This window comes from Sitophilus oryzae, unplaced genomic scaffold, assembly GCF_002938485.1.
Source record: "Sitophilus oryzae breed Bouriz unplaced genomic scaffold, Soryzae_2.0 scaffold_1218_pilon_pilon, whole genome shotgun sequence".
Classification (NCBI taxonomy): Eukaryota; Metazoa; Arthropoda; class Insecta; order Coleoptera; family Curculionidae; genus Sitophilus; species Sitophilus oryzae.
In genome coordinates, this window is record NW_022145858.1 from 1077897 (window position 1) to 1149985 (window position 72089).

Sequence of the window (72089 nt, forward strand, 5' to 3'; positions counted from 1 at the left end):
TTTGTAACTATATATAAACAAGTATAAATATCCCACAAATTTAGAAAGCTGCCCAGACTGAAACCAAGTTAGTGAACCAGTCAACATCACCTATCAAACCAGATTGCTGTTCACTCTTTACCTCTACATCTCCATTAGCAATTATAAATTGTGGTACTGTCAAACCAGAGATATCAAACCTATTGAATGTTTCAAGAAGAATATTTACAATAGAAGATTGATCTGACAGTGATATTTCATACACACCATCAAAAACTCTACGAGATTCATCATCATCAACATAATATGTTCTGCAAATGACATATAACTTCAAACTGCAGTGAATTAATAGAAGAATCGAAGAAAGAAGAAAGTTCTAAAAAATGTCGAAGTACATGCGAGTATGAAATATCCTATTGAGGTGAGTCAAAATATGCATAAATAAGAATTCAAAACGTTTAACTTTTGTTTAACATATTAATAGGTAGATCTTGGTGAAGATAGCTCAATTCAAAAACCTGAACGAGCTTGTTCTAAAGGCCAATAATTATACCATCACGTAGCTGCCTTATGTATTTATGCGCATTATAACATATCCGTTACCTATATTGAATTTCAATGGATTGCTAGGAAATTAAAAGAACAAGGCTATGGAATCAGAGTAGATTTTATTTGGTAACTACGGCCTGAACCAGAAGTACAACGTTTGTAAAAGATATCGTTTTTTCGAATTTTTATTTTTTGCGGAATATTGTAATTCGGAAAATAAAACTGATTTTTTCAACAAGGAAATACAAGTATCACAGGGCCAGATTCGGGAATTATGCCAGATGACGACCAATCGCTAAATGAGCAGTGGCTCACATCAAATATCCGGCTCAGTAATTTTGGGGCAGTGTTAACAGCAATAGAAAGAAATAAATACCCACCTTCTCCGTACAAAAGATTAACAGGTATGTGTAGAGTATATATAATACGTTCAACTAAAAAATATGATTAGCAGATATCCGTCATTTTAATTAAAAATCTAAATTGTTATTTTCCGTGAATTCTTGGATGTTATGTGATCCTTTCTATCAATGGACAGTGCTTTGATAAATAAGTTACGGTTAATAAATTTGATCCTAGAATCATTAAAGAAATATAGCAAAACATATCTTTTGTTAAATATCTTTGGATTGACTACTAATATTTTTGAAAATGAAGCCACCAGATTATTTCAAGAGACCACTTGGAGGAAGTCAAAAAGAGTGGTCTTTAGTTAGATACGCGTGGCTACATTAGTCCAGATGGCCTTGGTGTGGAAGATGCCATAATAGAGGTAAAATACCTATTATCCAATAAAATTGTCATTTGAAAAAAAATTACGGGCAAGCTGATTATTTCAGAGTTTGTCAGCGACTGTTTTCTGAGTGTAAAATAAACAAAATCGGAAATTTTCCCCTTGCGGTTTTTGAGCAATAGGGGTGCTTTTTTTAAAACTGTACTACAACAAAATAATTAGACGCAAATTGTACATAAGAACATTCTCAATAAGTTCGCCTAATGATTTTTTTATATGTTTATTATTTCCGGATTTAGCGGCCGTTTCATGAGCCCTTTGGGGTGGTTTTCAAAAAGTTTGTTTTACAGCAAATTGACCCGTATGAAAGTTGTTCATAATAAATGGACAAGCAACTTTTTCTCATGATTTTTTTGGTAACTTCATTATTTTTGGAGATAGCGTCCAGTTCATGAACAAATTGGGGTAGTTTCATAATTTTTCTTTAGTTCTACAAATTTACCAACTTAAAGGTGTTCATATTAAAATTACATGCAAACTTCCCAATGATATGTATTTATTTCCCCAAAACGAAACATGGAATTCATCAAGTGAATGAATATTATGATTTTTTTATTTGTATGGTCTTTTATATGATGGACCCGGCGCCGGCGCACAGAGTGACAGAATTTATAAAAGGTGGTCATAACTGGTTTCCGAATTTTATCAGTAAATACATTATTTTTAATCTAAATCGGGTCACAAGGCATTATTTCGTACAAATCAGAGACCTGCTACCAGGAGTACATAAGTGCGAGGAGGTATAGATGCTCCTCCTAAATTCATAAAGGAAAAATACCTGCTCGCTCTTATGTGATCCTGATACAAATCCAAGATTTCTTCGACTTTTGGCGAAACTGGCAGAAATATATTTTATTTCGTAGAAATCAGAGACCTGCTACCAGGAGTACATAAGTGCGAGGAGGTATAGATGCTCCTCCTAAATTCATAAAGGAAAAATACCTGCTCGCTCTTATGTGATCCTGATACAAATCCAAGATTTCTTCTACTTCTGGCGAAACTGGCAGAAAAATATTTTATTTCGTACAAATCAGAAACCTGCTACTAGGAGTACATAAGTGCGAGGAGGTATAGATGCTCCTTCTAAATTCATAAACGAAAAATACCTCCTCGCTCTTATGTGAATCTGATACAAATCCAAGATTTCTTCGACTTTTGGCGAAACTGGCAAAAAAATATTTTATTTCGTACAAATCTACCTTTGAATTGGTACAAAATATTTCTCAGTTTTATCAGTTTAGTATGTCCAGTATTTTATCAAGCGCGTTTGGTAGTGAACATCGATAGGTTTTGAATTTTAATACGCTTGATTTCAAATAATTAAAAAGTGGTAGCCGTTTATTGTTGAGAAATGGATATTACAGCGCCAAGTAAATTATAGTTTAGTTTCTAAGTAGTTGCTACATTGACCGGCAAAACCTTTTATTTTTACCTATATAATTTAATTTCAAAAGTAGATGTAAAAAGTTATGGAAAAATAATAAAACGTATCTAAAAAGTATAGTGCCCTCTCAGTCCCGATAACAATTTTCACACCGTTAGGGATTGTATATATTCAGCTAAAAGAAGCCTCAAACAAAGTTTCCTCCTCTTGACTACTGACCGAACAAAATCGTTTTGTTCAATTTGCTGTAAAACAAACTTTTTGATAACCACCCCAAAGGGCTCATGAAATGGCCGCTACATCTGGAAATAATAAACTTATAAAAAAAGTTCATTAGCGAACTTATAGAGAATGTTCTTATGTACAATTTGCGTCTAATTATTTTGTTGTAGTACAGTTTAAAAAAAAACCATCCCTATTGCTCAAAAACCGCAAGGGAAAAATTTCCGATATTGTTAATTTTACACTCAGAAGACAGTCGCTGATAAACTCTAAAAGATCAGCTTGCCCGTAATTTTTTTTCGCTCTCTATACGGCGATACAATTTTACTGGATAACTATACAAGTGTCGCTTTCCGACCTTATAAAGATATAAACGTCGTCCAAAACTCTCTCATCTCGACACCGTCTTTACATAAAGATAACTCCAGAAATTTATCAAAGCAGTTCTTCAATAAAATATTGGATATTCTGAACTAGATGGATTTAATTAAATTCTGACGTAATGTGAGGGGCAATTGTGACCTAAAAAAAGACTTACATCCAGGCCATTTATATTTTCAAATGTAAATGTTGTCAATATCTTTCTGTGATCTTTTTGATGTAAAAAGCTTGATTCTTCTTCCAATATTTTACTTATAGTGAGGTAAGTGTAAGCAGTAGCCATAACTACATCCTCACTAGGGTAACAGAGGCTTTGGGGCCTTTGGCCTTTTTGAGGCATATTTAATGCACTTCTTATCCGAGAACTACTAGTAGGAGTGAAATTATCTCTTTTAATAGCTGTCAACCATTTTTTTTACGAAGCTCGTCATTTTTGGGGAATATAAAAGCAGAAACCTTGAGACCCCCTCTATAATTCCCGTGACAATTTGGAACAGAACATGTAAAAGGCATGCTACAATAAAATGTTAACCCTATCTTTTGATTATTGTAAGTAACCATTATAAAGTACTATGTAGACTGGCGGTGAAGGCTTCATTAAGTAAGCTTCCTGGATGTTCCAAATATTTATCTGGTTCTGACAGACCTAATCGGGAAAGTCCAGAAAGCAAGAAAAAAAGACTTGAGAACAGCGCTTTGCAGCAAGCTATTTCTGAGAGCACTGCAAGCTATAGTTCTTATTTGGATGTTCAGTCGCTTAAGTTTTCAAGTAAAATCCTTTTACCTTGAACTCTCACTTGTACATCGAAAAATGTGTGTTTTATCCACATTAAAGAAAGTTCCCACCCAGCTGTTAATTTTATTGTTTCTATCGATGAAAATCTGCTTTTATCTTTGTACTATCATGACGTTGAAATTAAATCAGTTCCACTATCGACAGGATTAATTAAATTGCCAATAAATGTGTCGACTTTAAACTTTTTGGAAGAGGTACTGTGTCAAATACTTGCTTTCCTTGAAAAAAGCTAGAGACTAGTGTTAAAGAAAAATGTAATATGGCTAGTGATATTCTAGGTTATGTTGCCGAACAAATGCCTGAAAAAAATGGTAATATTCGATTCCTTCAAGAGCAAATTAAATTGCTTAATTTCACAAAGCAAGCATTAAGGTATTCTTGGGAAACCATTTTATTTTGTAGTCTCCTACAAGCAATATCTCATGCTTATAAATTTCTGAGAAATGCAAATTTTCTAATTTTGCCAATTTCCAACACAGTGATAAAAATGTGTAACAATCCTATGACTGACCCTAGGTTGGAACAGAATATTTTTTTACAGTATATATCTAAAAAACAGAACTGTTGGATGACAAGGATAGGATAATTACACTCATGATAGATGAAATTCATTTGAAGCCGTACATTGATTACAAAGGAGGCAATTTGGTACGTGCATCTTACAACTCTACTCTGGCTGCCACAAACGCATATGTGTTTATTTTATATTATAAATAGCCTTCTTTCATCATACACAGACGTTGTTCATATCTTGCCAGTGAAGACTTTCCAAGCTGAAGAATTGTCACGTTTTACAAGGCAAATTATTTTGCGTTTGGAGGAATTAAGGTTTGAAGTTATAGTCGTAGTGACGGATAATAATTCCATTAACCGAAAGGCTATTTCATTGTTTGAAGATCCACCAAATTTTAAAAATCAGTATATTCACCCAGCTGATCCTTCAAGACCATTGTTTTTTGGGATTGACTCTGTCCATATTTTCAAAAATCTACAGAATAACTGGTTAATTAAACAAAATCAAGAAATGATATATCCTTGTTTTGAACAGTCAGCTTCGGAATCAAATTTCCAGTTGATACCTAAAATAGCAAGTTTTCAAGCATTAAAAAATATGCATTTAAAGGAGTCCAATCAGTTGCTGAAATATGGATGTATGTACATTATCTTTAAAAGCATTATATCCCAATTCGATAGAGAGACAAAATGTGACATTAGTGCAGCAGGTATTTAATTCAAACATTATAACAGCACTTCGTCAACTAGGTCCCAAAATAGATCTAAAAAATGTTGAGGATACGGCTAATTATATAGAAATTTTATAGTGGTGGTGGGATGTAGCTAATGTAAAAACACCTTTTAAAGGAATTAGATATCGTAATTAATTTTAAGAACCAATAAGGAGTCGGATCTAATAACCTAAGGAGTCGGATCATATACTGCAGTTTCCAAATAATATAGTTAGGTGGTTAGATAACTGGGAATTCTGTAGTGGTGGTAGTTGGAGTAGTGGTAGATTAACAAAAGAAACTCACTACGCTCTAAGAAGCACAACAGAAATGTACATTAAATTGCTACACTATTGTCTCTATGAAAAGAATTTTAATTATATTTTATTGGGTAAAATACAAACAGACAAACTGGAGGAGATGTTTGGAAAGTACAGCTAATTTTTTATCTAAAATTATTGTACTTCGATTTCTTCTTCAATAGTAGCTGCTTTTGACTTGTTCATATTGAAAAACAGTATTACATAGTCACGTAGGTATATAATATCAAGTTTTTTGTAGATACCAGTCTGGCTCCCAATATCACATTTCATTGAGGCAAATATTTGAAACAGAAAATAAAGAGTATTGTTCCTATTATTTTAAGTCGAAAAATATGGTAATATAAAAATAAGTAAAGAAGACATGTCTGTCCTAATTTGCGAGGACCAACATTTTAGTGAAGTGCAATTTCCTCCTGATTTACAAAATATTGCTAGCATAGGGGAATAAGAAATTGAAGATATTGGTGATAATATTTGGCCTGCCCTTGCCTATATAGGGGGATATTCATCATATGATTTAATCAAAAATTTAAAATGTGATTACTGCAAGGTGTTTCTGTTACAGCAGCAAGGTGATATAGCCAATGATAGAGGGGGCCTCTGTTATCCTAGTGAGGATGTAGTTATGGCTACTGCTTACACTTACCTCACTATAAGTAAAATATTGGAAGAAGAATCAAGCTTTTACATCAAAAATATCACAGAAAAATATTCACAACATTCATTGATATTTGAAAATATAAATGGCCTGGATGAAAGTTTTTTTTATGTCACTTTTTTATGTCACATACGTCAGAATTTATTGTTAAATCGATCTTGTTCAGAATATCCAATATTTTATTGAAGAGCTATGCAAAAAAGAGGAATGACCTCTTTACCACAAAGACAATGCCCTATGTAAAGAGAAAGAGTAAAGAAAACTAAGCCAAGGCGTAAATTTTACTTATAAACCCCCAAAAAGGTATTTAGTTTTTTTCCTATATAAAATCTTGAAACACATATTATATATTTTAGTAATCCTCACCTATTATACTTTAAATTTATTCCCATTTGTGTAATGCTGCAAAACAGAAAAAATATTCCATATTTTTTGATCCAAGCCAGTGTAGTTTATAATTCCAAGAGCATTTACCAAGGCTTTTACTAAGACAAGTAACTTCCTATACTGTCCATGATAGTATATATTTATCAAACGTTCAGTAAATTCTAAACTACGGTAGGTAAGTGTTTGCAATTGAATATTTAGTTTATATTGCTATTTTCTGTCATATATTTCTGATTATTTCTTTTTGGATGGTTTTGAACACCCTATATATGCTACCTCAAGTTTGAATATTTTAACACTACCTATTTTCTGAGAAAGCAGACCTTTTTATAAAAAGTAACTAACTGATGTTTTCATAAAAGTAATAATACAAAAAATTCCAATACTTATATGGAGAACTTTAGAGTCCCTGATTAAAAAATTAGTGAAATATTACGTAATCTAACCCGACATTTGTGTGAAAAATGTCTATTTGGAAATAAAATAAAACAGGGTTTAAAATACGCGCCAAATAAAGCACTTCTATCTCCGCCATATTGGAAAAGGTTGAAAGGCCTTATGTGGAGGTGGTGATGACATGGGCCACTGCCGGCTGAGATCATACCTACAGAGGATGGGACTGGTGGAAGACGCCGAATGCCGACTCTGAACGGAAGATGACGAAACAATGAAGCACGTTATATGTACCTGCCCCGCAGGGGACAGGACCAGGTTTGAGATGTTTCGCAAACCCATGCTAGACCTATCAGACCAAGGATACATATCACCCTCGGACATAACGGCATATGCCTATCTATATACTATACCCTCCACTGCGCCCGACCCTCAAGACCCAGCCTTTTAACATATGTTAAAAGGCTGGGTCTTGAGGGTCGGGCGCAGTGGAGGGTCCCATAGGACCCACTCTTGGTCAATACAATACAAGATGTTGACTGGCTCTAAACTATATCAAGGCCACTAATTCTTCGTTATTTTTTGCATCGATCACAAAGAGTAGTAAAATCTAAGCGTAATTAGTGGCGCCCACGCCATGGGCGCCTCTACCAAATTCCAGGCTCGACGATCAACGAAGGAAGCAGGGGATCCATCCACGCCAAGTTTTCCCCTGTCAACTGTAAAAGCCAAACGTAAGGAAAACGAAGAAGAATCAGACCCCGACTATTTGGTATCCACAAGTCCGCCACGTCCAGTGTCGGCGCCATTTTTCTTCTCAACCCTGTTCACGTATTTTGCTAATATAATGTTAGTAATCGCTGTAAATTATGTTGAATAAAAGCCAGTAATGTTTGTGCCCAGCGTCTTTCAATTCGACGCCGTGACGTAACTAAAATACCCCAAACCAACAGAAACCCAAGACAACATTGTCCTGCAAAAGTGAACATCATATTACCATAGGTTAGACCAATAAAATATCAAAATATGTTTTTCTCAAAACTACTTTTTTGTGTTACGTCAGTTTTTCAGATAATGTGCGATATAGTGATACCGTCAGTCTTAAATTGTATCACGGTAAACAAATGACACATTGATTTTGAAATTAAGTTTATAATATTGATTGGATGAAAACTTCCAGGTGTTTTCATTTACTCCACGTATATACCGCATAGTGCAATAACATATTTTCTTTGTTTGATTCAACGGAAGGCTTACAAAGGTAGCTGATGTTTCGACCAATAATTTACCTTTTTACATATTAGAACATATCCTTCAGGTCATCTGCTCCAGAAGCTAGGTCTTCTGAGCGAATAAAATCATCCACTAACTTTTCCTTACCAACTGTAGCAAACAACTGTTATCGATCCTTCTACTCAATGTACTTACTCTACGGTTGTTTAGATCTGCAACGCGTTATAGCTGTCAGATTTAGAGAAGCTGAGAATAGGGGAAATACGGTCTAACAGTTCAAAAATCGAGAACTAGCAAAGGTAACACTGCAGAAAAAAAGTTAAAGAAAAAATTCAAAAATTCTTCCGGCTGCGGCGATGTGACAAAAATTCTTTCCACGATGGTTCCGACGACAATAAGTTTGTCAGTTCAGATGAGGATTCAACATTTATGTGTGTTATATAAGAGAAGTTGAACATTTCACAAGACAATAAGAAAGCCGGAATCGAAAACTTTCAGAGTTCGGACGAATCAGAAATGAACATGCCACTTGCAGAACTGCGTGAAAAAATTAAACTCACAGTGGGAACTTCATAACAGCACTTTCAGATGCAGCGGACCGTCCGCGTGTTTTTATATTAATGTGTTTATGTACATGGCCGTCATCCGGACGGAGCATACGCGACCCATGTGAAATTGTTCATATAAACTCATGGTACTTGCTCCAAGTCGAGGACGCTCCACTCCATATGAAAGCGCTAAGTTTATTTACAATCTCAGTACTAAAAAAACCATAAAAAAAGATGTTGCAGAAGTAGTTGACATGGATATTGATATACCGGGTGCGTCTCAAAAGTGGCTCACCCCTATAACTTTTTTATTTGTTCAGATAAAAAAATCGAGATTTGGTATATTAGTATATTACATAAATTAGGATTGATTGACGTATTCAATTGTTTCCAGTCACTTCCTGTATTTTGTTACTTTATTCGATAGAAAATGACACTCTGAATAGAATGACATATCGTATGTCAACTTTTGACATTTTCGAATATGGTTTATTTGAAATTGCAGCATGCGTTTCATAACGATAATTTAACTCGAAATACCAAGTGTGTGGTACCAAATTATTCGTAAAAATGCTTTTCCAAATATGCTAATGAGCCACCCTCGTTCCATTTAAAAAAATTGAGATATGATTAAAAATAGGATTTGGGCAACTTTTAACTGGCCAGGACAAATCACGAAAAACTTTAGACGATCAAATTTATTTTTCCAAGGCTCTTTGATTAAAAATTTTTGTTTTTAACACAGCCATGGCACTCTAGATTGAAATTTAAAATTCAATTTCGTCTTAAGCGAAAATATCAAAAGTTGACGTATGATATGTCATTCTATTCAGAATGTCATTTTCTATAGAATAAATTAAACAAATATCGAGGGTGCCATTTAAAAACCAAAAGTTGTAGTCATTTCCGGTGAAACAGGAAGTGCCCGAAAACAATTGAACACGACAATCAATCCTAATTTATGCCATATACTATCATACCAAATCTCGTTTTTTTTATCTGAAAAAATAAAAAAGTTATAGGGGGTAACTTTACATTTTTTGTTGGCCGACAAACCCATTTTATTCGATATTTCCCCAGTATTTATATATTTATATTGAAGGTCTTAAAGCCAAAACACACGAGGCAGTTTATGGGCGTCTGTACAGCTGGCGTCGCCGTCGGCTCCTTAATGGGACTTCAATGTTACAAAACACACGGTATCTCGTTGCCGTCAGCCGTCGAGCGTACCCTCACTTGCACAAGCGGTTAAGATCAAAGTCGCGATGCTTATAAACAGCCTATAAACCACCTCGTGTGTCTGGCTCTTAAAATGTACCAAAACTACCTACTTACGTTTTACTGATATGTATTCATTAAGTAAACGCATTATTTTTTGTGTTAATTTTTACGATGTACTTAAACAGCCGTTAAACGGTAGCCTACTAAAATGCCGTTAATAGATATTGTGACGTCGTTCATGTCGGCGGAAAGTAATGCCTAACCTTAAGCTTTTTGCAAGAGCACATGTGGGTCAGTGGCTGAGGCTATCGCTTCGTAAGCCAATGGTCCGTGGTTCAAATCTCACGCCGACCAAGACTTTTTTATATTTTTTTTTGCTTATAGCGTGATCTTATTGCATTGGTTTCACTCTTTTTGGTTGGATTGGTTTAGTTATTTAGCGGGTTGGTTAGCGTGGTTATTTGGAGAGTGTTAATTCATTGGTTAGTTGGTTATTTGGTGGAGTTGGTTGATTTTTACTAATTTATATTTGTTTTTTATATTTTTTATCAGTGTCGAGGTTAGTTGCGTTGGTTAAGTTGGTTATTTGGAGGGGTGGATAGCGTTGGTTAGTCCTTATAAAATTCCTATATTTCATAAAGCCGTCAAGTGCGTCACATCAACGACGTCATACCTATTAACGGCATTTTAGTAAGCTACCGTTTAACGGCAGTTTAAGTACAGCCTAATTTTTATTTTCCATGAATACACTGCTTTTATTTCAAAAATTTCAAAAACGTTCATTTTTCTAATATTACCCAAAACAGTAATAAAACACACAATTATGCCCCTTCCGAATGAAATCTGAAACGCGTATAAAATTTACATCTAAAAGAATATATTTCATGTAATGAACAAATATCTTTCAAAAAGGTGGAATGTAGCAGTAGCGAATTCCTGGATATTAGAGAAAAAACAGATTGGTTTTATGAATTACTATGACATGCTGTCTGATTAAGTGCGGTGTGTGAAAATTTGGTGTTATAACAGAAAATTAAAGCACTAATTCATCAAAATACACCAAAACACTTTACTTGTGTTGTCTGAGATAAATTGGAATTTCATAGGTAACAATATATTATAGTAAAATTTCTGACAGTTTTGGTTGAGTATTGAGTATTACAAGCAGTAATTCCCTGAAAAAAAATCAGTCAGATCTGACCAAAGCTTAAATATTATCTGGCTCAATGATGAGCTCAGAGCAATGCGCAGTGGTCTGCAGTTGAAGAATGAAATTAGTATTATGAGACAATACAGATGCCCAGAAGTATTGCAGGATACATACGATTCAAAAATTAATACAAATCTGTCACTTAGTTGTGTGAGTAACTTCGAGGCGTGCGAATATACAGGGTGTGCCAGCACCATTATTTTCTAACAAGACAGTGAAAATTGCACTGAACATACTCAAAGCAATACATTGTATGCAGTCGTTTATTAGTGATGAATACTTCCTTGAATTTGACAACAGCGAAACAAAGCATAATCCCTGGCAAGTAATAAAGGGAAACATACTAATTCAACTTGTGGGACCGCTCAACATTACAACCCGCATATTTCTCATAGTTACGGAACAATTTGAAGTTAGAATCCGCTGTTGTTGTGTTTTGGAAGTCGCAGAATTTCTCGGTGTTTTGATTTTGAACTCAAAGGCGGGCGCCGGAGGAACGGCTCCTACCCATAGCTGCATACATACATGGTGTGCCAGCACCATTATTATTATATACACTGTCGTTTACTAGTGATGAATACTTCCTTGCATTTGACAACAATGAAACAAATAAAAATTCCTGGAAATAATAAAGGGAAACACACAAAGAGGAGAAAAATCAATAGAAAATACAGCGCAATCCTAAGTAATATATCTAGCACATTAGCAGCACATATTTTCTGTACCAACAGAATCAACCATAATTAAAATTCTGAATTAATATCATTATTCAACAAATATTTTTCGCACAAAGTAGTATAGAGAGAAGTAAAATATTTTCAATAATCAGCTGTGCTTAGTTTCTTAATGTTTGGAATTATTTCTTCAAAAACTACCCTGCGTATTCTTAAGCAATCAAGTATCTGTGCCTAGTTATAAAAAAATCACATAAGATCTGATATACTAATAATTATGTGATCATTACTTATAAAATATTTACTTCCAAAAATTTATATGAAACTGTCAAGGAAGACAATATTGACTATCTTAAATAATTTTTCTTTATTGTTATGCATTCCGCATTTTTGACGAATCTTTTCCCATTTGTGTCCAACTATATGGAACAAACTGTAGGTAGCTCTGTATGCCGCACTCAAAAAGAAAATGTAACAACCTCATAACCTTTGATATTACCATGGAAAACTAAATTAATCAATCCCAAAACAGAAAAATATTTACACCTCCATATACTTGCAGAATTCCATATAGAACCAAACAAAATTCCATATATAGTCTAAGAGCTGGCTAGATGAAAAACCTTATCATCGTTATATGGCTAATTTTTTGTGTGAAGTATCCTTTTATGTAGCCATTATGAAATAGTCATATCTGCCAGCGCGATCCCGGGGCTTAAAGCGGGGGCGGCCAATCGAAAGGATGAAATTTTGACACTAAAAATATTATAAGGTACTCCGAGTTATAATTGCAAAAATAGCTTTTATTTATTATTAAGAAACGTGGAAAATTGTGGGCAGACATTTTTCTAGTCGCTAAAATGCCGACAGACAACGCGAAAGAGGCATGAAATTTTAAAAATTATTAAAAAATTAAATTTGAAGAATGAAAAAAATTATGGCATACATGCATGCCGATTGGTGGAATGTAATATTTATTTATTTTAAAAGCCGTATGAAAAAGGGCAGACAAAAAGATCGTGGCTAAATCAGCTGCAGACAGTTATCCAAAGCGCGATATTGCTCTAGCGCTTTCAGGGAACGCTCGCTGCCTCGTCAATTTAAGTATAGATAAATCATGTATACGATAATATTATAAATATATTTTTTTATTATTTCAAAACAGATATCATATATTTACTTTTCTGTCTCACTATTTGTATCTGACTCATTGTACTGCAGATTCTCGCTCTCACGAACGAGTCTTCCTCTGAATCGATATCTGCACCTTAAATTTTTGTAGACTTACATGTATTATGTTTCAATTGATAACGCGGCAAGCGTTTCCTTAGGCTTAAATAAGTGAAAATGCTTTTAAGGATAATATATTTTTCAACCCCTGGAACACGCCTATGAGTTATTTTTTCGCAAAAAAAGATGTAGAAAATCGTGACTTTTTTTAATTTTCCTGTATATTTTAGAAAGCTTTTTAGAACTGCCTGTTCACCGCAAATTTACCCACGGTATAATTATTTCTTAACCTACCATGCTTACGGCTTTACTCTATGGCTACAACACTAAAAGAATGAATGCAAATACAGACAAAAACAGGTGGCTTACAAAATTATTTAAAAATAAATCATTTCTTTTTAAATTTTCGAACTTGAATCACTTGGTTATTTTGGACTTATTTGGAAAACAGTAAAAAGTAAATGCATATGTTTCTTTTATCGAGATCTACCAGCTCTGCAAATATTTGCACTTATTCAAGATTTATCCTGTAGAGTAATATCGCGCTTTTTATAACTGTCTACCGCTGATTTGGCCACGATTTTTTTGTCTGCCCTTTTGCATACGGCTTTTTAAATAAATAAACATGACATATTCCACCAATCGACATGCATGTATGCGATGATTTTTTTGTCAAAATTCCATGCTGTTTCGCGTTGTCTGCCGGCATTTTAACTACGAGAAAAATGTCTATCAACAATTTTACATGTTTTTTAATAATAATTAAAATCTACTTGACAATTATAACAAGTGTACCTTATAATATTTTTAGTGTCAAAATTTCACCCTTAATATTGGCCGCCCCTGCTTTAAGCCCCGGGATTGCGCTGACACACATGACTATTTCGTAATGGCTACACAAAAGGATACTTCGCACAAAAAATTAGCCATGTAACGATGATAAGGTTTTTTATGTAGCCAGCTCTCCGTCTAATAGGAAAATAATACATGTGTGTGATCAGTTCTGACTTTGCATATATTTATTGCTTTCAGAAATCTCTTCAGAAAAACTATCTGGATACACATTTTTTGCCCTATGCCAACATCTGATTGATACCTACAAAATATCAAATACCTACAATGTAGAATGAGTAGAAGTAGTCTACAATGTAGGGATAATATTAAAACCTAAAATAACCTAAAAATGTCATAATACCTGTATTTATAAACAGTATCATGTGCGTTGGTAATATCCATTTTAAAAACTTCTAAACACATATTTCTTACAACAATATTATATACATATTATGTATTTTGGTCTCATTATCTACTTATAGGGACCAACATTTTCTTCAACACTCCTAGAATATGAAAGAGCAACCCATCAGATATGTCTTATCTTGTATATGTTATGGCTTTGTAACTGAAGAGTTATCTTCGCAGTCATTGGCATGGGCAGTAGAAAGATCTTTTGGCAGCACATTTTTTACCCAAGTGAGACATCCCCTCAGACTTAGCTATAAAAATAAATTATTTTGTTAGGTAAATACTATCACCAGAAAAAAAAAACAGGGGTTTAAGTTGATAGAAAAATATAACACAAAACACCACTCTGAATTCATGTTTGATTCAAAGCATTAATTACCATAAATGAAGGGTAAGGGGAAAAACCGACGCACAGTGCTTCGAACATATGGCTCTAGAGGACAAAAATGCAAAACTTCTATTTTATTGTAGGCAATTTATTCCAAACTAGGTTTATTTGACACAAATGATGAGTACTCTCATTGTACTAAATGATGATGTTCTTAGTCCCACGTTTATGAAAAAAAATCTTATAAATAATAAAAATGTTGGAGCTCTGTTCCATCTAAGGAAATAATAATTTATAGTATGAAAACGGTGTAAGTATTAAATAAATTCCTGTGATAAAAAAGAATTGGAATAACATTAGAACATGATCCTACAATATAAACCTAATATAAGATAAAAATATTTTTCTTTAATGAAAAAGAAACATTAATGTTATATTTAATTTAAAAAAAAACTTAAGATACTATAAATTTACTTTAGGACAACAAAATGCATAGATCGTAACTACTCTGATTCAGAAGAATCATTGCTGACAGAATCTTCCAAATTTATACTATCCAAATCACAGGTAGATGAAATATCCTCACATATAAGATATTACTATACATCATTTTCTAATATGTTACTTTTTCGCGTTGTTACTGTTCTTTTTGTTGGTATGAGGGGTTTGGATGTTAATAGTTACCTCTTTAATAGACCATATCCATATATTATTTTTTCGTTTTCTTGGGTATGAGGTTTTATAATAAATTGAAAGATGGGAACATTTTTTATGCCACGTTTCGCTCCAACATAGTGGGCTCAGGCACAAGTGGTTATCTCATTGGACTGGAAGGTTCATCAATATCTAATAAAGAACACATTTTTTGAAATATAAATAATTTTGAGTTCTTGTCCCTATGATCCAGCCAATTATTAACCAGATCGGTATTGCTTATCAATTTTACTCCATCTGAAAAGTATTATAAAATAAAGTTCGTCGCAAGCAGACGCAGGTGAACTATGCAAAAATTAAAAGTGTATGAATATGGCAACAAAAATATTCAATAAATACGATACGTTTTGATATGTTTTTTTAATGCCTTTTTGAAGTTTGAAAACGTAAAATGTTTATGCCCATTTAAGAATCATCTTAAAAAATAAATAAAAACTAAACAATAACGAACTTGTTTAGAAATAAATTTAGAGTACATACCTTGTTTAACAATATCCATAGTGACTTTCAATTAAGTACGTAACGTTTAACTCCATATACAGAACTACTATGAATGTTATTCTTTTCACTGATATAAGATAATGATTTATAAATAAATTTATTTTTAGTGAAAATATTTGCTAACAAAAAACGCTGTTTATGAAAAATAATATATAGGATGGTTGAACATTGCTATAAATATAAAATTACATATTCAGATATTAGTAAATTTTAACTTTTTTTCGATTTTTGTCCATGAGACGAAGCACTGTGCAACGTCACAACACCGACTTACGGAGAAAATGATAATTTAATATTGCCAAATACCATATTCAATTAAAACTGACATGTATTTAGGGCTTGATATTCTCAAACAAATTAGATTGATTACTTAAAAATTCCATAAAATGGGTATTGTTGTTTTTTTACCCTTACTGTTCAAATAACAAAACAAAAATGTAGGTAAAACAGGTTTTGTATGATGGTATTAAATCATAATTTATTGATTTGGTAATAATTTACTGTTCAATGTCGCCATATATGGCATTTAACGGAAACACTTTAAAATCAGCTTAAACTTAATTAACTACTCAGGTTAAATTTAAACGTTTTTTACACAATACAATATAGGTATTTGAATGTACTGTCTGGACTCATAATAGGATTTCAAAAACCGGTGGCGGCGGCAGTAATACAAAATAATTTCATAATCGAACTGGCTATTTTTTGTTAAATCTTCCCGTTGTTTCAGGTCCCAAAATAGAAATTATGGATATTGTAGTTCGATATTCAGGTTAAAGTCACAATAGTGTTATATTTTATTAAGCACCGTTCTCAGAACTTCGTACTGTCGCCAGCAAAGATATTTAAACTCGGGAGATATAATGATCCATTCATAAAACGCTCTAACACTTCATCACACATTGGTTTGCGAAAATCAACGAGTGCGAGAGAGAATGGATAGAGAAGGAAATAGGGTACCTGCGCGATGGCAACAATGTAGGTGTGTACAAAGATTAGACGTATATTAAGACAGACAGCATGGTACAAAGAAAACAAGGTATGATATTGCGCAGGTTGGTCGCTAGGTTACAGGTGATAACAGGCGCTATTGGTCAGCACGCTCCGCGCGCCAGTTCAAATCGTCAAGATACTGTAATGAACCTGTTTTTTTTTGTTTATATACCGTCATTGAACTATCGCTAAGCAAGTTACTGTGGATCGCATCGTTACTGTGGTCAGGCTAGGAAGCGAGAGACCGGAGTTCGAATCTCGGCCGGAGCATAACTTTTTTATTTAATTTTTTAAATACTGTTGTATTCTATAGTTTATTTTTATAGTATACAAAAACGAACTCTTTATTCTGTTATTTTTTAATCTCCGGTATTAATACAAATTGATTGTACTGTATGGGACCCTAATTGTACCTAAAAGTAATATATTTTTACAGTGATATACCATATTGTAAACTATTTAATATTTCAGTCACTTAAAAAGTTAATTTGTATTGAATACTGCTGTCCTGGGCAAAACAGAAACCGGACGATTCTAGCTATGATACATGCGACCCTACAAAATTGCAAATGTATTGAAATTATCCAAATAAACTTCTTACTTACCGGACATACATATATGCCCGTCGATTCAGTTCAAGACATTTTCCAAGCGTGAAAAGTTTTTTTTCGTTTACCCATTGTTGGTTTGTTACAGTAACGTTTTGTTTTTCAATGACGTTTTTTTGGTATTTTTGCTGTACATTTTTAGCCTTAAATGCCTTTACCAAAGATTAAAAGTTTATTTTGTTTATTATTAGTTTGTTTCTACAGTTTTAAGGCTTGAAACTGAGAAAGTAATTGTCGTGTATTCTGTATCTTTTGCCATGTTAAGCTAAGATTCAAAATATTTTTGTAATACCTTTGAAATAAATACAGCAAAACTTATTTAGCCCCTTTTTAAATCCCTGATTTGTTTATAGACTAAAAGTAATATATTTTTACAGTGATATACCATATTGTAAACTATTTAATATTTCAGTCACTTAAAAAGTTAATTTGTATTGAATAATTGCCTACCATTAAAGGAAATTTGAGCTATAATCCTAGATGGGCATATTCTGGGTATGCAAGTACTTCCTCTAAATTTTGGGTTTCGTACAACCGATTTATACTCAAAACCTGAAACATCTACATATAAAAAGAAGCACAGGTCACTGATTATAATAAACTTCACCCTTGGAATTACTTCCACTAATTATAATAAATTTCACCCTTGGAATTACTTCTATTACAATTACAATACATTCATCTGCATTGGCATTTTCTACTTTTCGATGGGAAACAATCAACTTCCCAACATTTTTTAAATGATGTGTAACAATTTCTCTGTCCATATAAACATCGCAAACTAAAAACCTAATAAACAATTTTATACCGAATATAGAAATAAATTTAGTATTCTTACCTATTATGGTCCAAATCCATGTTAATAGATAATTAATATTTTGGATTTTTGTCTTTTATTTTTAAATATATATTTTGGAACTGCTGGTTGTAGTAATTATTAAATTAAACGAACTAAAAAGTCAGAAAAAATAAACAATTCTTAACCAGAACCCTAAAAAATATAAAAATGCAGATCTCTCTGTCAACTTTCTTTATTTTTTATTTATTAATTATTTTCCTAGTGACGTCACAGGTGGTATGCGCGAACTGAACGAAATTGGAGCCTCTATCGATCATACCTTGTATTCTTTGTACCATGGACAGACAGTATATTTTCAGGAAATTAAAATAATAGTTTAATAAATTAAGAAAAAATAATAAAATTTACATATTTGTCGCATTGTGAAAAAAATCAGTTGAGGGGGGATAGTGATACAAATAAAAACCGGCATAGTTTTTTATTACAAGATGGCTTTTCACATAAGAATAACGATTAAAAAAATCAACAAGGGTTTTTTTACTTTATTTTATTAAATAAAATATCAAATTTTAGGTGTATTAGTAAATGCAGTTTCAATATCTTGTTCCAAACGTTGTTCGTCTCCGGCGAATGAGACTCCCTCTATTAGCCATAACAAAATAAAATAATTATTTAACCTAGTAACACAATATTTTACCAAAAACTAATGTTTGTAGAGTTTACATATTTTTGAAAAAACTTTATTATTATATGTATATGTATTATAATAGGGCTGGCATTTCTGGTCTTGGGAGCCAATTTTCGTGTGTACGAAGAGTACGGTCAACACGCTTAGAAAAATAAGATGTACTGAATAAAGACAGAAGGCAAGTATTTTCCCAAGCGCATGGAATCTAGCGTCAGTTTAAGTGGTTAAGTCACTCTATACATGTAAACGCCGACCCAAGGTTTCGTTTGCCAGCAGGGTATATATGAATTTTACAACTACAATAAAAAAACAGAGAATAAAATTTAAAATGTGCCCTATAATTTTTATTAGTTCACAATTGTTCAGTAATGAGGGGTTAAGAAATAAGAAAACTCAACATTTATTTACCTTAACATTCATTTTAGGGATGTTCCAATTGTAATATGGTGCCTATATGTATGTTAAGGACCTGCCTATTAAAATTAGCTCATGTGGATGATTGCCCATATGAATTTTAAGCAAATTTATTTCATCTGTATGCATATGGTTAATTTAGTTTGAGTAGATGTTTGCCTACTGGATTAAAATGCCAATGGATATTGATGGACTTATAGAGATTATGTAATAAATATTCTTACAGGATGAAACGCAATTGGTTGAGGCCAACCAGCCTCATCAGAATGGCCGAATGTAGGCGAAATTTGAAAAGAGCTACCATTTTAACGGCAAGGCGCGGGGTGGCGGCGAGCTATCGTCTGAAATAAAACCGTTTAGTCTGGCGATAAGATTTTTGTGGACTCGGCAGAATGATGAGGCTGTATCGAATGTAGTTTTAGGATTCGTCCAGATTTTGATATTTTGTCGAGAGACATTATTTAAGTTACGATTTTGATTATTCCTTAAATCTTTGTTAAATCCGTATTTTTTACAAAGATCATAAATAATTTTATTTTGAATTTACAAAAGTGAATTCTTTAAAAATCTTCAAGACAACATATAATCGCATCGTTTGCCATGACTTACCATTACTAATACGAGTAGTCGATGTTTCGGCGGGACTGTTCGGTAATCTCTTTCTTTATCGTTATCGAGAAACTAATAGAGACTGAGAGAGAGACAAATAACCCAATTTGCTTATTAATAGCAAAATTTGAATGTTTGTTTAACCTGTTTTAATTTAATTTAACTACAGAAGTTAAGACGACAGAAGCTTCTACGTCCCACTAGTCAACTCGCATACCCAACAATGTTGCCGTTTGCTGTGGCCTTATTTTATGAACGGTTTAAAGAACGGCGGAAAGTAACGCCCTTAGGTAACGCCTAGCTACAGCCAATTTTGCAAGAACACGTAAGTTTTTTTACAGCTGTTTTTATTTTCGTTTATGCGCGTGCAGAACTGCGAAATTAAGGGACAACAAACAGCAACGTTGAGTATGCGAGTTGACTAGTGGGACTTAGAAACTAGTCGAATTTCAAATAATGAAAACTGAGTGATGAATTATGGGTGACGACCTTGCGACGTTGCAAGTGTATTCTTTAGAATTGATTATAATATTAGTGGTTTATAATTGGAATTACAATCCAGTTATTAAAATCACTCATAACCTGATAATTAGATTATTGAAATATGTAATACGATTTTTCCCATCACTAGTTATTTCTTTTTCTGTGGTCATGTCATGTGAAAGTCATACTCGAAATTCTATTTGCTATGGTATTAGAACGATGTCTAAATATATGAATACTGCATCACTAAGTATCTTGTAATCTTTAAGTATACAACTTAAAAGTATACCTATACTCTGTTTTTTTTCTCAGGTAAGATTTCGACAGACGATGACAGAAGAAAAGCAGATGACGTCCCATACCAATCTATTTATTTTACTAAAAAAAGTTTCTAATAATTTTTAAGTTAACTATGGATGGGTTTAAATATAAATTGGTCATGCGTCGTCACTTGTTGTTTTTAACCAGTTTTATTGGTTTATTTCAAAAATGACAGATCGTATTTCAATTTTATTGCTTTGACGGAACGATGAACGACAAACGGACGCCGATGCGTATGAGGGTGCAGCCACACTATCCTAAAAACGGCGTATCGGCGTAACGGCGTAATGACCTTGAATAGATTTCCAGTAATTCTATTGGCTGAAACATTCATCTGTCAGAAATTTTATCTGTCAAATTCATCTGTCAAAAATTTCAGCCAATAGAATTACTGGAAATCGATTCAAGGTCGTTACGCCGTTACGCCGATACGCCGTTTTTAGGATTGTGTGGCTGCACCCTGAACTCGCCTTGAGATTTTTGACGTTTGTCAAAGTCTTGCCAAATTATCGGTTATAATTTTGTGACAACTTTTGTCAAATACCCTGCGTTTTGGAAGATGATGCATTTTGATTCGTGTTATTAGGTGTGTTTTGTGTCTGTTGAAGTCAAGTGGAGGAAAAATCGAGTGAAAATTAACTGTAGAACCCAGAGCACAGTTTATGGTTAATACTCGCTGCCCAGGCAGAAAGTCTTATACAGACACACCAATAAAGTTACTATCAATAAAGTTCGTATACCATCTCGTCGTAGATAAGTGCATCTCGAATATGGTAGAAGGACCATACTAAACACATACTAAAAACTGGAGTAGCTGTAAACTATCGACATCACACGATAGGTAAATAATGGATTTTAGTACTGCAGAAAAATAACGTCAAAAGGTACTGGTTTAAAAAAATTAAGATTAAAGTTAATTAATCAACCTGTGAGGTATAAAATTTGGTAAGTGTTATTATTAATAAAATAGTTTGTTTTATTTGTGTTGTTTTATTCATTCCTGCGGAATATTACAAATTTGTATTTGTACATAAGTTATATTGATAAATATAATCATAAATGCGGGAAGTTTCATAAAGCTTGAAAGTAAGAAATAGTTCTTTTTTATATTTTTTGGTATGTGGTGTTATGTTTTTGTTTGTTTTGTATTAACACATACCGTTTTTTATTAAATAAAATAACTCGATTACATTTTTTCAGTTTTATACAGTTTTTTTCACAATATTTTGAAGTTACTTGTCAGTCAAATTTTAAATACATATATTAATTTCCTGCTATGCGTTCCAGTTGTACCAACTTATTCCTTTGTAAAATAAAATAAACTACTTTGAAATTAAAAATGATAGACACATCTATCACTGTCAAGGATCTTCTCGTTGGACAGACTATAGATAGAAATTAATGAATAAAAATAGATACTATAACTAATATATTATAGAGTAATGATAGAATGATGATATCTTTCTAGTACAAAATAGAGTGCATAGAGTAATAAAATACTTATATTATCTTTTGTATTATGACTGTATATATGCTCTCTATACAGGGTGGTCCGAACTGTATTCCGGAAACTTGATTAAAATAACTAAAAAAGTTCTTATAAATGTATGTTTAAAATGCTTAGTTTCGGAGATACAGGGTGTAGAAGTTTCGTTTTTATTTCGAGATTTTTTCCAAATAATTTATGAAGTAACGTCAATATTTGGATGAAAATTGGCGTCTTTTTGGAGTTTTTTGACATGAGAAATTTGATTTTCATGTTAATATGACTCCTACCTGTAGAGGGCGCCACCTACATATTTTATAACTGGTTTGAAGAGTAATAACTTTTTGTCCATACCTGTATAAAACTACTGAGTAAAAGATATACATTTACGACTTTTTTAGTCTCTTGATAAAAATCGTTACGAATAATGGTTCTCGAGATATTTGGAATCCAAATTATCAATACCTGTCATCATTGACATAAATTAAATAGGTTGACTAAATAGTTATATGACTGAAATCTATAATTTTGTACTAAAAGTTCAACAGAAACTGTTTAATTATCATTTTTTCGCAAAAAAAAATTATGATTAATTTAAAAAAATAAAAATTTATTATTTCAGTCAAATAACTATACTTAACACGTGTGTTTATTTTTTGTCAATAATGACATCTATTGACTTTCCATTTTAAATATCTTGAGAACGGTTGCTCGTAGCGATTTTCACCAAGAGATATTTTTTACGTAGAAAGTCATGGAAATGTATTATTTTTTCAGTCAGTAGTTTTATACAGGTACAGACGAAAAGTTATTACTCTTTAAAACAGTTACAACACATGTAGGTGGCGACCTCTACAAATAGGAGCCATTTTGACATCAAAATCAAATTTCTCGTGTTACAAAACCCCCAGACACCAATTTTCATCCAAATATTGACGTTACTTCATAAATAATTTGAAAAAAATCGAAATAAAACGAAAGCTTCTACACCCTGTATCTCCGAAACTAAGCATTTTAGGACATACATTTATACGAACTTATTTACTTATTTTTATCTGCAGAATATGATTCCAAAGTTTCCGGAATACAGTTCGGACCACCCTGTATACAGGTTTGTTCACTACATACGACACGGAGCATTGTATAGCTAAACGATTAGATTTTTACAAATTGTAAGTTTTGGGTTAGTTGGACTATTAGGGCTATACAATTTAAAAATATTTTTACAAGATACAGAGTGTCCCTAATAAACAAAAAAATATCAAAGTTGTATTTTTTAAACGGAACACCCTGTATATTATTACATTTTTAGTTTCTTAATTAAAGGTAAAAATTTGATTAAGGTTTATCACACTTAAACCTTACCGTTTTATATACATTTTTGATCTTGTGAAATTGCAGTAAAAATTTTAAGGCTTTATTTCTCCAAGGGTATCACAGTTTTTAACACTAAACAATTACTGAAGTTTATTTATTAATCAGTTATTGTGTTGTTATACTAAAAATAATACTACCTCATACAGAGTGTCTAAAAATTTATTTTAAATAATTTCTAGCTTTAAACGACAATAACTTGTTTAATTTAAATGGAACACCCTGTATATTTTAGTATCATCAGATGCAAAATTTAATCAAATTGATCAAATTGTATTATACCATCAGTATAATCAAATTGTATTATACCATTTTTTACCTATCCCTTCAAGTTTTCCTAGAAAATACATTTTCTTATCATTTAGACCTCATTTATCAATATACCCATGGAATATCGACATTTTAGATTATTTTTAAAGCAACAAATGTACAAAATATACAGCTACTAAAAAGGATAATATTACTAGCCCATTTGTATTCAAAAGAAAACTATTTAAATCGTTATAAAAGAGTATACCATTAATTAAATATAGCACCATTATTTCCGCCCAAATATTAATTATTTACATACTTAATTGTGTTAGTTAATAAATTATTCTAAGTAAATCTGGATTTGAAGATTTTTCATTTTCATTTTTTGTGAATCAATATAATAATAGGTTATGTAAATGAAAGTCTCTGTTGTTATAAATAAGCATTCGTCAAAAAAATAAAATAAAATTTTGAAGGTGATTTATTTTCCACATTGTCTAATACACATACAAAATTCAGTTTTTTACTATTTGGAGCAATTATTATTAATCAACGCAAACAGTAAATTAATGTAATTTGAATACTGAATACTAGAATCATTAATTGGTCCTCTTTAACAAATATCTAAACAGTTTTTTTTTATTTTTAATGAAATAAACGAACTATATCAACAATATTAGTATCTGTACTCTTTAAAAATTTGTTGCATCATTAAAAATAATCTAAAATTTCAATATTCCATGGGTATATTGATAAATGAGGACTAAATTATAAGAAAATGCATTTTTTACGAAAACTTGAAGGGATAGGTAAAAAATGGTATAATACAATTTGATAGACAATAATTAAATTGTGCATCTGATTATCCTAAAATATACAGGGTGTTCCATTTAAATTATACAAGTGATTACCCTAAAGATAGTAATTATCTACATATATAAAATGCTAATGTTTATCTGTGTCGTCTCTACTGAAGTAACGACTTGCCCTAGAAAGTTGCTTTTTTTACTAAAAGATAGCTACTTGGCTCTTCTAAAAACTGTCGTCGCTGGATTTTTTGTTTTTCATTTAATTCAAAAAATAAAAAGAATTTTTTTTCTTGATGTCGTGGCGGATGCGCCAGGCTTCAACTAGTTTAAAATAAATTTGTAGACACTCTGTATAAGGTAGTATAACTTTTATTATTGCAACACAAAATTTAGTAAATACTTCAGTACAATAGTTGGTTTTAAAAACTTAAATACGCCTAGAATGAAGCATTAAAATATTACTGTATTTTGACAAAAACCTAAATATTTCAAAAACGGTAAGATTAAAATGTGGCAAACCTTAATCAAATTTACCTTTATGTTAATCCTAGAAACTAAAAATGTAATAATATACAGGGTGTTCCATTCAAAAAATACAACTTTGATATTTTTTATTTATTTGGGACACTCTGTATATGTGTAAAAATGTTTTAAAATTGGAGCTCTAATAGTCCTTCAACGAACCCAAAATTTACAATTTGCAAAAATTTAATAGTTTAGCTACAATACTCCGTGTCATATGTGGTGAACAACCCTGTAAAAGGATCTCAAAGGGTACCTACATAGTAGGGATGGGAAGACCCGGTTCATTCCCGTGACCCGTGTCTCACCAGGTCATTCATTGAAATGATCCGTTCATCATGATTCGTTCATATGAATGATCGCTTTACTGTGTTTCAGTGTAACTTATTCAGAACATTCGAAACTCGGAACGCTGAATGATGCATGAATGATTTTATCTTAATCATTATGAAGAAATATTATCGCGATCGCGATGCCTAGCTTGATTAACTAATAATGTGAAAACAATAGTGAGGCATCTCGATGCGATACTCGCCGCGATGCATCCTACGCGCACTTACTAGCCGTTTTAAAACAGTGCTTAAAACGTGCGCGTAGGATGCATCGCATCGAGATGCCCTAGTATGTTTATACCCTAAGAGACTTTTGTCCTAATATCAAAATTAGATTTTTCATTATGCTTCTATTTACAGATTCAAAGGGTACAAAAGAGGTTTATTAAAAAAGAATATTATTAAGTACCTGTGTTTCAAATTTATCCACAACCTACGTAACTGTTGGGATGCTTTTTATTCGCTTTTTATCCGCTATCATCGCAGCGTCCGCTCTTTTATCCTCTACAAGCCGATTTTCTCTTACCAACGTAGTCAATAGCATCTTCTCCCGATCAGAGTACACCATATTTGTTGAATTGCTCATCTATTTTAGAGACGTCACGAATTAATAATACTGCATACAGATGACGAGATGATGTGCTTAATTTGTTACTTACCTCGATATATTCATATAAAATTATAATTACTCGTATTATTTATACAAATCACAAAATCACACAACGAAAACTAAGAACTAAGGTTAATGAAATGAGTGTCATGAGTGTCACATCACTTGTCATTTGTCATTTGCATTTGCTTAGACAAGAAAAGGGAGGGGACAGCTAACACGCATATTCTCCCGTGATTGGTTAGTGAGGCCAAAATTCGATCGGCGGCCATACTTAGGTGACAAGATTTCGAGGTGACACCGAGAGATTTTTTATGTTTTTTGTGACAACTGTTTTGTTTTAAATTTATAAACTGTATTGTTTAGTATGGTGAGATGTTCAGCGTATGGCTGCAAAGGCCGAAGCGAGAGAAAAGTGGCTGGAATTACATTTCACAGATAAAAATCGATACACAACTTTTGTTATGTGGTCATAAAATGTACATTTTTTCATTATAGCAGTAAAAATATGTAAAATGCTTTTAATATGTTTTGTACCACATCCAAACCAAACTATTTTGAATAATTCCAAGTAGTATTTTCAATATCCTTTATTATAATTAATGTTTGAAACTATAAATAATGCTATTCAGCATGGATTTCTCCAGTGGCGTAGGGAATTATAATCAGAGAAATACAATTTCTGCAATAAACATTTTTTGATATATTTTACATGTAAAAAAATGTATAAAGTATTGTTATCAAATATGTAAAATAATTGTAAACTATAAAAAAAATAAAAAATTCTAGTGATAAAAAATCTATATGTATAGTTGTTATATAAAACTTAAATTTACCTGCTAAGATTTGCTGGGGGTGGACAAACTTGTGGTGGGCTACTTGTTACTACATATATTTTTTTAAATATTCTTTCAAGAAATTTGCTAATTTAGGTGTATAATAATAGTCTCGGTGAGTAATTAATAAAAATTCAAAAATAAATAAAATAACACAAAGCTTCTAGAATTGTTTATTTTTTTTTGGAAAATTAGGATATTCTTATGAGTGAAGGTAACAAATATTAAAAATTACATTATTCATTGAATCCGTACGCAAGTGTGAAGGGGAATGGCTAGATTTATTATTATACCGTATGGTCGAAAAAAAAACGACGTCCAGTTGGCTTGTAAATGACGATCGACGACATTCCCCATATAATTTTACATATAAAATGACAGCGATCTTCATTTCATAGCCATCGCTGACACCGTCTTTTTTCGATGTCGTTTTGTATAGTTTTTATGTAATTTTATATGTAGAATTATATGGGGAGTATCATCGATCGTAATTTACAAGCCAACTGGACGTCGTTTTTTTCGATTATACTCTATAATAATCAATCTAGTCAATTCCCTTCACACTTGCTTTTGGATTCAATGAATAATGTAATTTTTAATATGCATTTGTGAAATTGTCATTTCCAAACAAACAAGACGCCGTTTTTTCGTCCATACAGTATATAAACATATAGTATATAGTTATACACGTTTAAAACATATGTTATTACATTATTTTTTATTTAATTATACATTATACACACGTTAATAAATAAATAATTGTCTGGATAATCAGTCCACTGTTGACTGTTAAATAAATTTTGCATTATCGACTTAGATATTCTAATATTATAAAGGTGAGACTATAAAATACAAAATTGTATATGCATTACTCAAAAATGAACGATATATTAGTTTACGTACTCTTCATATAAAAGTAAAATTGTTCATAATATCAATAGGTAGTTTATTAACGTAGTTTTCATGTAGTTAACGAACGGGAAAAGACGTAGTTTTTGAAGAAAAACTACACGTAGTTAATCAGGTAAATTACGTCTTAATTAACTACTTCCGAACCCTGCTTTCAGCTGCCGTGTTACCTGTCCCCTCTCTTTCCTTGTCTAAGGAAATTTCTGTCCCCACTTTTAGGGTGCAGCCACACTATCCTAAAAGCGGCGTATCGGCGTAACGGGCGTAATGACCTTGAATGGATTTCCAGTAATTCTATTGGCTGAAAAATTCATCTGTCAGAAATTTTATCTGTCAAATTCATCCGTCAAAAATTTCAGCCAATAGAATTACTGGAAATCGATTCATGGTCGTTACGCCGTTACGCCGATACGCCGTTTTTAGGATAGTGTGGCTGCACCCTTAAGGTTCCTCGGTTTGACAGTAGAGGCACTGCGGTAATTTGGCGGTAATGGTGTGGATAAAGTCCCTAGATAATAATATATATCTAGGGACTTTCGGTGTGGATTAGTAGTGGGAACTATCGAATGAATACTATCGAAACATTCGATAGTTGCAATTCATTCGAATAATTCGATAGCTAGTAAGAAAACATTCGTTGAAAACTATTCGAATAAAAATTATCGAATAGATGCGTCATCTGCCTTGAAATATTTTATTCTAGTAATTTGGCAGCAAAAACCATTCATTTATAAAATTCATTCATTTATAAAATTCATTCGTTTATGAAATTCATTTATTGGTCAGGATCGATTATAATAAAATATTAACTGGATTTTAGTTGTCGCCCGGCGACGTAGGTTTCTTTCCGAGAAACCCGACAGCGGTCGGTGGCAATGCTATAAAAGAAGGCGGCATCTTTGATTTTTTGTGGAGTCAGATAAAGATAAGGACACATTATTTTTTTTATTGAGGTGCTAGTATTTACACAGAAAATATATTATAAAAGGCGCTGTTGCCATATATTGGTATTAGTTGATATTAGCAAAAATATTATTGTTTGGCTTAGTTAGTTAGGGATAGTATGTCTATATATTTTATATTTTTTTATTAATATTCTGTTGTTACACTGCAATAATACTTGTTATTTTGGATGTAGGAAAATTATTTTTAATGTGTTTAAGCAAAGACTGGTTTAATAAATAATAATAACAGTAATAATTTGTTATACCTATTAACAACAAAATTTGAAATCATTTAATATAAACATTTTTTTTAAGTAGTAGCAAAATATAAACAACAAATTTGATGTCAAAATTATTTATATTAGATCCTATTTAAAAATAATATAGTCTCTCAATTTTTTGTGGCAACGTTGGTTTATTAAATAATAATAATTACAGAACTAATTTGTTATATTAACAACAAATTTTAAAATCATGAAATATAAACATTTATTAATTTTCTAAGCGTGCAGTGTAATGCAAGGAAAATATAAATAAAAATTAGAAATCAAAATTATTTATATTCGGTACTTTATATTACTATTTAATAATAATAATATTTACTTTTACTGGTATTTACTTACTAAAAAATAAATGAAATATTTCTTCGCAAAAAACTACATGTAAGAGAATTAGCATAAACAAAATACAAACATCGTTAACTTTTTTTTAAATTGGCACGTGTAAAACTTTTAATTTAATTTTCTCACCCCATAGTCTGAGTTCGATAACCATTTACTTAACCACATTAATTAATATAATTATTAAGTTCAACTAATTCATATTATTAAAACATCTAAAATACAAATATGTATTTTTAAAATTAATTGTAAGTTCATCTCATCTCTCTTAAAAATTGCTACTTCTCAAAATTTCCCATTAAAAAATAGACCATATACCATATAAAATTAAATAATTGAAAGATCGGGCTACGGAAAATCACACAAACTTTCGGAAAAATTTTGACCACCTGCACACGCACACAATCGTCAATTAAAAAAACTACTATTTTAGTATTTTAAATATTTTAATAAACGCAAAAATAGCACAGTATTTATAAGGCGAAGTTATAAAAATTTGGAAGAACTAATAATGCACTGACGCACACAAAAATCAAACGAATACTAAATTTCATTTATCAAAAGCATTCGATAGTCGTGGCTCAACGATAACCATTAGTCGCACGGCGAGGTTGTCACATATGCTTTAGTATACAAATGAATGAATGATTTTATTCGAATAAAACCATTCGATAGTTGAAATCATTCATTCAGTAACCATTCGATAGTGTAATTCATTCGATAGTTCCCATCGCTAGTGTGGATCCGGTGGCTTCAAGGTCAGCCACCGGATCGATTTCCAGTAATTCTATTGGCTGAAATATTTGACAGATGAATTTGACAGATAAAATTTCTGACAGATGAATGTTTCAGCCAATAGAATTACTGGAAATCTATTCAAGGTCATTACGCCGTTACGCCGATACGCCGTTTTTAGGATAGTGTGGCTGCACCCTGAAACGAGTTTTTGCTGCATATAGTCACAGACACTACGCATGCGCACATCTTCGATGTTGCCAGATTGCAAGTTATTTTGGATTTATTTTCAGTAGAAAACAAATATGTGCTTTTCAGTGTTTTATTGTCAATATATACCGTATGATCGAAATAACGGCGTCCAGTTTGCTGGGAAATTACGATTGAGGACATTTCCCATATAAAATGACAGCTACCTTCATTTCATAGCAGGGTTCGGAAAACTACATGTTACTTTTAAAAACTACATAAACTACATTACATATAGTTAATGTAATTTATATAGAGGGTGTAGTTTATGTAACCTATGTATGTAACTTCCAAATGTCAAAGGTTTGAGGTGAGGTTATAATAAGTTGAAGCTTTAAAAACCCATAATGTATTTAAGAAAACAGGAGAAATATGGCTTTAAATATAATATTTACATCATATTATCTCTATTACACCTCATACAAAGGAAAATTATTCATAATATCAATACATAGTTTAACGTAGTTTTCATGTAGTTAAATGAAAGGGAAAATACGTAGTTTTTTAAGAAAAACTACACGTAGTTAATCAGGTAAATTACGTCTTAATTAACTACTTCCGAACCCTGTTTCATAGTCATCGCTGACGCTATTTTTTTCAATCATAGAGTACGTTCCACTAAGCACTCATAACGTTCACGCTCAAGATCGCAATTTTTCCCGTTCCACTTGCTTGCGAGCGTTACAATCATAAACTCAAGTGGAATGGGTTATGGGCAGGGTTCGGAAGTAGTTAACTAAGACGTAATTTACCTGATTAACTACGTGTAGTTTTTCTTCAAAAACTACGTCTTTTCCCGGTCATTAACTACATGAAAACTACGTTAATAAGCTATGTATTGATATTATGAATAATTTTCATTTGTATGAGGTATAATAGAGATACTATGATGTAAATATTATATTTAAAGCCATATTTCTTTTGTTTTCTTAAATACATTATGTGTTTTTAAAGCTTCAACTTATTATAACCTCCCCTCAAACCTTTGACATTTGAAAGTTACATACATAGGTTACATAAACTACACCCTCTACATAAACTACATTAACTACATGTAATGTAGTTTATGTAGTTTTTAAAAGTAACATGTAGTTTTCCGAACCCCGCTCATGGCTTGATTGGTTATCTTTCTCCATTTGTTTCTGTCTTTCGCCTTTTTTCTCCACCCATCCAGTCTTATCCTTCTCAAGTCCTCTTCTACGTCCTTTTTCCATCTGATTCTCGGTCTACCCCTCCTTCTCTTACCACCTATTTCACGTTTCATTATCATACTAGGAATTCTTGCTTCAATAACCTCTTGTCTATCTTCAAATAAAACTTCAGTCCTCGGAATGTGTCCATATAATAAATCAGGTGTTTTTCGCCAGTGAATTTATTCACAGATGTATTTATAGCTCTTTCTTTATTCTTAATATATGTATCCTTAATATTTGTTGTCATCATCTGCACAAGCCGAAGCCAGTATCATTGGAATAATAATGCTGTTCAACCATTTATGGTTGTATCACACAAATTCACTCATTTTTTCCATTGTTCTGCTATTAAAATGGACACCCTCTTGATAATCTGGCTTATTGTAGGTTGGCTAACACCATGCAAGTCCCCACTTACTATCTGAAAATTAGAAGTCGCATAAAACCGTAAACAAATTAATAATTGAATAAAGGGGGGGAATATTTGCCCAGGTAAACCACGATTGGTAGGTTTTTGCAAGTCTTCAATTACAAGAGGTAAAATAGTTTCTGTAATTGTAGCCTTGCTAAACCTATATCGGTATTTAAATTCCCCCCCGCTAAACATTTCTATTGGATTTCCTGCATCCCTTATATATCGTTTTGGAACTCGAAGACGATTTTTTTCTTCCACATGGTCCAAAAGTCCAAAATATCCTCAAACTCATCTAACATATTCAAAACTGTTTAATCAGACAAAACGGATTTACAAGGCATTTATTTTGTTTACTAAAAAAGTTAGGTTAAGAAACTATCCACAGATCACATAAACCATAAACATAAACTATCCAAAATGAAAATCGCAATCTCCAAAATGACGTTTGCTCGTGTATTCTGTGGATTCCGCTCTCGAGAGCCCAAGACCGTCTTGGCGTCTCGAGATGCAACTATAAATACGGGCCTTTTACCTACACGTTAGTCCAAGGAGTTTTATCAAAAACCTATATTTGCCTAAATAATTTAAGTATTCAATTTACAAAGCAAACTGCAACGTGTAAACCATAGAGAAATATAAAATAAAAGAGTTGTCATTTCCATAGTCAAAAGTAGGCAACACGTTTAACGAGGATCGATTGTAGCGCACCCTTGAGCCCTAACTGAACTAATCGAAATATGACAGACCTTATCGGTAAAATAGGTATCTGCATTGCCTACCACAAAAAAGGCGGGCTGTTTAAATGTGAATATAAAATTTTATGTATTTTTTAAAATATTACGAAATTAAAACTGCAAAAATATAACGAAAGTTTATTTTTAAAAACGGAATATTTGAAAAGTATAAACTATTGTAGACTTTTCAAATGCTTACAGTTAAATGCTAAATTAAATTTGATAATATAAAACATATATGCTGAATTAACTTCGAGGGGTAAACTCCTGATGAATTTCTGTACACTAATGCCAAGGTAATGCCAAATAATTTAGTACTAATACCAATAATGCCACGAAAATGCCAACATCTTGTACACCACCAAAATACACCAGCGATTTACCCTTCGATTTACCTATAGTATTATAAAACGTATTTAACAACGCCACTAACAAAGCATATAAGATCGCAGGGTTTGCAATCTATGCTATTATAACAGATAAAGATTTAAATAAGATATCATCAAAAATTAATTCACCTTTAAGTTGGATTTATAAACTCAGCAGTCAGCAGTTGAAGTTCAGTTGATGTAGCAAATGTTCAACACTATTAAATGAAGGCGCAAATTTATAGTCAGTTCGTTTTACGTTCACAGAGTTCAGAGATGGGCAATGTCTTTACATATTGAACTTGCTTTGCATGATACCCTTTCCTGGATGATGTTCAAATCACAAATCACATCATCGGCTGAACAAAATACTACATGATGACGGCAAAACACATAGCACAAAACATAAAGTTCCAATCATAAAGAAATATAAGGTCTCTGGTTCCTCGGGAAATAAAACTTCCTCCATAATTTCTGCATGCAGAAACACAAAACAAACAAACAAAGTATATGCTACACAAAATAATAACAAAATTCCAAAATTCAAAACAAAATTGTAAACAATTGTAAAATCCCAAAATACAAATAATTTGCTGTCATGTCACTCTTGTCAATCTTGCCATGACACGTGGCAGGTAGCAGATGGCGACGCTTTGGAGCCCTAACTGAACTATGCAACATTATGGCCAAGTTGATAGCAACTTTCAAACCTCTTTTATTTTAGTTGCTTTATGGTATAAACTATGGAGTCTAAAAAGGGGAGGAGGCAAAGATCAGTGCAAAATTATGGGCCCAGTTTTGAGATCTAAATGAAGTTCGAAAATCGCCGTTAGGGGCGCTTGTGATGATTGGGATACTAGAAATACACAGCTTCTTATGGCAAGAATAACTATTTTGTTATAAATTATAGAGCCAAGTTAATATTTGGGCATATTTTTACCAGAGTTAGCTTTTAGAAACGTGGTTTTTCTAATTGAGCAATGTGCGTGGCTAAAATTGTGAATACAAAACCTTAAATTTGAGTTTGAAAAGTTAGTTAGGTTATATTAGATGCCGGTTTAATATATCCTTTTCCTAAGTTGATATTATAAAAATGTTTTATTATGTGGTTCTTTTTAGTGCATACACGACCGAAGAAACATATAAGCTGCTAAAATAAATCTTCCCTAGAACTGTTGTACAAAAAAGATAGAAGTTCCAGCAACAAATTTATCACCAGTTCAACCTTTGATTTGATGTAAACAGTAATTGTTTCTTGATGAGAAATGCGAATGAAATAGTTTATGGTGTGATTGTGTTAGTGTTTTATTAATAGTTTTGTTGATGCAGTTTAAAGGTTCATAGTTTTTCATTAAAACATTTGAAATTGACATGTTTACATGCAGTTTAGTGTGATACCATTTTAATAAACATTAAAATCTTTCGAACTAGTAGTGGTTTTATGGCGATTGACAGATTGAATAACGAAAATTAAGAGTATTTTATCAGGAATAACTTAATCATAAATGGAAACTGAAGACGAACGTTACCATTGCACCCTTTGATCGGTGTTATCTATTCCATAACTTTTTATAGCTGAAACTAGAGAGTAGGTATATTGAGCTGAAACGTTTCCTGTGTTCAATAGCGTTTTTTCTAGCGTTGAATTGTAAGTTTTAATGTCATTAGCAAAGTTTTGCAAATTGTCACTGTTTCGTAGACAATTAAATTCAAGATATATTATATTCAATGTCACCTAATAATTGTAAAGGTTTTTCTATTGATATTCACTTTATTAATATAAGGTAGGTTTGTAAATAAAATATTAATGAATAAATAATGTACTCAGTTTATTTCAAAAGCACAAAAATACAGAGTTGTGAATATGTATATACGCTGACTTATTTCATCATATAAATATTTATTTAGCAATATTAATACATTACAACTTTTGTTTCTATTAACTAATATAGTTCACAAACAGCATCTTTGCTGCTAAGTGTCTTGTCTGATCTGGGTATCGCCTTTTGCCACTGCTGTAGCAAGCTAGGATCCTAATAAAAGATATATAATTGTTAAATAAAATAAAAAAAAAACATTTTTCACTATTAAAGCTGTTATTTTGAGAATACGATCTTGAAGTATAAATATTTAATATTCACTTTCAATAGCACTGTTCAAACTGTGGTTAATATAGGTACATGTCAACAGGTAATTTTAGCACCTAGTAAGTATTAAATTATTTTAATTTTATAACAAGGCCTCCTAGGTTATGTTATACACATGTTGATTTTAGGCTATATTTCCTATTAATTTGGTTTATAATTTAATCTGTACACTGACAGTATATAATTTTAATGTTTTTCTTAACATCTATCCATAATTTTTATAAATAAATAGTCATACTACTTACATTAGGAGCTTTGAAAAGGCTTGGGTTTCTTTCACCCCGTTCTTTATTTGCCTTGTTTTTATTGGGATTCCCACTTGTACAGCCAGGTACAAAGCAATTTCTACCACGACTCATTGTTGTACTGCTAAAAATTCAGTAAATTAACTATAAATTTTATTAAAAACACAATTAAATCGTATACTAACAATGAAAATGTAGTATCCCAGTCGATCGCAGTGCCTCTGCTGTCAAACCGAGGAAGCTGCTTAAAAGTGGGGACAGAAATTTCAAATTTGCCCATTGCCGATAAATCTCCTTTTTTAAGCCCTCCATAGTGTAAACAAAAGAAATAAAATGGCGACAAGTCAACGTCAACGACCCGACAAGGAGAAAAGTGGTGTTCGAATAACAATTTATGGGTTGCAAAAAATTGTTTTTGTCTCCTTTCAACGCACACTTTAGAAAGAAAAAGAGCTGAACAGTTATACTGAAAGAATGTCAAGGTTTTATCTGTCACTCTTGTCAATAATTTATCGGTAAAGAAGATTCCTAGAAAATCGCTTGTAGTCAAGTTTTCAACCATTTCCAGTTCTCCCATAAGAAGTGTCATCCACCTGGTACTAGGTATATTTTATTTAGGTAATGGTATGGATCCGGTGGCTGACCTTGAAACGAGTTTTTACTGCATATATAGTACAATTCTTTTAAAAGTTCCTCAATATGGCCGACCTAGTTAGGAAAATTGGTAATTTTTTTTTAATGAAAAATAAGTTGGCGTTAGCGAATTAAGAAATTGATTTAGTCTTTGGTTAACAATAACATTTTTCAGGATTGTCAAGTTGACGTTAAAGTTAGGTTATTAGGTGGTTGTCATAAATAAAAACATAGATTATTGAAATTATTTAATAAGAATAAAGGTATTTTACCGCAGATCCGAAGAGATTTAACTTAAAGGTATTTTATAAACTTTCTCAGTGAGAATATTAACTCCCCTATTTCTTATATTTCAGTTAAGGGGACGTAAGAACTATAGGAAGTAAATTTTTGTTTTCATGTTTTGACGATATCTGAGAGTTCCTAGAACTATCAAGATTATTGAATAATTATAGTTGTTTAATAAGTGAAATTAATAGAAGACTTGGAAATAGGATGATGCTTTTCATGTTGTAGTTGATAAATCACCCCATTTCTCTTAATTTTTTTTTTCAGTACAGTTAATCACAAATTAAATTGATGTGTGCAAAAACAGCTATATATTTTCAAACATCTTATTTAAATAGTTCTTTTATATACTATTAAACTGTATCAACTACAAAGTATTTAGCAAAAAATTATAAGGTAATAAATTTTGTATATATAATTTATGAAAATTTATAATATATAAAGATTAGAACACAATCCTCTGAAGGAAAAAGAAATACTCAAAAACTCATTAAATATACTTTATTAAAAATAACAACATACCAAAACATCCATGCAAACTGTAATAATCAGAACATTATCCACATTATACCTTTATTAAATTTGTGTCCACACTCCTGCCAGGAAATCCAGAAATGTTTGTTTAAATATTAACTTATTTTAAATTGCCAGAAACACATCAGAATATATCACAACCACAACTATAGGTTAATCTGTACTAAATTTTATACCGAGTAAGTGATGCGTTAACTAACAAGTATAGGATAAAAAACAATTATTAATATAGAGTGTACTATACAATGTCCTGCTTATTTATGAAATGACTTTCCCTTCAAATGTGAGGAATACCAGTAAAATAAAACATAATTTTTGGTTTAGTTTGGTGTTTGATATTCTAACTACATCTATTACAAACCTTAAGTGCTTTTAGTGAGTAATTGTATTTTTTATTATTCCTTGTGTATCCTGTAAAGTAAAAAAATATTTCAAGAAATATAAAAACAATGCAATAGATATCAAACAGATTCATAAAAACTACTTACAATTATTGTACATAATTATATATTTCAAGTGTTATTTGATGTTTGGTCCCATTACCAACATTACCTTATTTAGGTCTTCTCTACCAACTCAACTTTTAAACCTGTTTTAAACCTTCTTTATATTTTAAAACTGATTTACAACAATCTGTAATGCCCGCGCTGTTTCCTGAAATATAAGTTTTAATCTATTTATTATCATATAGTAGATATTACAAACCTGAAAATTACTGATACGAGGAAACTTCTCAAAATAATTATAATAATACCTTTTACAAACATCTGGACTAATTTATTTTCACGAATTTATGAACGAGCCAATGTTTTCTAATACGTTTTTAAGCGATTTACACATTTTGAATATCTTCCAGCCTATTCGTCAACTCTTGATCGGTGAAAAGATTATTTATAACTATATAATTAGTACTGCAGGTTGCAGGTTAAATAAAAGAACAAAATCAAGTAGAATTTGTGAATAAAAACTAAAAAAATAATGAAAATATTTAGAAAAAGGAACCGTAAACGTCAATGTCAGCCAAGTGTCAGAGTTCAATTGGATTTACCACAGATTATCAATTTGAACGATTTGAACTACAGTCGATTCCAGTCTAGAGATTTTCGTTTTTTAAGCCTCCCATACTGAAGTCCGCCATATTGGGAAGTTTTAAATGAATACAAGTATAGTCACAGACACTACGCATGCGCACATCTTCTATGTTGCCAGATTGTAAATTATTTTGGAATTATTTTCAGTAGAAAACAAATATGTGCTTTTCAGTGTTTTTTGTCAATATATACGGCATGATCGAAAAAACGGTGTCCAGTTGGCTGGGAAATGACGATTGAGGACATTTCCCATATAAAATGACAGCAATCTTCATTTCATAGTCATCGGTGACGCTATTTTTTTCAATCATAGTCCGCGGTATATTATTTTTTATATCAAGGATTTATATTATTATTTTAATATTTCGCACAACACGTGAACGCTTATTATGTATTTTCATAGTCAATAAAATTAAATAGAAATAAAACTCTAGATTTCTATAATTAATCTAATTGCTCTAGATTATTATGCTACGTTTAAAAACGGCTTTATTGAAAATTCGGGCAAAAAATATGTCCAAGTTTTTTCTTTTTTTTAATTTTTAAATGCTGTAGCTCCATGTCATGTTCATACATAATAGGTTTTTTTTAACATTCCATCAAAACTACGGAGCCCCCGTAATTAAAATTGTAGAATCAGCTTCAGCAACATTAACCAGTTACCTTGTTTAATTCTGCTTATACATATATTGCATTAATTTTTCTGCTACCTTAAGATTTCTCTATTCTTACACCTAATTTATGTGATTTTCTTAGCATAATGTGATTTATAAACCATATTTTTCCTAATGGAAGGATGGAATAGGATATGCAAAATTAAGATATTTTAACATTTATTTTCCAGACAAAGCATAATATAGTATTAAAATTAAGACATAACAAATATTATAAGAAACATCTTAATATAAATCACAAACTAAGTCTTAATTTGCTCTTGTATAAACACAGGTATAAAACTAATAAGATCAAAACATGGATCAAAACTTCACCATATTGTCAAAATTTGGCATTATAGGAAACGAAATTACAGTAAATTAAGAAAATAATATCAAAGTACACGATATTAAATACTGTAATGTATTCTACGACACAAACCATCTCCCTTCTAAAGAGAAAAAGATAAAACATAAAGCTTATTTTAGTCTTATCAACACACTCTTCGATAAAATATATATCTAAAATTGCTATTAATCCACTAACTTGATATTTTTAAGAAATAATGATACAAACATTACAATCAAAGTATATTATATTAGTAACATTATAGGTAAAATATGTTACCTCTATCTCCCATTGACGTGTATTGTTCTATAAGATTCGTCATGGTAGTATTTCAAACTAGAAATTAAATAACTTGAAAGAAATAAAACAATTCTAAAAAGTTTAAACCCATTAAGAAAAAAATCGTAAATGATAATTTTTAATTTTAATGTAAAAAATTATAAAATTAATTATAGAATTTGTATTATTATTGATTAACACTCAAAAAAAAAATTTCAACTGCAAATAATTAGAAAATAAACTGCAATTTGGCAACGTCGACGATGTGCGCTTGCGTAGTATCGATGATCAAATGCAGCAAATATGGGCTTTAAGGTCAGCCACCGGATCCACACTTTTACCTTTATTTATATTATTATTTTAATATTTCGCACAACACGTGAACACTTATTATGTATTTTCATTGTCAATAAAATTAAAGGTAAAGGTGTGGATCCCGTGGCTGACCTTGAAGCCCATATTTGCTGCATTTGATCATCGATACTACGCAAGCGCACATCGTTGATGTTGCCAAGTTGCAGTTTATTTTCGAATTATTTTTAGTTAAAAACAAATGTTTACAAAATCTATAATTAATTTTGTAATTTCAGATTTATCTTGATATCAAAAATTAAGGTAAGAAGGATAATGAAGATTGTGAAATGAAAGTATTATGAATATATAAAATTGTAATAATAATAACATTTATTTATATATTTACATTAGAATTAAAAATTATCATTTACGGATTTTTTCTTAATGGTTTTAAACTTATTAGAATTATTTTATTTCTTTCAAGTTATTTAATTTCTGGTTATTTACAGGCAACAATAGTTTTGATTAAATGTATTGATGTATTGAAGTACCTACTACCAAAGGGTAGATAAGACAAGAGACAACAGTGAACAAAGAAGTCGAATTTCGCGAGAGAGACGCAGATATATTAAAATTTAAAGGTCCCATCAAGTCCCATTTTGTCTCTGTTGCCAAGTGTATTTCTTTGAAAAATAAAAAAGATTTTCTGAAAATAAATTAATAATATAAGAAGGGTATAAGTAACGTATGTTAATACGGAAATGTAAATTTTTAGTTTAGGTTGATTTAGGTTCTTTTTTCGCGTATGATAAATGTACTGATAATATCAAAGAAACAGAATGACTTATAAGTTGATCGATTTCAAAGATAAACAGATAAAATCTCAAAAAGATGAGGTCATCCTGATGGGAAGATGCGGTCCTTGCAGTTTCCACGAAGCCTTCACCAAGCCGAGGAGACTCTTTTCTCATTGTTAAAAATCATTCCATTGTCTTTGCTCTTACAGTAAACATCTTGTACTTTATTAAATAAAATTGAAACTTTATTTTTTAAAAAGACTCTCCTGTTTTCTTAAAACGTAATTGGCGCAGTCGGTAGGATGTGCGGTGGAGATCCTAGAAAATCGAGTGAATATCGGGACTAGTTTTCCACTTGTGGTATCTACCCTTAAGCACGGATCGAGGGAGAACAACCCCAGAAAACGGCAGCAGAGTCCACAACAACAACGACAGGGAATCAGGAAAGGAAAAATGACGACGTACTTCGGCATCAAACTGTAAGTGCATTTTTCCTTTTCGCCCCATTCCGCCCTCTGGTTAAGGTGTTCGGTTGGGATAATTTAAGCTTTGCATTGCGCAACCCCTTTCGCTACTCATTGTGAGAATTTATTTTAAGAATAGTTTTTAGGAAAAATCAATCAATAATCAATATTAAATAAATCTAAAATAAAAATATTTTTTATCATATAATAATACTAAAAGAACGTAATTTTCTTTTAATAAAAAACGTAATATTTGATTTTAGTTATAACAATTTAACTGCTATATAAAATTAAATATATTTTATTTTCTTAGATCATAAGTTAATGACCGATTTAGACGATATTATAGGTAAATTTGACAATTTATCTTTTTTCCAAAAAATCCAGTGAAAAGTAGTACTATTTCTACCAAAATGACCGAATTAAAAAATAAATTGGGAATTGTTTAAATCTAAATTGGACAATATAAGAAATGTTGACGGAGATAGTAACACTTTAAACAAATTTATAAAGAGATGTGAAAGTTTTATTGATAGTTATTCTTCTATGAATAGTTCAGATTTGGAAAAACATATTTTCGAATGTATACAAGAAAAATTAATAGGTAGAGCTGAGGTGATGGTCGGTAATCGCGCCGAACTCAATGATTGGGTTAGTTTAAAAAATGCTTTAATACAATGTTTTTCTGATCGTCGCGATATCGATTGTTTGGCATGTAAGAACTGACCAGAACTAGGCCTTTTAAAACGAACACTTGTTAAATTTCGGGAGTAGATTACAATTGTTAAGAAGCAATGTCATACAAAGGGTTAGTAATGACACAAATTTAAATAGGGAACAAAAATTATGTCACATTAGTTACTTTGATAAAACAGCCTTAAACACTTTCATAGCTGGTTGTACAGGGACGCTTAAAAATAACATGCATATGAAAACACCAAAAAGTCTCGAAGACGCAATTGCGTACGTAACCGAATTTGAGAATTTTGAGCGACTTTATGACCAGTGTAATAACGTTTTTGATAAACCAAAAAATAATTTTCAAAATCCAAAACATAATACACCTTTCCCGTTATTCGAAAACAGCGGTCATAATGCGCGCGCATGAAGTTAAGTTTGCTAGACTGAAAGATCGTAGGTGATAGCTTGTTGCATGTGGCTTATACCATATTATTTATACCATATTACTTATACCATTGTTGCATGTGTGCTTTGACCTTAACTTCACAATCTCCATTATCCTTCTTACCTTAATTTTTGATATCAAGATAAATCTGAAATTATAAAATTAATTATAGAATTTGTATTATTATTATACTGATTAATACTCAAAAGACATTTGTTTTTAATTAAAATAATTCGAAAATAAATTGCAATTTGGCAATATTGACCATGTGCGCTTGTGTAGTATCGATGATCAAATGCAGCAAATATTGGCTTCAAGGTCAGCCACCCGATCCACACCTTTACCTAAAATTATATGGAAAATGTCATCGATCGTCACTTCCTAGCCAACTGGACGCTGTTTTTTTTTCGATCATACGGTAGTTTCAAACAGTTTCAAACCTGTTTCAAACATTACGAATTACGACCCTATACGACCACAGATACTGACAAGCTCATGTCTGCACTCTGCAGTTACTTTTATTCAAGGGATATTGCATTCGTTAGGGATATTGTAATGTTGTTTTCTATTCTATGGGTAGTTTTCCGAGTTTCTTTGACGTTTATTTTGTCTTCAAATTTTGAAAGATGTGTTAATGTTTTGATGTGGGGGTTTATTATTTTTGCAAACTATTATAAAAGCCATTCTGTGAAAAAATTAAGTTTCTGAGCTTAGTCGTTAAACATTTATTTTTATTTTATACGTCTTAAAGTGAAAAAATACGAACGCGTCGTAATTATTTAAAGGTTTAACAAAGCTTGTGCGTGGTGAAGGTGAATGGGTGACTGATTTCTGGCCTGGAGAAGAAGGGCTATTGATTTTAAGTATGGTGCTTTTTGCTTTCAACAGAAGAATCTCATTTTCCTTTTAGTGCCCATGTTTAAGATGTAGAAATTTGTGTTGAAAGAATGTTTGAAGATATTAGATATAGGTACCTAAATAAGTTACAATAAATTGTAACCATCCATAGGCATTGTATTCTACATCCACAACTTAAGCAAGATTTATGTTCCACATCTTTGTATCGGTAATTACAAGTAACATAGTAATAATGTAAATAATCTTAAAAGCAATACATAAAAAAGCATAGGTTAATTCATTAATCATTTTTTAAAAAGATATTCTAACCTAACTTTACTTTGAAAACCTCATAAGTTCATTTTTTTTTCAAAAATATTTATAGCCTATTTCGATAAGGACCTTAGCCTATTGTATACTATTGTATTTTATCTCAGGACTCAGGCCAATTTTTTTTTTCATAATTAATAGAAATAGAGCTCACTTGAAGATTTTTTTCCAACGTTTTCAACTCATACTTAATTAGGGTTGCCAACTTTCAAAATAAAAAATAGAGGACGAGAAGGTAAAAAAGAGGCACAGGCGAAATATTTTTTGAAACCTCGCCCAATGTCTAGTATTTATCAAAAACTTATGTCAAGAACGGTATGCGATTGATGGTCTTTCTTATTTTCTTAAAAATTTTATATTCAAAACTTTGTTAAACTAAAACAAACCATTTTCAAACAAAACTTTTTTTTCAAAACCTAATAGGGTTCCCAACTTGAGCATCGGCGATTCTGGGACTATTTTTAAGCTTTTAAATAATTGAAACAAAACATTAAATATTAGAAATTAAAATATATTATGTGTTTAGCACACACTTTTTTAGTTTCCAGGTCCTGGCCACGGTAAAACTTTCGCCGGGACAAACTTTCTGATTGGTTTTAGCTTAGGTTTTAGGGTTCCCAACCATCCCGGTTTGGCCGGTATCAACCAGGATGGTTGGGAACCTTAAAACCTAAGCTAACAGTAAATAAACAAACATAAAATAGTGAAACATGTTTATTGCTTCTACAAATATTTCTTATATATAAATATTTCTTTATTTTCTTTTCTGTACAAACGAGTGGGAGTAGTGAAAGCACAGATTTTTTAAAGACTTGTGGCGATAGACAAATATTTTTTTGATTTTGAGTTTGGTATGTAAAAAAGAGGACTTTTTCAACACGTGAGAGAAAAGAGGACAATAAGATCAAATAGAGGACTATCCTCTGGAATAGAGGATGGTTGGCAACCCTATATGTACTTAATATGTTGAAAAGGTGTTATTTAACCCTTAAGTACTAACATATTGAAATAGTCGCGCCTATACTAACAGACCGTCTGAGAGACGCATTAAAAAAATACATATTTTGTTTGTGTTTAACAGATTTTTTGTAAGTGGAGTGAATCATTAGCATTAAAACTACAGGAAAAAAATATCTAATGCTTATATTATGCGAACATATTTTATATTTTTGAAATAAATGTATTAGTTTTGGATTTTTGACATATCTTTGTTTCTCATCGAGATAGAAAAAAAAACGAAAGGAAAATGAAAAAATATATTTATTCTTATATTTAGCATATGAAAACCTATCTATTAAGCACAAAAAAGCAAAAGAAAATATAAAGAATAAAAAAATGACAATGCCTAAAGATGGGCTCGTTCCCTAAACACTTTTTTGCGCATTCCAAACAAATTGTTCTCTTCACTTTCTTCGATATTAGTCTACTGATCGTTCACATCCATATTTTCATCATCTCTCGTCTCGTTTGATATATTTTAAAGTTAAACATAATTCAAGTCCGACGGCAACCGGGCGCCAAAGCCAAAGCCAACCGTGTTTATAAATGCTCTTATGGTAATATACAGTTTTAAGACATGGTACAAAGAATACAAGGTATGATCGATAACGGCTCCAATTTCGTTCAGTTCGCGCATACCACCTGTGACGTCACTAGGAAAATAATGAGTAAAAAAAATAAAGAAAGTTGACAGGAGATCTGCATTTTTTGGGGTTATGGTTAAGAATTGTTTATTTTTAAGACTTTTTAGTTCGTTTAATTTAATAATTACTAAAACCAGCAGTTCTAAAAATATATTTAAAAATAATAATTATCTATTAACACGGATTTGGACGATACGTAAGAATACTAAATTTATTTCTATATTCGGTATAAAATTGTTTATTAGGTTTTTAGTTTGTGATGTTCATGGTAAATAATTTTCATTTTCATTGCCTCTGAATTCACATGAGGACAGAGTTGAGGATATCTATGGAAAAGTAACCACAAGAGGAATTGTTACATCATTTAAAAAATGTTGGGAAGTTTATTGTTTCCCATCGAGAAGTAGAAAATGCCAATGCAGATGAACGTATTGTAATTGTGATAGAAGTAATTCTAAGGGTGAAGTTTATTATAATTAGTGGAAGTAATACCAAGGGTGAAGTTTATTATAATTAGTGACTTGTGCTTCTTTTTATATGTAGATGTCCCGGCCGAGATTCGAACTCCGGTCTCTCGCTTCCTAGCCCGACTCCTTACGCACTGCTCCACAGTAGCTTGCTTAGCGATAATTCAATGACGGTATGTAAACAAAAAAACAGGTTTATAACAATATATTGACGATTTGAACTGGCGCGCGGAGCGTGCTGACCAATAGCGCCTGTTATCACCTGTGACGTAGCGACCAACCTGCGCAATATCATACCTTGTATTCTTTGTACCATGGTTTTAAGAATTGGGCGGCGACGCCAAAGCCAAATCCAACTGTGAGTTTATAAATCCTACTTTATTCTTGTCTTATTACTATTTTTGTCATTTTTGTTATTGTTATTTTATTGGGCTGTTTAGCCCGTTGATAAATAAATAAATCTCTAACCAAACATACACAGCTACATACCATTAGATATTGGTTAAAAAATATTTTTTTACCTTCTAATTCGAATTCAGAATTATGATCGCTCTCTATGGCAAAATTTTCGCCACATTCGGATTCTGTGTCACTATTTTGCTATTATCGTTTCCAGTCTCTTCAAACCACTTTAGAAGAGTATCCTTGTAATTTTGTTCGCCATACTTCACATGTTTTGAGCTACTAGGGCTTGATTCATTCCACAAATTAAAAAAAAAACTTACGTTAACGCTAACACTCCGTCTGTCAGACGGCATCGACAGTTTGATCTAAAATATTTCGAAAACTACACACTTTCGCAAATTGCCCTGTCGTCCTTTAACTTGTTTTGATGCGTATTGAAATTACATAGTTGGATGATAATTAGAAGCGGAGAGGAGGGGAGATGTTATATGTCCAGCTAGTCCGTTGCGTCTGTGAGACGGGGTGTTAGTACTTAAGGGTTAACTGCTATAAAAAATTTTTTCTCTACAATATTTTTCTAAAATTTGGTGAAATGTTTCAAGTTAAATAATACAGTATTTTGAAAGTGAAAGAACATGAATATTTAATAAATCTACTTTGTGGACTAGACTATTGTAGGTATCTCTATTTCTAGCGAGATTTCTAGTTTCTCCAGTTATGGATACAGATTAGATGATTAGATTACACCTGAGTTGAAAATCAGAGGATTTTAGATCTACAAAGATGTAGGTTAAAGTTCCCTGTATCTATTCTCAAAAAAATTGTTTTAGCAAAATTAAGTGTTGTCAGATAATATTAAATTTGATTATTTATTTTTTGTCCTACTCTTAACAAGTAATAATTTTTTTATTTTTTAAAAAATTTGAATAGAAGGTTTATTATAAAAATCAGGGTTTTTAGTCAAAAGTCTATTAATGTCTTTGTATATCAGAATTAGGTACTCTTTGTATATCAGAAATTAAAAATCTATATGTCTTTATAGGTCTGTTGAAAATTATGAATTTGGTCCACTTATTTTTTTTTCTGTGTACAGGGTGTCCCACTAAGAATAGCTCTCGGCTGTATCTCGGAAAGTATTAGTCGTAGAGTTTGCGGAAAAAAATATTTATTACTAATGAGACCATGAGAAATTGCTGGAAATTATTTTCAAGTTTGTAGGACGGCCGCTAGAGGGCGTAACTGCTATGGAAAATAACAAAATGGAATTTTTAAGAAATTTTGTCTATGTACGATGTACTATAAATAATAGCTTCATAATCTTCACTAAATTTTGGCTCGTTTTTGTTAGAACCATTTTCCCTATCTGCTAAAATAAAGTGGTGGGGGAGGTTACGTCTATTTTTATTTAAATATTAATAACACCGGACTGGATGATCCGAATTCAACAAACGAGGGCTCGTTTAAAAGAGCGTTTCTTTCTCTATATTGTACCATATAAACAATAATAATAAGCTTTTGAACGTAGACGCCAGGGGGCGTTGTCTTACAATTTAACAAACATTGCGCGTTTTTTGAAAAAAATTAAATGCGATAGTATATGTAATTTTAGCTGATAGTAAAGAGTAGTAAAAGCTTAACAAGTCAGCGAAAACCGCATCTTGATATCTTTTTTCAAACCAAAGTTATTAGCAAAATTATAATAAATACGAAAATATAAGCCCTTACTTACCTTATTTTTCTAACACGATATCACTAGTCGTCTTGATTATGACCATTCTAATAAAAAATAATATAAAAAAGATTATTTTATTCAAAATATCGACAGTGAACCAAAAAACCATAATACTAGGTGTATTAATATCTAATAATTAAGATACTAATGATGACGGACAAGAGACGACACCTCAGTGAATTCAATGGTAGGCTTTGGAAAAAAGTTGCTTTTAAACGGATAGTTTAAACATCAAAATCTTATTATATCAACATTTTGATAGTCTCAGCAGCCTTTTTTATCTTTTGATTGCTTTTCTAAAAATGCCTTTCTTTAACAGAGAAAAAACGCTGCTAAGACTATCAAAATGTTGATCTAATAACACTTTGACGTTTATACTATTACGTCAAAAGCAATTTTTTTCCAAAGCCTACCATGACTTCACTGAGGCGTCGTTTCATATTAACTGTCATTGATATCTTAATTATTAGATATTAATAGATCTGGTATTATGGTCTTCTGGTATATTGTCGATTTTAGAATAATCTAATCATTTCTATCTTATTTTTTGTCAGAATGTTTATAATCAAGAGGGCTACTAATACCGTGTTAGAAAAATAAGGTAATTAAGGCTTATAGTTTCGTATTTATTATAATTTTGCTAATAACTTTGAGTTGAAAAAAGATATCAAGATGCGGCTTTCGCTGACTTGTTAAGCTTTTATTACTCGTATCAGCTGAAATTACATATACTATCGCATTTATTTTTTTTTTGAAAAAACGCGCAATATTTGTTAAATTGTAAGACAACGCCCCCTAGCGCCTGCGTTTAAAAGCTTATTATTATTGTTTATATGGGACAATATAGAGTAAGAATCGCTCTTTTAAACGAGCCCTCGCTTGTTGGATTCCGATCATCCAGTCCGGAGTTATTAAAATTTAAATAAAAACAGATCTAACATCCCCCCACCACTTTATTTTGGTAGATAGGGGAAAATGGTTCTAACAAAAAATATTCAAAATTTACTGAAGATTATGAAGCTATTACTTATAATACACCTTATCTAGGCAAAATTGTGTAAAAACTACATTTTCTTATTTTTTGTTGCAGTTGCGCCCCCTAGCGGCTGTTCTACATACTTGTAAATAATTTCCAGCAATTTCTCATAGCCTCTCTAGTTATAAATATTTTTTTTCCGCAGGTCCTACGGCTGATACTTTCCGAGATACAGCCGAGAGCTATTCTTAGTGGGACACCCTGTACATGTTTGGGAAGAGCATTTTTCAGAGATAAGGATATACACCAGTTTGAAAACTTAATGTATGTGAGAGGCGGCAATAAGAGATCAGCAATTTACTTAAGTATTTGAATCGGAATGTTACTGTCTCTAGCTGATTTTTTATTCTTTAATTAATTTATAATTTCATTGGTTTTAGATGGAATCATTCTTGAACCTGGAAATGTATACCTTAGGGAGTGTATCTACAAAAGGACAAGAATTTACAAAATAACTGTTAAAGGAATTTACAATTTGCAATGGACATAAGTATGTATTTACAAAATTACTAAACCAAACCAAATACAGACAATATTTTTATTCTTGTTATTTATGTCCTTAAATACTGTATAGTAGGTATGGCGACACTTGTGTCAGACAGACAACCGATATAGATCAATAGGAGTATGACGTAAAACAGATAAGAATGTTCAAAATCTAATCTTCGCAACTTAAATATTTCAAAAACGGTTATATTTAAATGCGGTAAACCTTAATTAAATTAACCTTTATTTTAATCGTAGAAACTAAAAATGTAATAATATACAGGGTGTTCCATTTAAAAAAATACAACTTTGGTATTTTTTATTTATTTGGGCCACTCTGTAACTTGTAAAAATATTTTTAAATTGTAGCTCTAATAGTCCTCCAACGAACCCAAAACTTACAATTTGCAAAAATCTAATCGTTTAGCTACAATACTCCGTGTCGTATGTGGTGAACAACCCTGTATATAATTACTTACAAGGTATTACATTTAAATCTCTTATTTATTTGGAACATTTGAAATTGTTTAAAAAATTATTTGTGGCGTTTGAAAACAAAATAGCATATTCTATTGGAGTAAAAATGGTTTTTTGTGCAAATTTGATTTGTCGTACAGCCTCGTCACAAAAATTATAATTTTTACTCCATTATACTATTTTTTCTGTTATATCGCTAAAAAATTATGACGTCCGGATTTTGTCCGGATTTTCGGGAAGGCTTGTCCGGGGAGGACAAGTTTTCATCAGGTAACCTGAAATATAGTTAAAAATAAAAACGCGTTTCTATGGTAATATCATTCTCTTTTCATTCTTTGATAGATTGTTATTATTGAGTTTGATTAATAGTCTAAGAGCTAGCAACGTTTTCGGGAAAGTATTTTAAGACGTCTCTTTGATATATCTTTTACTATGCTCTCTGGAACAGCATGCGGCCCGTCTGGCTGCCGATACCCGTTGCGTTCACTACTGCGCATCGGAAGAAGATCCTATATTTTTTATTAATTTGGTCCTATAAGTGGGCCTTTCTCTACTAACTGGAAACTTGTTTATTTACAGTTGTCCCAACCCTATTTTTCTAGAATATTATAAATATAAATGTTAAGTCGATAGATAGTTACAATATAAATACATATAAAGAAGAAACAATTGTAATTTTCCCTTATTTTTTGAATTATAGGCAATTTTGTAAAAAAATGAGGCAGAGGACTGTTTTGCCACCCAGAGGACTGTTTTTTCCACCCAGAGAATAGTTTTTATATGAAGAAAAACACAATATTAATTATTAAATGTAATCAAATAAATTATCTTTTTTATTGAATACTGTATCACATACAGAATTTAAATACTTATATTTATCAGGAACAAATTGCGAGCTTAGCTCTCTAAGTAACGATTTAAAATAATTATAATCAAAATTAAGCTTAGGTACTGACAATTAGCCAGTCTTGTTTACTTATCAATACAGACTTATTTCTCAAAAACAGGTACAGGTATATTAAAATAATAAAATATTCGTTTCCCCTTTAGGGCAATATCTGGGTTTGGCAACTTCTTTAATACTTGGTCAAAGGACACATCTGAAACATCATTTTCATGGACTCTGAATGTGTGTCCTTTGTCATCACAAATTTTTAAGGTTACTGTTAGTTCGCCTTCTTCCATGTCTATCTGATTACTGCAGCATAAAAATATTCAGTGTTTCTTACTAGAAATTTAACCAAGACGTAATCACCGATGGTGTAATTCTGTTGGTTGATTGAACTAGGTCCAGCCAGTGCAGCGTCGTCGTCGATTTCCATTGTGGAATCCTGTGAGTTGTCCATGTTTTCACATTCAGAGTCTGTGTAAATATCATCTACGTTAAGTCTTGTCTCATTTTTGTACTCTAACACTCCTAAATTGAAATGCTGGCACTCGTATTCACAAGTGCAACTTAAACTTTTCATTATGAGTTTAACGGGACTTGGAGCTGATTCCAGAGGACTTCTTAATATTTCAGCCTTTACTTGATGTATTTTTAGAGTGCCATTAAAGCTTTTTAAATTAACTGTTTCATTTTGAAGGTCGTCTGTCATTTCTTGGATAGCTTTATCGTCGATTGTGAACAAGGTAATTGAGGAACATCTTAGTTGAATGGCCTCTACAAATGATTCCAAGCTGTCAATATCACCTCCTGTGGCGACGACGGCATCAGCGGTTCTCTTGCAGGTCGCTCCAATGCCATCAGGGGCCCCTTTGCCATGGCCACTCTCGGAATAGTTCCAGGTGAACTTTTTCACATTTAAAATCTCTTGTTGAAGCCTTGATGCCAGGATGTAAAACATCTTTTTGTTTCTGTATTGAGTTACGGGTCCATCGCTGACGCAGTGGATGCTCTTTATGTTAGGTGGGAGAGTTTTAAAGATTGGCCGTAAATGTGCCCATATAGCAGCTGGTGAATGTGTGAGATTTTTGGAAACGGTACGATAAGACTTGATAGAGTTTTTGGTATACACTACCACAGTATGAAGACTTAGCTGAAGTCTCGACCCTCCAAAGTGAAATGCTTGAATTTCTTGACCGTATTTGGAACAGTAATTTTCTAAAAAATCCATATGTATGATAGCGTCTCGTCGGTAAGGTTTTGTTTATATTTCTTGATAGCATTGTATTGATGGGTAATGTTTCTCTCGTGTTGATAATAGGCTTCCAAATCCTCGTGCAGCTCTTCTATTAGTTCTCGAGGGCGAACCGTGAACGTTTTCTTTAGGTATTTGGTAACTGCTCGAGCATTCTTTGTCTTGGGGTCGTTGTAAGTTTGTTTCTCGGATATCCATTTTTTAAATTCAATAGGTTTGCTGTCATCAAACTCCCTGTAGTCAGGATTCTTGTCAATACAGCGTTGGCAGGTTCGTGACAAATATAGCTCTTCATATCGATTACAACATGTCTTTTGAAGCAGTGCAGTGTGACTGTTGTAAGTCAAAATTCTTCGCCTGTGCAATGCTGACAGTTTCAGGTCGATGTTCGCGTGCTTTATACACAGGCACGTGTCACGTTCGTTTACATTTGGTGTTATGACCCAGAATGGACGTAAACGACAAAACGTTGTGTAGCTTATTTGAAAATGTTCAGCTTGAAACTTCTTGTATAGGTTTGCGATACTATCCGACAGATATCTTTTCTGTTTTTTAACCCCTTTTCTGGTCAGGCATTCTCGTTTTCCTGCGCCAAGTCTGCTGTTGTCATCATTTTCATAGAAGGTTCGTACAGTGTTTATGCAATCAGATGAAATTTTGTCTTTACGAGTCCGAAGCTTGGGTACTAAAACTGATTGACGCGCTGACTTCTGAATTGTTTTATAAGATATACAACTATCTTTGCTTCGCCATAACTTGTACTTGTGTTTACCGGACACGACATTTCCGAATATTTGTTTTTCTTTGCATGTTTTTAAATTGGCGTAGTTTACTTTCAGCTGGGTATTCAATACTTCACCGAAGAGCGCCTTTTTGACTACTTCTCCGCGAGTTTCTGGGGAATCACACATTTTGGTAAGTTTAGTGTTAGGTGTGTCTACATTTTCCTTTTTGTTAGCTTTTTCCAAACGTTCTAATCTCTTCCTATATTTCTCGGATTTTTTAATGTAATACTCCATCTTTTTGTCTTTATCCTTTATAATTTTGTCACGTTTTCTTCTAGCATTACGTTTTCTCGCATTACTTGCATCACTTCGTGGACACAATGGATCTGTAAGGTCGAAGTGATTAACCCCCCTCCCACTCATTCTCATTCTAATCACTTCGTGGAGTGTTCATAGGTAGTATTGATGGCGAGGCAGAACTTTGAGGAGAAGGTGAACACTCGGATTCGGGCGTATTTTGTCGTACAAAATTGTTTGTAATTTCATTCAAAGCTTTTTTTTTTGCGCGATAGGTAGCACAGTGCTTTCTCCATTCTTTAGTCGCAGCTTTGTGTTCACGTCGACTCATATCTTTAACTGACTTTCTTGTACCTTTTTCCTTCTTTCTTTGGTAGTTTTGTCGTTCTTTTCCTTCAATCGCTCTCTTTTTACAGGGTGATTTTTTAGCCGTTGGTATTTTAATCTTTCTGCAATTCGCTTCTGCTCTTTTATTTCTTCTTTGGTTTTAGGTTTCTTCTTTGGTGGCATTGCGGCGATACTAAAACAATAAAACATACTTTCAATATAAAAAAAAACCGTAAAGGTTTAAAAACGGGTAGTTACTAGGTACGTATTATTTTATATTCCAATATCCATTATAATAGAATAAAACGACAGATAAGTCGAAAAACAAACTTATAAATAACACCCCTCTTTTTGCATCGGAGGTTAAAAAGAAGATCTGAATTAGCGTGACAGACCAATGTAAGAATGAAAGAGGCTATCGGCAAGCAGTAGGTTAGTGCAGACTATAAAGAATATAAATAAAATACACGGTTGTCAAATAAAGCAGTCCTCTGTCACATTGAACAGTCCTCTGTGTTATATATTTCCAGAGGACTGTTGCACAGAGGACTCTTATTGTTACGTTAAAAATTTCATACCCCGTATCAGTTTAAATATTACTTCATAGCACAGCAACAGCTATAAATTATCACACTGAGCAATTTTATTGTTAAATAAATATAATTATAGCACATAAAATACCGTAAAATAGACCTACCAGAGGAATGTTCACTCAACACTACAGAGACGTGGCTCCCAGCACAGACGCGGAGTTGTCACTGCCCAAAATGGCGGCGACTTGTTTTGCATGGCGACTGAGCAAACTTCACACTGTTAACGTTCTGTTTCGCGCGAAATGTAACCACAATAGTGTTTAATATTTTTGTGGCGCGATATTCAAATTGTTACAGAGGACTGTTCAAAAATGTATAGGACAAAATAGTTTTTAATACTAAAAAATTCTCTATAATTATAATTTTTTTTTGTTCACATGCATTCAATATTCTTTATGTTTATAGAGTTATAAGATTTTACATTTTTGAAGACAACTAATAAAAACCGAACCGAATCATACTCGATCTGGAATTAGGACATAACAGAGGACTGTTTTTAGTGCTTATTTAGACCGAATTTATGAAATGATTATGATTCTAAATATTGATTAAGCTTGGCGCCTTAAATAACAGGTTATATATTATGTGTTTTAATCAGTAAAACTATGCAATAACATAGCCAAAGTAAAAAAAAATGCTTGGATCATGATTTTCCTGTTAGCAGAGAAAGGCCCAAGTTCTAGTATTGAATATAAATCGAACATGTCTCTATAGCGCAGTAGAGTTTCCGACCACGAACCCATGATTCAGAGTTCGAATCCGGGTCAGATCAAAGACTTTTTTATTTTATTTTTGTTTATATTCTGACAGTAAAGTATTAAATAATTCTGGTAATTAAATAAAAACAAATATTTAATACTTTACTATCAGAATATAAACGAAAATAAAATAAAAAAGTCTTTGCCCCGACCCGGGATTCGAACTCTGAATCATCGGTTCGTAACTCTACGCACTGCGCTATGGAGACATGTTCGATTTATATTCAATACTAGAATTTAAAGGACTAATAAAAATATAGGATCTTCTTTCAATGCGCAGTAGGGAACGCAACGTTTATCGGCAGCCAGACGGGCCGCATGCTGTTCTAGAGAGCATAGTAAAAGATATATCAAAGAGCCAGACGTCTTAAAATACGTGTTTTTCCGACGTTACTAGCTCTCGTACTATAACGTCATAACCTATATTAAAATATTAAACAAGCACAAAATTTATAATCACTTTTTTCGTAGCATCGAAATAAATAAATTTTGTGCTTCTTTTACATATTAAAACAGCAAAAAACATGACGTTAATTAAATAGCATTAATGGGACTCAAAAACTCAACCATATTTTCATATTTTTTAAAATTTTCTTTAAAACGGTATGGAATCTTAGAAAGGTCTAAACGGGATTGACCATTTTAGAAGAAGCAATATTTTAGTATTGAAAATACTTCTGGGCGCGTTTATATGGGACCCATCTTTGAAAAAGCGACATGCTAGATGCGATGTGGTACGGCCGAGTTCAATAACCTGCCTAATCATCAACTTGTCAACACGTAAGAGTTTAGCCGGCGTTGCAAGGACATTCTAGGGCCGAGGCCGAAATGAGGTCTTATCAGTGGGCCAACTATTTTATGGATATGGATATTTAGTATGGTACCAGCGGATAAAAAAGGCCAATATTATAAAAAAGATTATGCGTCAAGGCATATGGATTGTTAGGTACAGTTTGACTATTTTAATCTTTCTGTATGCGAAGCAAGGGGCAAATTATACATGAAAGAGCGGACTCACATAAATAATAAATTTAGACTAATGCAATATTTTTTCTCGGCGCTTAATAACTCGGGTCTCATCGGATCTGCTGATACATTTTTCTAAAATTTAGGCTATTAGGACTTATATTTTTTATGATTATTATTTGTTTAATTAACAACTTAGGACAAAGAAAAAGCTTGCATGGTATCCACCACCAACAGGCGTAAAAACAAATGAAGCCAAGGCGTTGCCAAATATTTATTGGGATAAGTTTATATTGTTTGAATATTGTTGTAAATAATAATTATCATTTAATTAGTGCTAACTTATCAAAGTTCACAACACGGCGAAATTTCAACAAAATCGGCCAACGGATCTTTGAGATATTAATAAAAAAAGGTCTGTTAGAAAACACCTTGACACCCTGTAGGTATCTTTAAAATTATACATTTCCGGACACATGTTTATATGAACTTTTTACCTTAAAAACACTCAAAGAATCACCTCCTGAAGTTTGGCCAGATACTTCATTAACACCCTGTATTTAAAAATGGCTAGCTAGTGATTTAGTAAGCTATGTTTATTTTAATGGGAAAAAATACATTTCATAAAAAATAAAAAAACTCATAATGCAAATACTATACACTAATTCATTAATTTTAAATGTATCTAAATAGGCACTTTAATAATTGAAAAATGGACAGGAGCACTTAAAGTCCCTTCATAGAATATACCAAATATGCAAAAAAACTCCAATAAAAAAACCACAAATGGCACATTAAAATCTGCATTATCTGAAATCAAACTATACCTAAACGGCTAATAAAATAATAGTGACAAGACTAAATAAAACTGACAAGACGCCGACATCGATAACGCGATGAGCAGTTTTTAATAATTATTCCGAGTTATTATTACATAAGTTGTTTTACAATTATTGTAATACAGTAGCATTCCTTCAAATAAATTTTTATTTAAGTATTGTTAATATAGTCATATTAATGATTATAGCCCGTATGATATCTAAAATAAAAAAGCAAGCGTGTTTTTATCAGAATTATTAAATGATTAAGTAAAAATAGTTAATATTTATTAACTTCGTAAGTGTTATATTTTAATATAATTATGGATTTAATAATTAAATAATTATCTTAAGTTTAAATTGTGGAAAACTTGTATGAGTTTTAATCATTTATATTTAAAATTTTATGGAAGACAATATAGATTTTAGGCAGGAGAACTCAAGGGAAGGACTCTGTAATTAGTAATTAAGACGTTACAATTTTTTTTACTTGCCATTTTTCTTGTTCACGTTGCACTTTAACTCTTTGTTGTGTCATACACAATCTGAATTTCGGATATGATATAGAATTGATAAATTGGACCAAATATATTTATTGCAAGGTATGCAAAGATATATTTTTGTTAACTTTGCAAATACTTAAGGCATGCAATAATTTTAAAAAAAATTGACGTGAGATTACTTCATAATTCTTGGAAGTTTTGAATGATAAAGATTTGAATTATTATGGGTCTGTTTTGTTTAAGAAGCTAACAAATAATTTCAAAAACTCAACTATCAAAATATAATGGTAGCAAATTTTTAAAAATATGCATAGGTATAATGTTCTATATTAATTGGACATACTGAATGTAAACTTTGCAAACTAAGTGTAGGGAAATTAAAACAAATTTGGGTGCACGTCATCAATGACAACATGCGTCGTCTTATGGAGTTTGCTGGTGGTCGTATTATGATGTGCAACGAAAGTTATTTTAATTTCCCTAGAGGTATAGTTACTGCAATCGATAATATATTTTGCTGCTTATTTTCATCATAACAAAATCCGTTATGATGAAACCGTCAATACCGCTACTCATATTATGGGCACCTATGTATCTTAAATCTCATAATGATGTTTAAGAATCCATAGGTACATACTATGAGTAGTGGTTGTGACAGTTTTTTATTAGGTATGATGAAAAGAAGCTGCAAACTAAATAATCGTTGAAGCCAACTATATTTTAATTTATTTCTATCTACAGTAAATATGCACGGTAGGGGTTCAAAATATGCCTATACTGTGAAGCAACTCAATTCGAGTATAAATTAACATTTACATTCCAAGTATCTTATTCCATATTCATTTCTATAAAAAAATATTATGATTTATAACTTTTAATTTTTATTGTGAAAATTGCTGAAAAGTAATTTTTTTGTACGGCGAATTTAAATTTTATGGGCCATCCATAAATTACATCTTAAGTTCGAATATTGGTTAAACCTATGAATACCCACGTAATAGCCCGAAATATGCAAAAGAGGGAGTGAGTTTAGGTTAGATTAGAATTTGGTTTTAGTTGGTTTTGCATTAATATAAATATAGACCTAATCTAAACTTAATCTAAACTGACCCCTTTTTTGCATAATTGTCATAGTGTCGTGACCGTGATCGTGACCAATCACGAATCCGCACACGTTCATCTCCATCATTAATATTTTCCTAACTAAATTCTTCACTTTTACAAAAAAGCCATCACGATAAAAATCAAAATGCGTTGCGAACGGTTTACTTGTTCATTATACGTATCTGGAATATAGTTGTGAATGGCGATTAGCGATACGTTTACGTTAAACTGCCGGAGTGCTGACGTCACGAATATCAAAGTGCTTTCCAAACAAGGTTTAGTTCTTTTATATTTCTATTGAGCTCTTCCAAATGACGTCACAAGTTAATAAGTTAATATAAAATGTAAAAAAACAGGTGATTGCCGACAACCGCCGACTTGTGTCTGATATTTTCAATACGCCTATGATGGTTGCGCATGTTGCAAAATCTGTGAATTTTTTATAAAGTACACATTTTTATATAATATATTTAATAATTATACCTGGAAAATATACTTTAGTCATTCTAAAATTGTTATAGCGTGTTTATTAATTATGTTTATTAATAATATTAAAAAATATGTGTTAATCGCCAGACATATTCAACGGTTGGTAATACTTGCCTGACGCGAATAAAGATTTTAAATGAGCGCGACAAAAAAGTCTTATGAGTATCTATAAGCGCGAGAGAGATAGTTTATTGAGACCTGTCGGTAGCCGACGCGGTTGACAGCTATTTTGATGTACTTAAAACTTTCATAAAACATAGCAGCGTGGACATTTTTTTCGGTTTTATTTCAGTTATTTGCAGACTTTTAATTCAGATACTATTTTGTTACAATTACAGCGCTTTCAGATGGAGCGGACCGTCCGCGACTTCGAGCACGTACCATGAGTTTATATGAACAACATCCGGAGGGAGCGTACGCGACACATGTGAAATTGTTCATATAAACTCATGGTACTTGCTGGAAGTTGCGGACCGTCCAGTCCATCTGAGAGCGCTGTTAGGTTACCATGTATACGGGGTTTCCCAATATTCCGTGGACATAGAACTACTACGTATTTTTGGGATCAAAATAAGTTCATTGGACACAATTTACCTCTATATAAAAGTTCTTCGTTTGTCCGTTAGAGGGCATCAAACTTTAAAAAAATAAATACATTTTTTCAGATATTTTAAGAACCGAATGAGATTGAATGAGCATTTGAATGAGATTTTGGGTGTCTATGTTTTGTTAAGTGCTCTAGCATTTGACTTTGACAAAAATCAATAAAAATATTTTATGTTCTCTTCGTAAAATAATCCCTCTAGTATTTACTACATTTTTTGTCTTTTGTAAAAAAACACCACGGTGCATAGTTTTTGAGGGAAAAAATATTTTTCCAAAGCTGACTTCCAAAAAATGTTTTTACTCACATCAAGCTATGGGGGCGCATAAAATCAACTATACTGTACATACATACCGCCATTACTCGCTGACGAGTATTTGACACGCATCAGAAGATGGTTACGCAAGGCGTTTTCTTTCATGAGCTTTACAGCCATATATATATTTTGTTCCAACAAAGCCTGTAAACCAGTCTGGTTGTTTCTTTTTGTTGGATTTTCCCAGTACTGCTTCGCTGGTTTTGTGAATCGCATCTCTTAGTTGTGTCCAGCCATGTTCAGCATCCACGACTGAGATTGAAGTTATCGGTGGAAGTGATTCTTTGATGGCTTCCCGGAGGGCGTCGGCGGTATCGTTGTTCTCTAGACCCCGTACGTTCAATCTGGTCATGTAGCTTTGCTTTTTACAGTGTGGATGTTTGGGTTTTAACTGGATTTTCATTTTTGAGATTAAAAGTCGCTGGTCAATGCCACATTCGGCATCTACTCTGGCTTTTGTGAGACTTTCATCTTTTAGGTGCGTCCTTCGAACGATTACGTGGTCCAATAGGTGCCAATGGCCTGATCTCGGATGTTTCCAGGTACCTTTAAATTTGTCGTTCAGCATGAACCACGTATTGGTGATGCAAAGATTGCTATACTGTAATAATCTAGTTGGCGAATTTTATGTTACTATTACAAATTATATTGGACAATAAGCTTCATAAAAAGCTAAACAAAATTAATTATTTTTAAATTACTTAACGTTAGGGTTTATTTTTGTTTGATGCCCTCTAACGGACAAACGAAGCACTTTTGTATACAGTTAAATTATATCCAATGAACTTATTTTGATTCCAAAAATACGTAGTAGTTCTATATACACGGAATATTCGGACACTCCTTATATTTATACATGGTAACTTAATTGCAACAAAATAGTATCTGAATTAAAAGCCTGCAAATAATTGAAATAAAACCGAACAGAATTTCCAGGCTACTATGTTTTTAGAAAAATTTAAGTACACCAAAATACCGTTGCGTCAGCCGCGTTGGCTACCGCAGGTCACAAGAAACTATCTCTTTCGCGCTCATTTAAAATCTTTATTCGCGTCAGACAAGTATTAACAATCGTTGAATTCGTCTGGCGATTAACACATATTTTTAAAGCGGTATAAAAAGGCTGAAAAAATATTTTTTTATTTATTTATTGATATCTCCGAAACTATGGAAACTAATTTAAAAATATCTTATGATTATATAAAGTGATCAGAAAGGAAGCCAAAAATGTAATAATATTTAGTGTTCCATTTAAAAAAATCATCATGATCCACTCATTGTTTTTTGAGTCACCTTGTAGAGGATAAGTTGTTTTCCTGAAATACATCCTAATACATATGTACTTTAGGTTTGCACCTAAACAAAATTGCTAAGTTTTTTATTTTAGGAGCTACAGATGCCCGACGCACCATTGCCGGACCCTATATATTTGTTTTATGCATATTTTTTTGCAGGATATACAGGGTGTTTCAGAAAACATGTGCCATCTCTCGTGGTGAGATTCCTCACGTAAAAATAAGATTTATTTTTCATATCAACATAGGTCCTATTCTGCTTTGTTTGCTAGCTACAGGGTGTTACAGTCCTAATATTTATTCGATTTATTATATTTTTCTTCCAAGTACTTTGAGCGTTTCGAATGAAATTTTGAGGGTAAAAGTTACTATAAATGCGACATACATATTTGAAGGCTAAAAAAGTGTCGCTATATTCACCAGGGACGTGCATATGGGTTATCACTGGAATATTTTTCTAAAAAAAGAATGTACGCCACTGACTTTTTTTTCTTTTGTTAGCGAAATATTGTAAGCTGTTTAATGCCGTATAAAAGTTGTCTGTTGATATTTTGTCGATTTCAGCCTTCTTGATGAGATAAACGCAATTTTATTAATTTATCTTCATCCAAGTGTAATAGCAACTTTTTAAAAAATGTATTATCATTAACTTTAGAAAGTTTTAAATAAGTACTCATTGATTCCTCATCAAAAAATATGAAAAAAAGTTCCCATAACGATGAGTATGGAAATGCATAGTTTTACAGGATGTTAAAACTTTTTAAAATTAGTTTTTTTGTAATTATCTTAAATACCATAATTTTATTATTTGAAATTGCTGTATGTTGAACTAATAGTAATAATAACTAATAGTTATAATATTTAGTAATAAACTAGGTAAAATAATTAATTGATCAATTTCATTTTTATTTTAATTTTGTTGAGAGTGATTTAAGTGAGATTAATAAAATTGCGCTTATCTCATCAAGGAGGCCGAATTCGACAAAATATGAGGAAATAACTTTTAATTGGCATTAAACGGCCTACACAATTTTGATATCAAAGAAAAAAAGTCAGTGGCGCACATGTTTTTTTTTTGAAAAATGTTCCTGTGGTAATCCATATGCACGTCCCTGATGAATTGTATCGACACTTTTTTAGCATTAAAATATGTACCAGTTATAGTAATTTTTACCCTCAAAATTTTATTTAAATCACTAAAAGTACGTGGAAGAAAATTATAATAAATCGAAAAAATTTTTAAAATAAAAAAAAATAGTGAAATATTTTAACGCCCGGCGCCCTGTAGCTACGAAACAAAGCAGAATCGGACCCATGTTGAAATGAAAAATAAATCTTATTTTTGGGTGAGGAATCTTCCCACGAGAGGTGGTCCATGTTGTTTGAAACACCCTGTATATACTTCGATATCGGGAGAATTTCTTCAAAATTGAATCCGCCACATAGGTATAGACATTTTTTTTCTCCAAAATATAATGCCATATCTTTTATATTTTACTGGTTGTCTATCTACCTCTTTATATACTGTGTCAATATAGACTATCAGTAAATTTGAAAATAAAGCTTTTTTTGACTATGTAGTTTTGGCAATGTAGAAACGAATAAAAAATGTTAAATTTGGACTTGTTGAATTATAGTTAAATATAGTTATATTCTCCTGAAAAAGTTCCTCAGAACTTACGACCGAGAAAAATCAAAGGTTTTCCTCGATTTAAGTAAAAACAATCTTCGGATTGTCACGGGGTTTCTAACAGGACACTGTCTCCTCTAGTGATGTTAATATTTTAGAAATTTTTGATTGTTGCAGAAAATTTCTGAAACTCTCGGAAATTTATGAAATATTAGAAAATTTTACAATTTTACATATTTTTTGTCGATACAATAAAGGAATAAATTAGATAGACATTTGATACCAACATGTAAGTGGAGAAAAAAAACAATAAACATAGTATTACCATTATATTATTATATTATTAATAAACAATACATAACCCAAAGAATATACCTAGCTAGAAAAAGAATGGACTCTGCCATACTGAAAAATGGTCCTACAGAAGTGGCGCCATCTATTGAGTAGGGCTTGTTTTAAATGGATCGAAGCGCGGGCTTTTTAAATGAGCGTATTTACTAAATAATTTTACTCTAAAATAATTAAATTTGATTATTAAATATTATTTTTTACACAAATTCAACAATACTAATAACAAGTATCGCTGTGATGTGTAAAAAATAAGATTTAACAGTATAATATTACAATTATTAATATACAATTATTAAATAAAATTAAAGCCAAAATGTGAAATATTATTTATTATTTAAAGTTCTTATTTATAAGTCAAATATTTAAACATCGTTTATTATAATAAAACAAGACCGATGTAATACGCCCAAAGTTTTGTAAATGGAGTAAGTATAAATAGGTACTTAAATGATGGCAAAAATAACAGACTTACATTATATTTTTAGGGCCAGAAACAAAAGGAATTGTCTAATTAAAACACATATAACAAATTCATAGAACAAATTATAGTTTGAAAAACGTTTTGATAATCATTTATTTGATAATATTATGATTGGCGCTATGACAACGACAATATTTTTTGAGAATTTGACAATAATATGACAATGGCCGTTGGAAACTATGGAAACTACAAAAAAATTCTGATTTACCGCCATCTGGCAATAACTAGTAGCAACTTTTTAACCTAAAAATTAATTGCACTACCACCTAGTGGCTAGGGCTGGAACTATTTTATTTGAGATTTCCTTGGAAACGGTGGAACCGCTTTTGCTATTTGACTTTCCCGCCCCTGACATAACCCATAAAAGTCATAAACATAACCCATAACAAAAATCATTTGGTAACATTTGTATTTTGTGCATAAACCACGAACTATGACTATGAATATAAAAAAAAACAAAAAACACGAAATATAAATTTAAAAAACGTAAAACACGAATAACTGAATTATTCTATTCCGGAATATCAGGCGCCGAGCTGGTCCCATCTTCATAGGGTATTATAGTAGTAGTAGTAGTACTGTCTTCGTCAGTTTCTATTTCCAAATCAGATATATTTGATGTATCATCTGGTTCTGATTCTGAAGGATGGACCTCTACCTCCACGAGTTCTAGTGGTTCTGTAGGAATTTTTTGTAGTAATAATTTATTGTTATGAGCTACGAACATTATTTTACCGGCTCTTTGTGCAGTTAAGCGATTCCTTTTTTTAGTATGGATAAAACTGTAAGTACTGAAATTTCTCTCTGTGGCTGCAGATGACGTTGGTAAAGACAGCAGAGCAACAGCTAAATATTTCAACTGAGTATTTTTACACATTGCTTGCCACCAACTTAGACAGTCTACATTTTTAACTGACATCCAAACGTAGTCGAGAGCCCATAAACCCGATTTGGCGCCATAATCTGTTACATCTGTAAAAATGGCTTATTATTGACAAACTGAGGATGATTGTTGGTGATATTGTTGATAAATTCCATAGCGGCTGTGTTCTTCATTGTTAAGGTGCTCTCCCAGGAAACAGGGGTCCAAGAGATTCGCGGCAAAATGCATTAGTTCAAGGGCCATAGGTTTTTTATTTTGTAAGGCGGAGAAGCATTATTTTTCTTCTGACTTAAGAATCGGCATGCTTGATACACTTTCGTTAAATTTTTGCTCAATGTCTTGAATTTTGAAAAAAAATTTCTTGCAAAATTCGGATTTTTGCGAATATTCGCGAGTTTGAGAAAAGCGAATATTTCGGAAATTTCTGAAATTTCCTGCAAAATTCGAATGGAAATATTCGCTACCAACATCACTAGTCTCCTCAACGAACACCTCAGTAGGGTGAAGCTGAGAAACAACGACGAATGCAGATTCTGTAGGGAAAATGGGGAATCACCAGAACACCTTATCACTGAGTGCGCCGAGACGACGACCATTCGTGCCATGAACTTTGGTACGGCTGATGTCGAGGATGGAGAGCTGGCCTCTGTGGAGCCGTCTCAGATACTAGCCTTTGTTAAAGCCCTGAGACTGTATGATGAGTTATAACTCGTTATAACTCAAGAAAGGGGAACACGCAATAGATCTATAAGGTCGCGGTGATTAACTCCCCTCCTAAAAATTCTACATTCTACATCCTCCTGAGACCCGAACTCAAAAACTAAATAAATTGAAAACGTTTTTGCTGGTCTCTGACTTCAAATTGATACCAAAACAAATATATGCAATTATTATTTTTTAATTTTTTATTTATATTGGTTTTTTGAAAAGTCCATTTTATTGGACATGCGGATTAAATACATTCATTTTGGTTTTTTATGAATTTTATAAAAAAAAACAGTTATGATCATAAGTTATACAGAAAAATGTATTATATTTTTCGCATAAAAACTTTGTTTTCTTATTACATTGTGGATACTGGCATCTTATTGAGTTTTTCAGGTCACCTTTCAGAACTAGAAGGTGTTGTCTTCTTCTGATACTGGCATTGTTGTTGTTTGGTAATATATATCTTTTATTTTTTTACTGGTTGTCTATCTACCTCTTTATTTACTGTGTCAATATAGACTACCAGTAAATTTGCAAATAATGATTCTTTTGGCTATGTAGTTTTGGCAATGTAGACATTTCTACACCGTTAGGCGAGCGCCGGGAGGGTTTGGACAATATTTAAATAAATAATTATGACATTGACATAAGTGAGAAGTAACTAAATTTTTGGTGTCAGATCGATTGACTTATACATCTTACATACATATTCCTTTATTTCATTCAAAAAGTATTACAATGTCATGAGTGACAGACACATATACGTACATATGTAATATGTCCAAACCCTCCCTCATAACCGGGAGGGTCTGGACGAAAAAATACATAAGCATGGTTAGCGACAGCAGGAAAATTTTGCTATTCGTTTCGACACTGCTGGACGTAACTTACGTTGTTACCCCGTTAGTGTATCGTTAGACGTGACCGACATGCCCAAGAAACCATCTGTTTTTAAGATACATTTATTTGATGAACAACATTATTTTTAAAGCAAAAACGAGCAAAACTAATATCTACAAAACGGTAAATCAGCATAAACTGTACTCGGTAAGATCGATATTGAAATAAATCATATCTGCATATCGAGCAGATCGGTCTGTCAAAGGATTCGGTAGTTTCAATATCACTTCTTCGTATGACACAAATGCTGGAGGCTCCTCACTAAATCTAAAACGGTTGGAAGCAACTTGCTTTTTCAAAAGTTTTACGTTGTAGCCATCCAGGACAACTTCTTCTATTTTAGCGGCATAATGTCTAACTGATTTTTTTCCAAATACTTTACTAACTATGAAACTCTGGACTTCAAGTTTTGTAAGGTCCTCATCCTCATCATCATCCTGTTCCAAATCCAGGTCTGAGGACGAATCTTTGTAAATGACTTCTTCCTCATCGGAAGAAGAGTCGCTCATAACTTTTTTCTTTGCTTTCTTTATATTCTTCAGATCAATTTCTGATCTATTTTTCTTTAATTTCTTCTGTGCAATTTCATCGCGTTCTGGAGTATCGGTCGCCACTATGGATTTTCTTTTAGGAGGACCTTTTCTAGATGCTTTTCGTTCTGAAGCTTTTGGATATGGTCTTATTTTGGATGGCGATACAAAATTTTGTTTATGATGGTCGATTTCAGCTCGAGTTTAGGGCTTCGGTAATGGCTGTGCAGAAGAGGTGGATGGTAATGATGCATCTACATTTTTTTCTAAAACCTTATTTTCTGTTGGAGGTGCTATTCTGTCTGTAACAAACGAGCAAAGGAAATCTTCTTCGCTGAAAATATTTTTATCAAATGGCCAAATTCCAGTGCAACGGAATCCAGATTTTATGTTTGAGGGAGTTGCAGATCGATCCCAAGCTATCATGCATATTGCTGCCAGGTCATATATCGACAAAGTCTGTCCTGGATGAGAGAGCATCCAGTCATCTGCTCCTTGGTTAAAATATCTTTTAAATGGGCCGAAAATAGTCCGATCTAAAGGTTGCAATTTGTTAGATGTGTGGGGTGGCAGAGTTAGGATCGTAATACCATTTTCTTTGCAGTAATCAATTGCAGGAACAGATAAATGGGATTCGTGATTGTCCATTATGAGGATGACTTGACGTTCTTTAGAACATCGAACATGAGCTACGAAGTGTTCTAAAACACGTAAAAAATTATCCGAGGTCGTCCATCCAGATGAATGAACTAAGCCGGTTGCGCCATACTCGTCAGGAATACCACTTAACATTCGATGTTTGTCAAACTTTTTCCTTGGAAACACCGACACTGGAGGAAGTGCTATTCCATTCGCTCCAATGATGCCTACTTGCGTCACCAGCTGTCCTCTTTCACGTGAAGTGACCTTACCCACTTGATGCTGGCCTTTCGTCGCAACCACTTTTTGCGTTTTTTGAACTGTGGTCACACCCGTCTCGTCCAAATTAAATATGTCTGATCTAGTAAATTCGTGCCTCTTCAGGACCTCCTCTAACTTAGCTTGAAATGCCCCAACCGTAGATTTGTTAAAACTGGAAATTCTCGCTAAACTTGTGTTTTCCGGAGTTCTTATAGACAAATGGGGTTGTCGATTTAAAAAACCCGTGAACCAATCCTTTCCAGCTAATTTATTTGCTTTCCAAGAGTCTGGAACTTTAACGTGATTTTTTTCCGCAAACTCATATGCTAATCTGCGCGTTGCCTTTGGAGTTAAACCATGGTACATGTTCGAGCAAGTTTTAAGATAACAGGCAAGTGACGCTTCTAATTCATTAGATAAAACTTGACATGTAACGAAATGTGGAGAAAATGAAACATTTTCAATTCCAACGTCCTTTGCTTTTTTGACATATAATGCCAGAGTTGATTTTTTCACATTATGCTCTTCTGCGCTTTTCCTATAGGAATACTTTCCAGACAAAACATCTTCTGTTGCGACTTTCATGTCTGCTGAACAAAAGGTCCTGTCTGTCAACCTTTTGTACTTGGAAGGCATTTTTTCTGTAACAATTTTATACTTGCGGGACGGTTTGGACAGGTGTCCAAACCCTCCCACAACATGGTTCAACTAATAACGTTAAAAAAATATTGAAACATGTTTATATATCTTAAAAATAACAACAAACTTTTACTTGTAAAGCTTACCTAATACTGCAATTAAACCCGCAATTCAAAAAACACAAAACAGTTTGTTAAAAGGCACAGTTTAAACCTATCAAATATTAGAACGAACACGTGGAAAAATGTGAAAATGGTGATGCGTCGAAACGGAGCGACTAACCTGCTTCGCTTCTAGACAAGCACTAAGGATATTCAATTGCGCTTCCGGTTAAGTATTTGTTTTGAATTGCTTCCCAATTAGGCGGCAGTTTTGAATGTGTCCAATGTCTCCCCCTTCCAAACCCTCCCGGCGCTCCCCTATTATTCGTTAATAAAAAATGTTAAATTTAGACCTGTTGAATTATATTTAAATAAAGTTTTATATTAACTTATAAAAACATAAAGCTATAATATAAGTAATTTATTTATAAAAGTATTTTTATTTATTTACATAAACAAATATAATATCCCAATAAATTAACAACATTAGTAACAACAGCGGTTCATCACATTAGCAATACCTAACTGTGGTTATCAATGTTATAGTCAGCGGTTCATCGCATTTATGGTATAAATCAACTTAGAACCATCACATTGGTGACAACGGTGGTTTTCAACATTGGTGGCAGCGGAGGTTTAACTTGGAACCATCACATTGGTGACGGCGGTTCATCGCATTTGTGGTATAAATCAAATTAGAACCATCACAGTGGCGACAACGGTGGTTCTCAACATTCGTGGCAGCGGAGGTTTAACTTAGAACCATTCCATTAGTGACAACGGTGGTTCTCAGCATTGGTGGCAGCGGAGGTTTAACTTAGAACCATCACATTGGTGATGGCGGTTCATCGCATTTGTGGTATAAATCAAATTAGAACCATCACAGTGGCGACAACGGTGGTTCTCAACATTGGTGACAGCGGAGGTTTAACTTAGAACCATTCCATTAGTGACAACGGTGGTTCTCAGCATTGGTGGCAGCGGAGGTTTAACTTAGAACCATCACATTGGTGATGGCGGTTCATCGCATTTGTGGTATAAATCAACTTAGAACCATCACATTGGTGACAACGGTGGTTCTCAACATTGGTGACAGCAAAGGTTTAACTTAGAACCATCACATTAGTGACAACTGTGGTTCTCAACATTGATGGCGGCGGAGGTTTAACTTAGAACCATCACATTGGTGACAACGGTGGTTCTCAACATTGGTGGCAGCGGAGCTTTAACCATCACATTAGTGGCAGCTGTGGTTCTCAACAGTGTCTTTAAGTAGCATTTTTCACTCGGTGTTGGAGTAAGGCTGCCAACTTTTTATTGCTCCAATGCGAGGCGCTCCATAACACCAGTCTCCCTCCTCGTTCCCTCAAATAAAAAAAAACTATAAAAACTTTTTATAATTCAAAATTATACATTATATTTTAATAGGTGTTTTAACTGGTGTCCAACTTACTAGATATTTCCCAACGCCATGAACTTTTTTCTTGAAGATATCTTTCTGCTGTCAAGTAGCTTCGAAAATTTAGTTCACTTGTGCAGATTGCATTTGTTTTACAAAATGGCCGCCATAGTTTCAACCTTTACATTTATTACTTTATGGCCTCAACAAGAAGTGTGGATTTCTCACATAATAATAATATAAGTTTATTTTGCAAATAATAATATAATATACAATAGAATTTACTTGTAAACACATCTAAAAACTACAAAACAAACTGGGTGCGCGACCACTGAAATCTGCTTGATGCAGATTTGTACGTTCTGTTATAAACTCTACATGTCCAGGTAGAGTTTATAACAGAAATACTCTTTTTGTAATATAATAACATATCATTCACTTTCCATCGTCTGCTGTCGTACGTCATACTATCTTGGTTGACGCAGCCGGCATCTTAACAGCATGTTTATTAAGCCAAAGCGAGCCGTCTAGATTAATTACAAATTTTACAAGAAAAAGCCCTTTTTTCCCATCTTTGCGCATAATTACTCTATATGGCGAGAATTATGTTAAACAATAAACATCTTCAATTTGCTTCCCCCGAATTTGAGGAAATCAAGCCTGAGTGTTTTTTAATTTCCATCTTAATTCTTTCAGGGGCAAATATTTTTAATATTTTTTTTGCCTATTTCCACAACGTCAGCAGACGTCTTAATAAATTCTTTCTTGGCGAAATCAATTTGTTTACATTTTGAAACGTAGATCGTACTTATTCAGCATTATTACAGTACTTATTCATTCATGTAACATGAATCAAATTGGGATGCCTTGATCATATAGGAGGAAGAATCTGAGAGAAATATAAACATTATTTCATCATTAACTTTACTAATTGCATCAGCAGATGATTTTACGAAAATATTTAATAACCGATGAAAACGGGCCTATGAAATAGGTTTTATATGATAAACAGAAAAACAATTATATCACGGCTTACTTTCTGGAAGAAAACGTAATCGTAATATTAAATGTACGAAATACCACTGTTTAGCCAGTTGTGCATAATTTACACCTGTCTATCTACAAATGTTGGACATTGTCCTAGGTGGTCATACCTGATATCATCGGAAGGCCTAGCACTGAGAGGGAACTCTAATTTTCTCAGAACGCTGCTCTTGTGTAAAATCGGATTTTCTAGTCTTTGTCATATTTTTAGATTTTATAAGCTAATTTATTCTTAATAAAATATTTTGAATTTATCGTATTTTAGGTTTCCTAAAAATTCCATATTTCTTCTGTAACCAGGCTTGTTCGTACCAATATCGATTAATTGACTGAATATTCCGAAGTACCATCTCCTTGACTTATACTACCATTACACGCTGATGAGTATTCGACACGCATCAGAAGATTGCAACACAAGGCGTTTTCTTTCATTAGCTTTTCTGTGACTGAAAAGCCGGTACGTGATTTTATCTTTCTTTCGCACTCCGGACATTTAAAAATCTCATTACTTTGTTGCTTCTTTACTTTTTAGTTGTCGTAGTTAACTGAGTTCACAATTCTTCTCCATTACCTTCTATATTGTGCGCTGCTTCTTCCAATTGATTCTGCATTATCATTTATTGTTTTATTCTGCATTTTTCTTATGCTCTTTAAGTTTTCATGGAAAATATCCTTGTACCTTTGTTGTCCACCTGGTTTCCTCTTACCGTCTACAAACTCACTGTAAACAAAACTTTATGACTTCGTGAGCGTTCTCGCAGCTAGCTTTTTCATGGACCGATACGTTTGAGACATAGTGGTACCATTTGATTCTTAACAGTTGTCTAAGATATTTCTGTTGTAACTTGTTTAATGCTGGGGATTATTATTGCTCGGTACACTGCAAGTTTCGGTTTTGTGTCCCAGTCATGATTGTAGAAGACTCTGTCTTTTAATTTCCAGAATGCTTTTGAGGCGTTGCCAATTCTGTGCTGAATTTCAGAGTTGATATTAAATTATAATCGAATTCCGCTACATATTCTACATAGTTCTGCGATTTTAATAGCATTGTTATGATTTGGGGGGAGTGCCTATCGAGGGGAGTGTATATGATTTTAGTTTTGTCGACGCTCAGCTTAAGGCCCAAAGCCTCGTATACCCAGGTATATGTGTTCGGCATTTCTTATTGCTGCAACGCTTTTTCAACTAGATCATCAGCGTAATGAAGTTCTGTGATGAATTTTATACGTATTTTTGCCCTGAGTCTTTTTATGTTGCGCAAACTGCCAACATATCTGCATATCATGTCTATTCCTCTTTCCTGCAGTTTACTGTTCACTATAATAGAGAGCGCTGCCATGAATATGTTGGAGTAGAAGAGGCGCTAAGACACATCTCTGCCTAACTCGTAATTGTTCGTAGGGATTGCTCAATGATCCACGTTCTAATATGTAACTTATTATTAACACATTATCTTAGAAGGGATCTTATATAGGACTATAAACATATCTGCCAAGTCCATGACCCCCGTATCAGTATTATATTGTTTTATTATTTGAGGGGTATGTAATAGTGATGAGTGAAATAACTGTGACTTTGTCACTGATATTCTATAATCACAGTCATGGCCTGTGACTGATTTGAAAATAAACGGTGACTTGCTAAAGCGTGACGATTACAGTTAGTTGTGATTTCTCTGGTAACGAGAAAATACTTCACAGAGCGGGACGTCGCGTGTCGCGAACGCAGCTGCCGATGGCGCCGGTCGTGACTCAGTTCACAGTCACGAGTCACGACGTACGTCTCATAGGCTAGATATCTGAAGGTGCGTATTCATTATCCGAACGAACGAACGAACGAATGTTCGCTAGTGGTATGGACGGGGACCGCACGATAGGACCGCACGAGAAGACCGGAGGCATTTGTTGGCGAACGCCTTTGATGTACCGACTCGAAACGGAGGGTCGAGCGAACGAACGAACGAACGGCCGCATGCG

The 72089-nt window shown here is 32.5% G+C and overlaps 2 protein-coding genes and 3 long non-coding RNA genes across 6 annotated transcripts; 2 read left to right on the top strand and 3 right to left on the bottom strand.

The window, feature by feature from the left end:
• Positions 1-14147: 14147 nt before the first annotated feature.
• LOC115874073 lies at positions 14148-26446 on the bottom strand. Its single transcript, XR_004048769.1, has 4 exons — positions 26345-26446; positions 26095-26271; positions 14403-14703; positions 14148-14303 (listed from the first exon to the last, which is right to left on the bottom strand). It is a non-coding gene; the product is annotated as an uncharacterized LOC115874073 (long non-coding RNA).
• Positions 26447-34100: 7654 nt separating this feature from the next.
• On the top strand, positions 34101-34674 carry LOC115874076. Its single transcript, XR_004048770.1, has 2 exons — positions 34101-34329; positions 34418-34674. It is a non-coding gene; the product is annotated as an uncharacterized LOC115874076 (long non-coding RNA).
• On the bottom strand, positions 34263-36025 carry LOC115874074. 2 transcript variants are annotated; one of them, XM_030889135.1, is made up of 3 exons: positions 35876-36025; positions 35691-35814; positions 34263-35331 (listed from the first exon to the last, which is right to left on the bottom strand). In XM_030889135.1, the coding sequence occupies exons 1-3, from the start codon at positions 35968-35970 to the stop codon at positions 35242-35244; spliced, it is 309 nt and encodes a 102-aa protein (XP_030744995.1). In that variant the 5' UTR covers positions 35971-36025; the 3' UTR covers positions 34263-35241. The 2 variants fall into 2 exon arrangements, with proteins under 2 accessions (XP_030744995.1, XP_030744996.1); XM_030889136.1 differs by having other exon boundaries at positions 35691-35811; positions 35876-36022.
• Positions 36026-42768: 6743 nt separating this feature from the next.
• On the top strand, positions 42769-49198 carry LOC115874077. Its single transcript, XR_004048771.1, has 2 exons — positions 42769-43264; positions 49029-49198. It is a non-coding gene; the product is annotated as an uncharacterized LOC115874077 (long non-coding RNA).
• A 17036-nt stretch (positions 49199-66234) lies between these two features.
• On the bottom strand, positions 66235-67566 carry LOC115874092. Its single transcript, XM_030889157.1, has one exon. It carries the CDS (start codon positions 67564-67566, stop codon positions 66235-66237), a length of 1332 nt encoding a protein of 443 aa, XP_030745017.1.
• Between the last annotated feature and the right edge of the window lie 4523 nt (positions 67567-72089).

What these genes read in the sequence shown, in the direction of transcription:
- LOC115874074 (XM_030889135.1), bottom strand. Translation starts at nt 35,970, where the DNA reads ATGGGCAAATTTGAAATTTCTGTCCCCACTTTTAAGCAGCTTCCTCGG. An exon ending in TGGGATACTACATTTTCATT is followed by an intron (nt 35,815 to 35,875) that starts GTTAGTATACGA and finishes CTGAATTTTTAG; the next exon opens with CAGTACAACAATGAGTCGTG. An exon ending in GCCTTTTCAAAGCTCCTAAT is followed by an intron (nt 35,332 to 35,690) that starts GTAAGTAGTATG and finishes ATCTTTTATTAG; the next exon opens with GATCCTAGCTTGCTACAGCA.
- LOC115874092 (XM_030889157.1), bottom strand. Translation starts at nt 67,566, where the DNA reads ATGCCTTCCAAGTACAAAAGGTTGACAGACAGGACCTTTTGTTCAGCA.